Source organism: Acipenser ruthenus, unplaced genomic scaffold, assembly GCF_902713425.1.
Source record: "Acipenser ruthenus unplaced genomic scaffold, fAciRut3.2 maternal haplotype, whole genome shotgun sequence".
Lineage (NCBI taxonomy): Eukaryota > Metazoa > Chordata > Actinopteri > Acipenseriformes > Acipenseridae > Acipenser > Acipenser ruthenus.
The window spans coordinates 144326-216414 of record NW_026708822.1 but is presented as its reverse complement, the minus strand read 5'-3'; positions in this window follow the sequence as shown (position 1 = coordinate 216414).

Here is a 72089-nt window from a genome sequence, read left to right as displayed (position 1 = left end):
TGTGTGGCGTGAGTAAAAAAAAGGTTGAGAACCGCTGGTTTAGGCTGGACTCTGGAAAGACGCTCATCTGAAGTTGCCGCTTGCCGGTCAGGCTGATGAGTGTGAGCCACTGACTGAATGAAAGCCAGGTGCCGCGGCTGAAGGTATTGTCAGCTCGTCAGCAACATAGTTTGAGAGAATAAAGCTACCTACCTACCTACCTATTACGTTAGCGACCCATTGCTAGCTGCTAACCCAACATCCTTGGTGGCTAGCTAGCTTGTTTCACAGCTAAATCATTATGTGTGTGTGTGTGTGTGTGTGTGTGTGTGTGTGTGTGTGTGTGAGAGAGAGAGAGAGAGAGAGAGAGAGAGAGTGTGTGCGTGAGCATGTTTTGATATCGTCATTCAACTAACGTTAGCTAATCACTTCAATTTGGCTTTAGGTGACTAAAGCATAATAGCAACCAAAAAAATAAAGATGGACATAAGGAAGTTTTTTTTACAAAAAGTCAAAGTGTAAGTAGGAAGATGTTATTAAAGTAATAAACACAATTGATAATGATTCTCATAGCAAATGAAAAAATAATTTACTAATGAAGTTAACAGACTTTCTCTCTAAACAGCATGCATCAATTTATCATTTTATCAGGCGAGTGAAGCAGTGCAGCCTGGTAAAAGCAGTACAGAGGCAGGTGGATCAACAGGGTCGCAGGTGGGGTCTGTAATGGCTTAGTGATTATAACAGTGAAAGTGTTAGACTCAGTTTTGAGATATATTATTGTTTGAGGCACATTGTGATATAATAGTAGGCTAATGCTGTATAGTAATACTCAGCAAATAAAGTTGGCATAGCCATATATTTTCTCTCTATATGGCATGCATCAATTTATTATTTTTTCAGGTGAATGAAGCAATGCACCCAGGTACGAGCAGCAGCACAGACACAGGAGTGGCAGGCAGAGCACGTGAGCGTGCATGTGCTCATGCTTGTAGCGCCAGGGGTATTGGTAGCTTACAGTAAGGCTGGGATAGGTTATAATTCAGGTTATTAGTAATTATACAGCAGGGATGTCAAACCAGCTTCCAGGAGGGACACTTTATCATAGTGTTTTAAGTGTATACCAGCCAACTTCATGTCAATCAAACTGTCCTCGATTCATGTCCAGCATTCATTTCAAGCCACCAGAAGTTACCATTTAATAGCTGTCTACTAAAAAATTTCTTCCCGGGAGGGCATGCCCCCGAACCCCACTAGCGACCGTGACTCCGCCCCCCTACAAAATTGTGTCCCCACCAATGTTCAAACCAAACCTACGCCCTTGACCTCCGGAATGAAGCAACCGGAGGTGGATGGAAAGACTCAATATTGCAGCTACCGGGGCATGCAAGACTCCATATCGTAGATACCGGGCATGCAATTATATATATATATATATATATATATATATATATATATATATATATATATATATATATGATGGAGAGGCATATTCCCATTCCCTTAATAGTTAGGATGGTATTTACTCGCGCATACACTCTAAATCTGGGGTTGATACTGTGGAGGAAGCTTTTAAGGTGCTTCGAAGAACCTTTTTACTAGGGTTCCATGAGGAACCTTACAAATAAAGATCTTTTAAGAACCTCAAGGTTCTACTTGGAACCTTTTATGTTTATTTACAAACTTACATGCATAATATTATATATATATATATATATATATATATATATATATATATATATATATATATATATAATATGCGTGTCTGCATAATTTGTCTGGTTAAATAACATGCTAGGAATTACTGGTTTGCAATATCAATAAAAACAAAGAAATACTTTTTATAGAAACCCTTTATTACGGGTAGAGCAATAAAATAAATAAATACAGTATAGGAGTTATACTTTTAATTATAACACATAAATGCATACAAATAAAACAGTCTGTATATGTTTCATTACCCTTAGAATAACAACATATATATATATTAATGTTATTTTTTTTTTTTTTTTTTTTTTGGATGTTTGGAGTTTTACTCGCGCATAGTTTTGTATGTTATTTCCGAATTTCTCCTTAGACATGTCTGAAGGGGACACTGTATTACTTAAAACGTGAATTAACGTATTAAAACGTGTTAACTGTGAGCAGTTACCTTGGGATTACACCCCAGGTTCAGACGCATTGATTGGACTAATGTATCCGCAGGCGACCTAAGACTCACCGTTTCAACGGTGTCAGTAGTGCTCAACAGAAAATAATGCATACAGAAAAATATTGTATACTGGCCATGGGCTTTGGTTTTCCCCAGCGCCGTAACTAAGCATTTAGCTACCGGGGCATGCAAATATATATATATATATATATATATATATATATATATATATATATATATATATATATATATATATATATATATATATATATATATATATAAATTGCATGGACCTCCGGAATGAAGCAACCGGAGGTGGATGGAAAGACTCAATATTGCCTCTACTGGGGCATGCAAGACTCCATATCGTAGATACCGGGCATGCAATTATATATATATATATATATATATATATATATATATATATATATATATATATATATATATATATATATATATATATATATATATATATATATATATATATATATATATATATATATATATATATATATATATTATTGTTTTTTTTTTTCTTTTTTCTTTTTTGGATGTTAGGAGTTAGGACGGTATTTACTCGCGCATAGTTTTGTATGTTATTTCCGAATTTCTCCTTTAACATGTCTGAAGGGGACACTGTATTACTTAAAACGTGAATTAACGTATTAAAACGTGTTAACTGTGAGCAGTTACCTTGGGATTACACACCAGGTTCAGCCGCATTGATTGGACTAATGTATCCGCAGGCGACCTAAGACTCACCGTTTCCACGGTGTCAGTAGTGCTCAACAGAAAATAATGCATACAGAAAAATATTGTATACTGGCCATGGGCTTTGGTTAGCATACAGTGTCCCCTTCAGACACTAAACAGTGGCCTACAGTTTTATGTTTGTCTGAAAAAAACAACTACAATTGGTATTTTTAATAATCATTAACATGTTCATTATTTCAATATACAAACATGCAGTATTTTGCAATTATTTAAATCCAATCTTCTCCACTGCAGTTAAACTATGGTTGTTTTTCCTATGCACTTGACAGTGGTGGTGGGTGTTTTTGCCAAAAACTGCTTTAAGTGTGTGATGCAGTGTTGTAAGATTTATTGACATTATGTTGATAATCAGAACAACAGGGTTCACTAACCTCGACTAGGTCAGGGTTAACACAGTTGAGCTCAGATGAAACAGCCCATTTGCAATGTACAGTACTGGGTGGCTATTGGTCATTCAGCAGTGTGATGCAAATACCTGCAGTTACCACAAAGCGCTGACCTGAGCACACTTGCTCATTTGCTATTCTAGTTTTCTCCCTGGGATGCTCGTACTTAAATATTTAATATAAATGGACTTTAGTTGGTATATAGGGGGCTGGTGTCTATAGAGTTAACACAAACTGTTTTACAATTTCTGAAAATGAAATTAATAAGTTGTGAGCGATGGGGATATAAATAGGCCCAATTAATCCCACACCTGCCGCACACCTTCTGTGAATGATGCAATTGTCAGCAAATGATTTACTGACCATCCCAATATAATTTAGGAGCAAAAGAAACATCTGTAATTGGCGTAATTACAGGGATTAATTATAGCATTGTTTCTTTACCGAATATCTCAATCGTCCTGCCTGGGGACAGACGTGAAGTTATGTATATATACATTTAGTGTGCCCAATTATTTTACCCCCGATTTTCTCCCCAATTTGGAATGTCCAATTATTTTTTCTCCTCATCGCAGCAATTCCTTACACAGCTCAGGAGATCCAAAGGTTCAGTGGGCGTCCTCCGATCCCACAACCAAACTATTATCCTCTTTTACACCCAGGAACTCGAGAGCGGATGTCAGCGAGCTACTGACCTCTGGAGGACAAAGGCCAGCCCTGCAGGTGTCCGCTTTTGAGCTCACAGGGCGCCTGGCCAGCAGGGTTCACTGTAGCGCAATGAGGAGAAACAGTCCCTTTTGTTTTTGCTTCCCTAACCCACGGGAGTGCCAGAGCCAATGTTACGCTCCCTTTGGAATTCACAGCGAAGACCGACAACTTTGCACAGCCAGGACGCGAACCTGTGCTGTATGACCACACAACCACGCCTTTACCAGGTGAGCCACTCGAGGACCCCCTGATAGTGTTTTTGAGGTTAAGATTCATTTAAAAGTTATAACTAGCTCTTTATTTTTTATATATATATATATATATTGCACCAGGATGAGTGAACAAAAGGAAAAGTGAAACGAAGAAACTGTAAAAAGTGACGACTGGACACCAACCACTAAAAGCTGGTAATTTTAAACTTTAAAGAGATAGTTTATACCCTCTAAGCGGGCAATTTCTAATCTCTTTATTCATGCCACTGTCTGGTGCTCCAAGGGAGACTACAGTTGGATTTTTATACCAGCTCTGTTATCCCCAGCTGGGGATGAAATCCATTGCGAAGGGGATGAAGTGGAGGTGGCTGTACACACACACACACAATTTGTTACAAACTGTTTATCCAATTGACAGGAAACTTAGCATCAACATTATAGAGTATACATTAATGATAATATACAAGATTGTGAATGTCACACAGTTTTACATACATCTGGATAATCCCTCATCAGACTGTGATTAAACATTTCATTGCTAATTCTTATTCTATCCTGTACATACTGTTGATATGTCATGTTCATCGTTTAGAGTTTACGTGGCAGGAGATGTATATGTATACATAAGCATAGGCAAATTGTAAGCATGGCAAATTCTTTGTTGAGATTTAGTAATGTCTTTCTCAAAGAGACCCAAGTGTAAATGTTTGTCGTAATCACCATGGATAATAGCATTTACATAATGTCCCGTGACAAGAAATTACATCTAAAATACAAATGTATTTTTTTCAGATTTGTAAAAAAAGACCTGCTTCTCCTGGTGTTGTATCCTTGCTGGACGGAGATGGTGAAGATGCTGGAGGCGGCCAAGCCAGCACAGTATGGGGTAGATTTGACAAGGGACAAGAAAAGGTAATTAGAATTACAACGTGATGTTTAGGAACCCGCATTAGAGAGACAGATAGATTCAAATTATTATTTTTCTCTGTCCCCTTACATTTGTATGCTGTTTGAAATCATATTTTTGTAATAATCTGTTTTCAGGATATGCCATAGACCTAGGTTAGATGAGCCAAAATGTCTTTATATCAGTAGTAACTGTGTATAGCCAGGTATACAATCGGAAACTTAATTCACTTTTGAGTTATTGTCTATGTTTGGTACACAGCTTATCTTCCTGATTTTATTTTTATTTTTTTTAACTTAGGTTCCATTACCAGTGCTGTCCCATAAAAATGAACCATTTTCCTGCCACATTGTTTCACCCTCTGGACATATCAATGATTCAGATCTTTTACACATATCCATCTTATATGGATGTTTTGTGTTTTGTTTATAAAAAATGTGTAAATGTGTAAAGGACTAGGGGTTGTGGTGTTTGTCTGAAGTAAGAGAGTGGTGGTGTAACATCAAATCATTTGCAGCACGAATAAGTCACAGTCACTGGCCATGTCATGCACACTTATTTCTAACTCATTGGTTGATCGAAAATAAGTTTAACATGCAATGGAGTAGTTCATTGGTTTTATACGCTCCCTTTAAAGATGTAATAAACAATCTCATCCAGTGGGATCTCTTTTCAGAGTGTGCAGTAGCAGAAGGGGATTGTGGGAATGTGTGGAGCTAAGGAAGGTAGAAGGAGATGCGCAGTAGAAACCCTGGGATATGTTTACACAATGAACTAATTTGTGAATGAATATCGTTGGTGTTAATTAAAGTTAATAAGACAAAATATTTTAGTGTAAAATTATACTTGATGGTGGGGTACTGCCTTTTTTAATTTTTACAGAGATGTCATTTTTTAAATCTTATTGCTATCTTACCAGAAGGCCACCTCCCCTCCAGACATTCCGATCAGAGAAAAGAGACAATTCGAAGCCAACCCAAAGAGACGTCCAAGACCTTGTCTGGGCTGCCTATCTGTAATATCAGCTAAAAAGGAGGCTCCTGTAACAGTAAGTTATCTTTCCTGTAGCCATTCCCTAGACTGCAGTGTTATGTGGCACTTCATTACCAAATCAATCAGAAAACATGTCACCTTCAGTTAGTCCATTTTTTTAATTTGTTTTTTAAAAATCAATTAAAAGATATTTAAACTTGTCAGTTTTTGTTTACATTGCATTATTTTGGAACTCTTAATACAATTATTGATAATAGAAACAACTTTGCAAATGCCATTACTATTTTTCAGATTCCTAGGATGAAACCGGACAGCGTGTGTTTGTCTTCGCCCTCCAGAGTCAGCCCTGGGGTGGTAGCGGTGAGCTGAGCATAATAAAATAATTGGCCATTCCAAATTGGGGAGAAAATAATAAAAAATAATTGGCAACGACTAAATTTATAAAAAAAAAAAAAAAAGTGAAATGCTTCAGTTTTTACAAGCTTGATTAATATGCCCCTATTTACCAGATAGAGGGGTCTACTATTCAATGGTTCTATAGAATGTTGACACACGCTGATGAAAAAATAGCACCATCTAGATTTCTTCCTTATCAAGCAACTAAATCAGACACCATATATCTTGTGATCGTAGCAGATTTTGCCCATTTTGAGGATAAGTGATACCAAACATTAAACAAACTACATGGGAAGTTTTATTAAAAGGATTCTCACCTTTCCCCAGCATACAGCTGATCCTGTCCTAATGTGAAGGTGGATCCAACAAGTGACGTCGTGATCCTGCCAGTCGAAGTGCAGAAAAATCACAGTCAAATGCATGTTGGCCTGATAACCAAATATTGTTCTTTTTTTTTTTTTTTTTTTAATCCTGCGCTAGTAAATCATGTATCTGTGTCAGGATAGCATATACAGCATGCTCATGCCTAAGTAAACAAACATTTTAAGAACATAAGAAAGTTTACAAACGAGAGGAGGCCATTCGGCCCATCTTGCTCTTTTGGTTGTTAGTAGCTTATTGATCCCAGAATCTCATCAAGCAGCTTCTTGAAGGATCCCAGGGTGTCGGCTTCAACAACATTACTGGGGAGCGGGTTCCAGACCCTCACAATTCTCTGTGTAGAAAAGTGCCTCCTATTTTCTGTTCTGAATGCCCCTTTATCTAATCTCCATTTGTGACTCCTGGTCCTTGTCGAAAAAGTCCCCTGGGTCGACATTGTCAATACCTTTTAGCATTTTGAATGCTTGAATCAGATCACTGCGTAGTCTTCTTTGTTCGAGACTGAATAGATTCAATTCTTTTAGCCTGTCTGCATACAACATGCCTTTTAAACCCAGGATAATTCTGGTTGCTCTTCTTTGCACTCTTTCTTGAGCAGCAATATCCTTTTTGTAACGAGGTGACCAGAACTGAACACAATATTCTAGATGAGGTCTTACTAATGCATTGTAAAGTTTTAACATTACTTCCCTTGATTTAAATTCAACACTTATCACAATATATCCGAGCATCTTGTTGGCCTTTTTTTATAGCTTCCCCACATTGTCTAGATGAAGACATTTTAATAAAGAACAAAAATAAAAAACACTTTGTTCTTGAGTTTATTTTGGTATCTTTTGAAATTGGTATTCTTCTTGTGTGTGTTTGTGTATATGCATGTGTGTGAAGGATGTGGGTTGGTGGGAGGGTGTTCATTTTAATGGATTTATGTCTTTTTAAGACAGAATGCTTTTGACAGCTGTTTTGTTGTGTTCACAAAGCTTTAACACTTGAATAAGTCCTTGAGAATTTCATGCAATCTTTTAAAGGTTTTCTGACCTGTAAATTAGTCCTACAACCACACAATGTCAGTGGAGTACACCTAATATGTGTAATTAACAATAATTAAACATTACCAATTTTGACATGATGAATTAACACACAGAAAGGGCTAATGACTAATCAAGCTTTAAATCCAATTTCTTAAAGGCTTAAAAAAATTAGAGTGGTTATCTTCTTTCTTGGATTTGGGATTTCTATTATAATATTTTTATTTAAGTATTTCTTCAAGATATAGGCAGTGCCATTTACAGTGTGGCCCTGAATCTTGGATTACTAGCCTCCTTGAGGATCTTTAAAATACATATTCCTGCTCGAGCAATATTTTAAAAAAATATATCTCTGGTTGCAATTTGGTTTTTAACATCAGGGAAATGATTCATCTATATGCTAAGGGTTGCAACTTTAAGATCTCTTTTTTCAGTAATTTCAAATGTCTGTCTACTAAAGCCTTTCTATAATGTTCTAAAGATAAATGTCAGATTATGAAAAATATATTGTCGTCACAGTGCATGACTGCAAATGGGTACTGATGTACATTTTGTAATCTGGCACAGTCATGTTTTTTTTCTTTTTCTAAAACCAAAAGCCTTGATTGCCTCAATTTCTATAGCTATAATTACTCATTAGCCAATAGTTAATGTGTTAATAACTTATTTATTCTTTAGATCAGTTTATGGGGAATTTGTATTTGGTCATGTGGACATCTGGAGGTTATAGGACGGACTGACTTATCATTATATATATATATATATATATATATATATATATATATATATATATATATATATATACACACACAGTGACACTCAAAAGTATTCACCCCCCTTGGACTTTTCCACATTTTATTGTGTTACAAATGGAATCAAAATGGATTTAATTAGGAGTTTTTGCTACTGATCAACACAAAAAGTGAAAAGTGATAAATAAAATCTACAAATTGTTCTAAATTAATTACAAATATAAAACTGAAAATAATTGATTGCATAAGTATTCACTCCCTTTGCTATGACACACCTAAATAAGCTCTGGTGCAACCAATTGTCTTTAGAAGTCACATAATTAGTTGAATGGTGTCCACCTGTGTGCAATTAAGGTGTTTCACATGATTTCAGGTTAAATACACCTGTCTTTGGGAGGTCCCACAGTTGGTTAGTACATTTCCTAACAAAAACTACATCATGAAGATGAAGGAACATTCAAAGCAAATCCGGAATAAGGTTCTTCAAAAGCACCAATCGGGTAGGATATAAGAACATTTCCAAGGCATTGAATATCCCCCGGAGCACAGTAAAGTCCATTATTAAGAAATGGAGAGAATATGGCACAACTGTGAATCTGTCTAGAAAAGGCTGTCCTCAAAAACTGAGTATCCGGGCGAGAAGGGCACTAGCCAGGGAGGCCACCAAGAGGCCTATGGCAACTCTAAAGGAGTTACAGTCTTCCACGGCTGAGCTGGGAGACACTGTGCATACGGCAACAATAGCCCGGGTGCTTTACAAAACTGGCCTTTATGGGAGAGTGGCAAAAAGAAAGCCATTGTTGAAAAAAACTTGCATCAAATCTCGGCTAGAGTTTGCCAGAAGGCATGTGGGAGACTCTGAGACCAAGTGGAAGAAGATTTTATGGTGTGATGAGACCAAAATAGAGCTTTTTGGCCACAACGCTAAGCGCTATGTTTGGCGCAAGCCTAACACCGCACATCATCCTGAGAACACCATCCCTACCGTGAAGCATGGTGGTGGCAGCATCATGCTATGGGGATGCTTCTCTGCGTCAGGGCCTGGAAAGCTCGTGAAGATGCAAAAATTGCAGTGTCCAGATGTGCAAAGCTGGTAGAGACTTATACAAATAGACTCGTGGCTGTAATTGCTGCCAAAGGTGCCTCTACCAAATATTGACTCAAGGGGGTGAATACTTATGCAATCAATTATTTTCTGTTTTGTATTTGTAATTAATTTAGAACAATTTGTAGATTTTATTTTTCACTTTGACATTATGGACTTTTTTGTGTTGTTCAGTGGCAAAAACTCATAATTAAATCCATTATGCAGCTGATGCATAGTTCACTCACCCTAGTCTCTGTAAGTCCAGAAGTTACATAAATATTAAGTATTATTTAATCCATCAATACTTCAACATTCGTAAAAGATCTTCACTCCAAATCTCACTTTATAGGCTTTACAGTACACCAAACTGCTATATCATTCTCTTGCTGTTTTGTGAGGTTTTTGAAATTGAGAGGAGCCCTAAGCTAAACTGCTATATAACATCCTGCAACATGCTTGTGGTTCAGTGTTGAGCTCTGAAGATGAGGTCACTGCTGCTTGTCTGCCTGCTTGTGGTCACACTGACTGTGGCTATTCCTGCCCCTATGTAGAGGGGTCTGAAACAGACAAAACAATGAAGGTTGGTAGAAATAGATAAAATTGTATTCTTAAAACTATGTATTTATTTGCATTACTTATTATTTAAACTGAACAAAATTAACTCTAATGAAACTCGTATTTCTAACTTGAGACATAGTATCCATTGAAAGTTAATTTCTGCAAATATATGGTAGTTCCATTCAAGGTGAAACAACTTCTAACGTAAGAAAGAAAAACATTTTACTCACTTGCAGGCAATATTCCCATATTCTAGATATTTATCTTCTAGGGTAAAACCACAAGAAACTAATCCAGGTAGACCAGAATTTTAACTGAAGTCCTTATCAACCTTGCCTATATGTTGCTGCAGGTCTTCAAAGGATGTTGGGTAATGATTACTGTGAAAAACGTTTTCTCATTTCACAGGAAGAGCAATTCCATTCTACCCAGTGTAGGGACTGTGAGCATGTGTTAATGCCATTCATGCAATCTTATTAGGTGTGGCTGAAACACTGAAATAATAAGGAACTTGCAGCACTCTCCTCTCCCAGATCACCAAAGATGTTTTACTTTCTTTTTTTGTGTGTGTGCTGAAAGTCAATTTCAATTTCTTATGTATATTATACTGTATCTGGATAATCATTTAAACAAATCTTGTTATATCATGATATTTTAATATATTTTATATAAATGTTGTATTAGGCTGTGTGGTCCAGTGGTTAAAGAACAGGGCTTGTAACCAGGTTCCCGGTTCAAATCCCACCTCAGCCACTGACTCATTGTGTGATCCTGAGCAAGTCACTTAACCTCCTTGTGCTCTGTCTTTTGGGTGAGACGTAATTGTAAGTGACTCTGCAGCTGATGCATAGTTCACACACCCTAGTCTCTGTAAGTCGCCTTGGATAAAGGCGTCTGCTAAAATAAACAAATAATAATACTATTCTTTTCTTACCCAAGTGTGAACTATTTAAATAATATCCCTGATACCGATATAGTAAATGGAAGTGCACAACAAGTAAGGTTTATGAAATGATGTGGTTAGCCACACCCACTTTAAATTATTTGGTTAACCCCGCCCATTGGCGACTCATGGCTTGAAAAACTGGTGGGGCACAGCACCCCCATCACCACCGCCCCCCCCCCCCCCCCCCCCCCGAAACAAAAAATGCTCAAACCCGATGCCCGAATTTAACCATTTTTATGTAAACATTAAGCTAGCTTTCTAAGATTACCAGATATTTCATCACAAACAGTTCTACGCCAGATTGTCACAATCAAGAGAGCTGCAAACAACACTTTACAGGCAAGAGTCTCTTATCGACAGACATCTACACCTGCACTAACCTGAGCGTTTGAAATGGAAGGATCGTCACACTCTTGTGCTGTTCGTAACATTCTGAACTACAGAAGAGTCAGGTTCGGTTTCTGTTGATGTCTCTGGCGTTGGAGGTTTAGCTTTTTTGTTGTAGAAAAACTCCAAACGTAGCTGTATTTTTGCCATTTTAACAGGGCTCAAATTCACTCCGTTTTAGCACATATTTTCGCTGACTGAAAAAGTGAAAGTCTCACACGAGAACAAATATAACGGTGAAGGGTCTTAGACACTCTTTGTTATGTTATTATGTTTTGAAAGTTTGAAATAAACTGCGCATTTTTAAATAATAAACCCTGGCAACAGTGGCGTAGCCAGGATTTTTTTTCGGGAGAGGGTGGCAATGGTAACTTTTTTAAGGTGAATAGTCACAGTGGTGAAATTGGCAACCTGATTTCTTATTAGTGCATTGACGTTTTATTTTCGAAAAATAAAGAACTTTTTTTTTTTTTAACAGAAGATCCAATAACCAAATACACTGTTGTGCAAAATAGTTAAAAAGAGAGATTCAGTTCAGAACACTTCCGTTTAAAAACTAAAAAGGAAATACGAAGCAAAGGACTTGAACTTTTAACATGCGCATCAGATTTCAATTTCACATTATGATAATAAGTAACTATATATAATTTCATTCGTACTTATGGTTGTTCATTTCACATTTGGTGTTCAAAGCAAAGCAAACCATTTTATTTAATTTCACAAATCCTGACTAATGTAATTACTCTTTGACTGACGCAGGACTGCCGATGGTACCTAATCTTCTGGAGGTTCGGGGGAGGAGGGACTTGTGTACACAGTTGCATTAACTACATTGTATAACTACAGCGCCTTTAAACACAAAAACATGTACAAACAGCTGATCCAACAAAAAACTTGGTTGATTGACAGCAAATCCAACCACTCATTTTTTTTTGGTATCACACTGCACTGACATTCGCTGACGGACACGTTGTAGCCTAAACAAATAATCAGAATGGAAACAAGTAGGTAATCGAACTCAGGAATTGAAACAGTTTTGCCGGTTTTCGCTCAGCAGCGTCCAGAACTGTTTTCATTCTGATTTATTTCTTTAGTTATTCAATTAATAACAGGTTGTACATTTACCACCACTCCATCTCCAAGACCTGGATGGACTTGGTTACCGTCCCTTGATGAAGCTGGCTGCACAATCCGTGAAAAATAATAATCTTATTAGTAGGCTGGCTGCTGGAGAGGTCAGCTGGCAATAAGATATGTCATGAGGCGAGTGCATTCTATGTAAATACATAGGCTACTCATTACATAGTAGATGTCCTCTACCACATCTATGTGTGTAGTAGCTAGGCTACATAGCATATACAGTAATGATAGCATATATGTTTCATGCATCTGTGTTTGGGGTTGAGCAAGTACAGCTTGCTTATGTATTCTCATTGGTTGATAGCAACGCGGTAAATAAAAAGTTCTTTCCGTGAGCGAAAAGAAAAATCAGCGCCGCCCATGCCACGTCCGCCCCGCTATAATGGGAAGCGAAAAATATAACAACGGACGGTGTCAGTAGTGCTCAACAGAAAAGAATGCATACAGAAAAATATTGTATACTGGCCATAGGCTTTGGTTTTGCCCAGCGCCGTAACTAAGCATTTAGCTACCGGGGCATATATATATATCCCGGGCATGCAAGACTCCATATCGTAGCTACCGGGGCATGCAATTATATATATATATATATATATATATATATATATATATATATATTATTACTATTATTATTATTTATTTCTTAGCAGACGCCCTTATCCAGGGCGACTTACAATTGTTACAAGATATCACAGTATTTTTACTACAATTACCCATTTATACAGTTGGGTTTTTACTGGAGCAATCTAGGTAATGTACCTTGCTCAATTGTACAGCAGCAGTGTCCTACACCAGTGATTGAACCCATGACCCTCCGGTCAAGAGTCCAGAGCTCTAACCACTACTCCACTACTTGTTTTTTTTTTTTTTTTTGGATGTTAGGAGTTAGGATGGTATTTACTCGGGCATGCAGGTTCAGACGCATTGATTGGACTAATGTATCCACAGGCGACCTAAGACTCACCCTTTCAACGGTGTCAGTAGTGCTCAACAGAAAAGAATGCATACAGAAAAATTTTGTATACTGGCCATGGGCTTTGGTTTTGCCCAGCGCCGTAACTAAGCATTTAGATGCCGGGGCATGCATATATATTATTATTATTATTATTATTATTTATTTCTTAGCAGACGCCCTTATCCAGGGCGACTTACAATCGTAAGCAAAAACATTTCAAGCGTTACAATACAAGTAATACAATAAGATATATATCATTGCATGCACCTCCGGTTGAAGCAACCTGAGGTGGATGGTAAGACTCCATTTCGTAGCTACCGGGGCATGCAAGACTCCATATCGCAATTATATATATATATATATATATATATATATATATATATATATATATATATATATATATATTGTAGCGAGCACAGGGATTAACGGAGACACGCACACAATAGCTCTTTTAGGTAATGCAGTTTATTAAGCAGCTAACAGCAAGTCAGCGCCCTCTATGAACACACACACACAGCCCTTCCCCACACCAGAGCACTACTCTGCCTCTCAGGGTGACATTCACATATATATCAAACAACACCGGAAGGGTAATAACAATTACAGGGAAATGCATAGAACAGTACGCAAACTTTTACAGTAACAACAAATAAACACAACAACAATAATTCAGTTTCTCCCCTACCATAGTTCGTACTCCCAGCATCCACGGCTGCACATTAACCAAATGTAGGGGACTGGCTCCGGGCACAGCGCCCTATTCGACGACAGGTGGCAACGGCGAGTCAGTCCAGCCGTGCCCGTTACACAGCCCCCATCTTAGGGCCGAACGTCTCGCTGGCCCAACACTTAATGTCTCACAAAGTCAGAGAGTCCCGGGGGTGGTCGACGGATACGCTGGCCGCGCTGGAGCACAGGTGCAGCGGGCTGGGAGTCAGCTGGAGCCGGAATGCTCCTACCTGGGCCACCAGCTGGTGAACTATTTGGTGGTTGCAAGGGGGAAGCGCTTTCCCTGTCCTGGGAGCTGGCCTCCGGGCTGGCTGCAGGGACAACCGAGTTTGTTCCGGGGCGGTAGGGGGCCAAGCGGTCTTGGTGGAGCACAACTGCCCGGCTACGGGTCCGCAGCCGCACTCGAGAAGTCACCTCGGAGAGCCTCTCCAGAACAACACAGGGGCCCTCCCAGTTACTGGCCAGCTTGGGGCAGAGTCTCTTTCTTCGCCGAGGGCAGTGAGTATCGTATGCCCGTTTCTGGCGCTGGCCAGCTGAGGTGAGGTGCTTCCGAGCGTAAACATGGGCAGTGTCCAATCGGTCCTGTAGCTGCTGGAGGTATTCCGGGCCGGTAGGTTCCGGAGTGTGGAGCTGAGGTGGCCGGCCAAACACAAGGTCCACTGGGGTGCGGAGCTCTCTCCCAAACATAAGAGCCGCTGGCGTGCACCCTGTAGATTCATGCACTGCAGTCCGGTAGGCCATTAGGACCAAGGGCAAGCATTGATCCCAGTCACGCTGGTGCTGGGAGGTCCACATGGTCAGCTGGGTGGCAAGGGTGCGGTTAAACCGCTCCACCAATCCATCGCTCTGTGGGTGTAGTGGGGTCGTCCTGGTTTTCTTAATACCCAGCCGCCTGCACACCTCACCAAACACCTGCGCTTCAAAGTTACGCCCCTGGTCACTGTGTAGCTCCTCGGGAACCCCAAACCGGCAGAACATGCCTTCCAGCAGTGCCTCAGCGCAGGTAGTCGCGCTCTGATCGGGGACTGCGTACGCCTCGGGCCATTTAGTAAAGTAATCCATGGCCACCAGGACGTACCGGTTGCCTCCCTCCGTCCGTGGAAACGGCCCTAAGATGTCCACACCGACGCGCTCTAATGGTGCCCCCACCTGGTATTTTGTCTTATTAACTTTAATTAACACCAACGATATTCATCCACAAATTAGTTCATTGTGTAAACATATCCCAGGGTTTCTACTGCGCATCTCCTTCTACCTTCCTTAGCTCCACACATTCCCACAATCCCCTTCTGCTACTGCACACTCTGAAAAGAGATCCCACTGGATGAGATTGTTTATTACATCTTTAAAGGGAGCGTATAAAACCAATGAACTACTCCATTGCATGTTAAACTTATTTTCGATCAACCAATGAGTTAGAAATAAGTGTGCATGACATGGCCAGTGACTGTGACTTATTCGTGCTGCAAATGATTTGATGTTACACCACCACTCTCTTACTTCAGACAAACACCACAACCCCTAGTCCTTTACACATTTACACATTTTTTATAAACAAAACACAAAACATCCATATAAGATGGATATGTGTAAAAGATCTGAATCATTGATATGTCCAGAGGGTGAAACAATGTGGCAGGAAAATGGTTCATTTTTATGGGACAGCACTGGTAATGGAACCTAAGTTAAAAAAAATAAAAATAAAATCAGGAAGATAAGCTGTGTACCAAACATAGACAATAACTCAAAAGTGAATTAAGTTTCCGATTGTATACCTGGCTATACACAGTTACTACTGATATAAAGACATTTTGGCTCATCTAACCTAGGTCTATGGCATATCCTGAACACAGATTATTACAAAAATATGATTTCAAACAGCATACAAATGTAAGGGGACAGAGAAAAATAATAATTTGAATCTATCTGTCTCTCTAATGCAGGTTCCTAAACATCACGTTGTAATTCTAATTACCTTTTCTTGTCCCTTGTCAAATCTACCCCATACTGTGCTGGCTTGGCCGCCTCCAGCATCTTCACCATCTCCGTCCAGCAAGGATACAACACCAGGAGAAGCAGGTCTTTTTTTACAAATCTGAAAAAAATACATTTGTATTTTAGATGTAATTTCTTGTCACGGGACATTATGTAAATGCTATTATCCATGGTGCTTACGACAAACATTTACACTTGGGTCTCTTTGAGAAAGACATTACTAAATCTCAATAAAGAATTTGCCATGCTTACAATTTGCCTATGCTTATGTATACATATACATCTCCTGCCACGTAAACTCTAAACGATGAACATGACATATCAACAGTATGTACAGGATAGAATAAGAATTAGCAATGAAATGTTTAATCACAGTCTGATGAGGGATTATCCAGATGTATGTAAAACTGTGTGACATTCACAATCTTGTATATTATCATTAATGTATACTCTATAATGTTGATGCTAAGTTTCCTGTCAATTGGATAAACAGTTTGTAACAAATTGTGTGTGTGTGTGTACAGCCACCTCCACTTCATCCCCTTCGCAATGGATTTCATCCCCAGCTGGGGATAACAGAGCTGGTATAAAAATCCAACTGTAGTCTCCCTTGGAGCACCAGACAGTGGCATGAATAAAGAGATTAGAAATTGCCCGCTTAGAGGGTATAAACTATCTCTTTAAAGTTTAAAATTACCAGCTTTTAGTGGTTGGTGTCCAGTCGTCATTTTTTACAGTTTCTTCGTTTCACTTTTCCTTTTGTTCAGTCATCCTGGTGCAATATATATATATATATATATATATATATATATATATATATATATATATATATATATATATATATATATATATATATATATATATATATATATATATTGCACCAGGATGACTGAACAAAAGGAAAAGTGAAACGAAGAAACTGCTAAAGAGCTAGTTATAACTTTTAAATGAATCTTAACCTCAAAAACACTATCAGGGGGTCCTCGAGTGGCTCACCTGGTAAAAGCGTGGTTGTGTGGTCATACAGCACAGGTTCACGTCCTGGCTGTGCAAAGTTGTCGGTCTTCGCTGTGAATTCCAAAGGGAGCGTAACATTGGCTCTGGCACTCCCGTGGGTTATGGAAGCAAAAACAAAAGGGACTGTTTCTCCTCATTGCGCTACAGTGAACCCTGCTGGCCAGGCGCCCTGTGAGCTCAAAAGCGGACACCTGCAGGGCTGGCCTTTGTCCTCCAGAGGTCAGTAGCTCGCTGACATCCGCTCTCGAGTTCCTGGGTGTAAAAGAGGATAATAGTTTGGTTGTGGGATCGGAGGACGCCCACTGAACCTTTGGATCTCCTGAGCTGTGTAAGGAATTGCTGCGATGAGGAGAAAAAATAATTGGACATTCCAAACTGGGGAGAAAATCGGGGGTAAAATAATTGGGCACACTAAATGTATATATACATAACTTCACGTCTGTCCCCAGGCAGGACGATTGAGATATTCGGTAAAGAAACAATGCTATAATTAATCCCTGTAATTACGCCAATTACAGATGTTTCTTTTGCTCCTAAATTATATTGGGATGGTCAGTAAATCATTTGCTGACAATTGCATCATTCACAGAAGGTGTGCGGCAGGTGTGGGATTAATTGGGCCTATTTATATCCCCATCGCTCACAACTTCTTAATTTCATTTTCAGAAATTGTTAAACAGTTTGTGTTAACTCTATAGACACCAGCCCCCTATATACCAACTAAAGTCCATTTATATTAAATATTTAAGTACGAGCATCCCAGGGAGAAAACTAGAATAGCAAATGAGCAAGTGTGCTCAGGTCAGCGCTTTGTGGTAACTGCAGGTATTTGCATCACACTGCTGAATGACCAATAGCCACCCAGTACTGTACATTGCAAATGGGCTGTTTCATCTGAGCTCAACTGTGTTAACCCTGACCTAGTCGAGGTTAGTGAACCCTGTTGTTCTGATTATCAACATAATGTCAATAAATCTTACAACACTGCATCACACACTTAAAGCAGTTTTTGGCAAAAACACCCACCACCACTGTCAAGTGCATAGGAAAAACAACCATAGTTTAACTGCAGTGGAGAAGATTGGATTTAAATAATTGCAAAATACTGCATGTTTGTATATTGAAATAATGAACATGTTAATGATTATTAAAAATACCAATTGTAGTTGTTTTCAGACAAACATAAAAATGTAGGCCACTGTTTAGTGTCTGAAGGGGACACTGTATGCTAACCAAAGCCCATGGCAAGTATACAATATTTTTCTGTATGCATTATTTTCTGTTGAGCACTACTGACACCGTTGAAACGGTGAGTCTTAGGTCGCCTGCGGATACATTAGTCCAATCAATGCGGCTGAACCTGGTGTGTAATCCCAAGGTAACTGCTCACAGTTAACACGTTTTAATACGTTAATTCACGTTTTAAGTAATACAGTGTCCCCTTCAGACATGTTTAAGGAGAAATTCGGAAATAACATACAAAACTATGCGCGAGTAAATACCATCCTAACTCCTAACATCCAAAAAAAAAAAATAAAAAATAAAAAAAATAACAATAATATATATATATATATATATATATATATATATATATATATATATATATATATATATATATATATATATATATATATATATATATATATATATATATATATAATTGCATGCCCGGTATCTACGATATGGAGTCTTGCATGCCCCAGTAGCTGCAATATTGAGTCTTTCCATCCACCTCCGGTTGCTTCATTCCGGAGGTCCATGCAATTTATAAATATATATATATATATATATATATATATATATATATATATATATATATATATATATATATATATATATATTTGCATGCCCCGGTAGCTAAATGCTTAGTTACGGCGCTGGGGAAAACCAAAGCCCATGGCCAGTATACAATATTTTTCTGTATGCATTATTTTCTGTTGAGCACTACTGACACCATTGAAACGGTGAGTCTTAGGTCGCCTGCGGATACATTAGTCCATTCAATGCGTCTGAACCTGGTGTGTAGTCCCAAGGTAACTGCTCACAGTTAACACGTTTTAATACGTTAATTCACGTTTTAAGTAATACAGTGTCCCCTTCAGACATGTCTAAGGAGAAATTCGGAAATAACATACAAAACTATGCGCGAGTAAAACTCCAAACATCCAAAAAAAAAAATAAAAAAAAATAACATTAATATATATATGTTGTTATTCTAAGGGTAATGAAACATATACAGACTGTTTTATTTGTATGCATTTATGTGTTATAATTAAAAGTATAACTCCTATACTGTATTTATTTATTTTATTGCTCTACCCGTAATAAAGGGTTTCTATAAAAAGTATTTCTTTGTTTTTATTGATATTGCAAACCAGTAATTCCTAGCATGTTATTTAACCAGACAAATTATGCAGACACGCATATTATATATATATATATATATATATATATATATATATAAATATATATATATATATATATATATATATATATATATATATATATATATATATATATATATATATAATATTATGCATGTAAGTTTGTAAATAAACATAAAAGGTTCCAAGTAGAACCTTGAGGTTCTGAAAAGATCCTTATTTGTAAGGTTCCTCATGGAACCCTAGTAAAAAGGTTCTTCGAAGCACCTTAAAAGCTTCCTCCACAGTATCAACCCCAGATTTAGAGTGTATGCGCGAGTAAATACCATCCTAACTATTAAGGGAATGGGAATATGCCTCTCCATCATATATATATATATATATATATATATATATATATATATATATATATATATATATATATATATATAATTGCATGCCCGGTATCTACGATATGGAGTCTTGCATGCCCCGGTAGCTGCAATATTGAGTCTTTCCATCCACCTCCGGTTGCTTCATTCCGGAGGTCAAGGGCGTAGGTTTGGTTTGAACATTGGTGGGGACACAATTTTGTAGGGGGGCGGAGTCACGGTCGCTAGTGGGGTTCGGGGGCATGCCCTCCCGGGAAGAAATTTTTTAGTAGACAGCTATTAAATGGTAACTTCTGGTGGCTTGAAATGAATGCTGGACATGAATCGAGGACAGTTTGATTGACATGAAGTTGGCTGGTATACACTTAAAACACTATGATAAAGTGTCCCTCCTGGAAGCTGGTTTGACATCCCTGCTGTAGAATTACTAATAACCTGAATTATAACCTATCCCAGCCTTACTGTAAGCTACCAATACCCCTGGCGCTACAAGCATGAGCACATGCACGCTCACGTGCTCTGCCTGCCACTCCTGTGTCTGTGCTGCTGCTCGTACCTGGGTGCATTGCTTCATTCACCTGATAAAATAATAAATTGATGCATGCCATATAGAGAGAAAATATATGGCTATGCTAACTTTATTTGCTGAGTATTACTATACAGCATTAGCCTACTATTATATCACAATGTGCCTCAAACAATAATATATCTCAAAACTGAGTCTAACACTTTCACTGTTATAATCACTAAGCCATTACAGACCCCACCTGCGACCCTGTTGCTCCACCTGCCTCTGTACTGCTTTTACCAGGCTGCACTGCTTCACTCGCCTGATAAAATGATAAATTGATGCATGCTGTTTAGAGAGAAAGTATGACTCTGTTAACTTCATTAGTAAATTATTTTTTCATTTGCTATGAGAATCATTATCAATTGTGTTTATTACTTTAATAACATCTTCCTACTTACACTTTGACTTTTTGTAAAAAAAACTTCCTTATGTCCATCTTTATTTTTTTGGTTGCTATTATGCTTTAGTCACCTAAAGCCAAATTGAAGTGATTAGCTAACGTTAGTTGAATGACGATATCAAAACATGGTCACGCACACTCTCTCTCTCTCTCTCTCTCTCTCACACACACACACACACACACACACACACACACACACACATAATGATTTAGCTGTGAAACAAGCTAGCTAGCCACCAAGGACGTTGGGTTAGCAGCTAGCAATGGGTCGCTAACGTAATAGGTAGGTAGGTAGGTAGCTTTATTCTCTCAAACTATGTTGCTGACGAGCTGACAATACCTTCAGCCGCGGCACCTGGCTTTCATTCAGTCAGTGGCTCACACTCATATCAGCCTGACCGGCAAGCGGCAACTTCAGATGAGCGTCTTTCCAGAGTCCAGCCTAAACCAGCGGTTCTCAACCTTTTTTACTCACGCCACACTGAAATTTATTTGTATATCTGTCGTTGTCCCCCCCCACCCCCCATTAATTTGACTTTTTATATATTTTTTATTACTGCCTATATAATATAGTGCATTTATTTAGCCGCCTGGATAGTCACACTGTCCATTCAATCAAATACATATGTTCGTGTTCGCTTTTTACACACACGATACAAAAATATCAAGCAAGGAGTAAGTTAGTTACAAAGGGAGGAAGGAGGATTGAAATAATATGACAACGCATTAACCAACAAACACAAACATCGAATTAAACTGATTATATTTATTCTTATTTTTTAAAATAAATGTGAAAATTGTGGCACAATGTACACCGTTTAAGAATGACTAGAATTTTTTTTTATTATTTTAAACCCGGAGATTTACCTTTCACTCCCGAGTCCTTGTGCACTTTCGCACTTCAATGAAAACAACACACTCTGCTGGTCCCTGACGTCAGCCACGCACTGAGTCCGTGTTACAGTGATGCAGTATGGAAGGGCCAAAGTCAATCAAATTAGCGTTTTTTTTTTGTTTTGTTTTTTTTGGAGGAGGGAGGACTAACGAGGGGGAGGGGCGGGGGGCTTGAGAGAGTTAACCCTTTGTGGAGCAGATAAAATGACTTGACAAAAGACGTTTAAGATTTATCAAAATTATTGGTAGGGACAATTCAACGGTCCCTTGACATTGGTAGGGACATGTCCCTACCATCCCTAGCTAAATCTACGCCGGTGCCGGAGGTCCATTATTATTATTATTATTTATTTCTTAGCAGACGCCCTTATCCAGGGCGACTTACAATCGTAAGCAAAAACATTTCAAGCGTTATAATACAAGTAATACAATAAGAGCAAGCAATACAATAACTTTTGTTCAAGTAAAGTACAAGTTTGACAAACCACAATTCAATAATACAGCAGGTAATAGTGATAGTTACATCAGGATGTGAGTAAATACAAAGTACTACAGGTTAAAAACTTGGCAGATTACAGTATTCTGAAGTACAGGATTAAATGCAGTAAAATAGGGGCTGATAAGAGCAAAATAAAGCACATTTACATGAAGGGTGATAGTGTCCCAGGATACAAACAGAGGAGTTCTACAGGTGCTCTTTGAAGAGGTGAGTCTTAAAGAGGCGCCGGAATGTGGTCAGGGACTGGGCAGTCCTGACATCTGTAGGAAGGTCATTCCAACACTGCGGAGCAAGGGTGGAGAAGGAGCGGGCTTTGGAGGCAGGGGAGCGTAGCGGTGGTAGAGCTAGTCTTCTAGTGCAGGCGGAGCGGAGAGGTCAAGTGGGGGTGTAGGGAGAGATGAGGGTCTGGAGGTAGCTGGGTGCAGACTGGTCAAGGCATCTGTCCATGCAATTTATTTATAGGACAGTCTTAGGTCGCCTGCGGATACATTAGTCCAATCAATGCGTCTGAACCTGGTGTGTAATCCCAAGGTAACTGCTCACAGTTAACACGTTTTAATAGACAGATTTATATATATATATATATATATATATATATATATATATATATATATATATATATATATATATATATATATATGTATTTGCATGCCCCGGTAGCTAAATGCTTAGTTACGGCGCTGGGCAAAACCAAAGCCCATGGCCAGTATACAATATTTTTCTGTATGCATTATTTTCTGTTGAGCACTACTGACACCGTTGAAACGGTGAGTCTCAGGTCGCCTGCAGATACATTAGTCCAATCAATGCGTCTGAACCTGGTGTGTAATCCCAAAGTAACTGCTCACAGTTAACACGTTTTAATACGTTAATTCACGTTTTAAGTAATACAGTGTCCCCTTCAGACATGTTAAAGGAGAGATTCGGAAATAACATTCAAACCTATGCGCGAGTAAATACCATCCTAACTCCTAACATCCAAAAAAAAAAGAAAAAAGAAAAAAAATAACAATAATTAATATATATATATATATATATATATATATATATATATATATATATATATATATATATATATATATATATATATATATTTGCATGTCCCGGTAGCTAAAAGCTTAGTTACGGCTCTGGGCAAAACCAACGCCCTTGGCCAGTATACTACTATGCATTCGTATCTAGGTGTATATGGTAGCTAGCGTTGTGTTGGAGCAGCAGGACAAGCTCGCCATCCCGCCCGCTGCTTTCCTGCTCACCAAAACACAACGCACCCAGGGGAGAGATACCATGGTAAATAGGTAACCTATTTACCATGGTAGTAGGTAACCTATTTACCATGGTATCCCTCCCCTGCGGCGGCTGCTCTTGATCTCGGCTGCTCTTGATCTCCGTGAACGCACCCGCTGTCACATTGAAGCGCTTGAAAACACTGCACAACATTCCATAATAACACTTGCAATGCATTATGACTTCAAAGGTATGACTTTAAGTCTATGACATTATTATTTATTGATTTTATTTTGTTTTATTTCTTTGATCACCAACTGCCACGACAACACACTCGTTTTTTTTTTTTTTTATGCAGTACTCCTGACGAACTTCACCCATTGACCGCATCGTACCGGCTCTTAAGGTAGCTTGTGTTGGGGCAGCAGGACAAGCTCGCCATCCCGCCCGCTGCTTTCCTGCTCACCAAAACACAACGTACCCAGGGGAGAGATACCATGGTAAATAGGTAACCTATTTACCATGGTATCCCTCCCCTGCGGCGGCTGCTCTTGATCTCCGGCTGCTCTTGATCTCCGTGAACGAACCCGCTGTCACATTGAAGTGCTTGAAAACACAGCACAACATTCCCTAATAACACTTGCAATGCATTATGACTTCAAAGGTATGACTTTAAGTCTATGACATTATTATTTATTGATTTTATTTTGTTTTATTTCTTTGATCACCAACTGCCACCACAACACACTCGTTTTTTTTTTATGCAGTACTCCTGACGAACTTCACCCACTGACCGCATCGTACCGGCTCTTAAGGTAGCTTGTGTTGGAGCAGCAGGACAAGATCGCCATCCCGCCCGCTGCTTTCCTGCTCACCAAAACACAACGCACCCAGGGGAGAGATACCATGGTAAATAGGTAACCTATTTACCATGGTATCCCTCCCCTGCGGCGGCTGCTCTTCATCTCCGGCTGCTCTTGATCTCCGTGAACGCACCCGCTGTCACATTGAAGCGCTTGAAAACACAGCACAACATTCCCTAATAACACTTGCAATGCATTATGACTTCAAAGGTATGACTTTAAGTCTATGACATTATTATTTATTGATTTTATTTTGTTTTATTTCTTTGATCACCAACTGCCACGACAACACACTCGTTTTTTTTTTTATGCAGTACTCCTGACGAACTTCACCCATTGACCGCATCGTACCGGCTCTTAAGGTAGCTTGTGTTGGAGCAGCAGGACAAGCTCGCCATCCCGCCCGCTGCTTTCCTGCTCACCAAAACACAACGCACCCAGGGGAGAGATACCATGGTAAATAGGTAACCTATTTACCATGGTATCCCTCCCCTGCGGCGGCTGCTCTTCATCTCCGGCTGCTCTTGATCTCCGTGAACGCACCCGCTGTCACATTGAAGCGCTTGAAAACACAGCATAACATTCCCTAAAAACACTTGCAATGCATTATGACTTCAAAGGTATGACTTTAAGTCTATGACATTATTATTTATTGATTTTATTTTGTTTTATTTCTTTGATCACCAACTGCCACGACAACACACTCGTTTTTTTTTTTATGCAGTACTCCTGACGAACTTCACCCATTGACCGCATCCTACCGGCTCTTAAGGTAGCTTGTGTTGGAGCAGCAGGACAAGCTCGCCATCCCGCCCGCTGCTTTCCTGCTCACCAAAACACAACGCACCCAGGGGAGAGATACCATGGTAAATAGGTAACCTATTTACCATGGTATCCCTCCCCTGCGGCGGCTGCTCTTGATCTCCGGCTGCTCTTGATCTCCGTGAACGCACCCGCTGTCACATTGAAGCGCTTGAAAACACAGCACAACATTCCCTAATAACACTTGCAATGCATTATGACTTCAAAGGTATGACTTTAAGTCTATGACATTATTATTTATTGATTTTATTTTGTTTTATTTCTTTGATCACCAACTGCCACGACAACACACTCGTTTTTTTTTTTTTATGCAGTACTCCTGACGAACTTCACCCATTGCCCGCATCGTACCGGCTCTTAAGGTAGCTTGTGTTGGAGCAGCAGGACAAGCTCGCCATCCCGCCCGCTGCTTTCCTGCTCACCAAAACACAACGCACCCAGGGGAGAGATACCATGGTAAATAGGTAACCTGTTTACCATGGTATCCCTCCCCTGCGGCGGCTGCTCTTGATCTCCGTGAACGCACCCGCTGTCACATTGAAGCGCTTGAAAACACAGCACAACATTCCCTAATAACACTTGCAATGCATTATGACTTCAAAGGTATGACTTTAAGTCTGTGACATTATTATTTATTGATTTTATTTTGTTTTATTTCTTTGATCACCAACTGCCACGACAACACACTCGTTTTTTTTTTTTTTATGCAGTACTCCTGACGAACTTCACCCATTGACCGCATCGTACCGGCTCTTAAGGTAGCTTGTGTTGGAGCAGCAGGACAAGCTCGCCATCCCGCCCGCTGCTTTCCTGCTCACCAAAACACAACGCACCCAGGGGAGAGATACCATGGTAAATAGGTAACCTATTTACCATGGTATCCCTCCCCTGCGGCGGCTGCTCTTCATCTCCGGCTGCTCTTGATCTCCGTGAACGCACCCGCTGTCACATTGAAGCGCTTGAAAACACAGCACAACATTCCCTAATAACACTTGCAATGCATTATGACTTCAAAGGTATGACTTTAAGTCTATGACATTATTATTTATTGATTTTATTTTGTTTTATTTCTTTGCTCACAAACTGCCACGACAACACACTCGTTTTTTTTTTTTTATGCAGTACTCCTGACGAACTTCACCCATTGACCGCATCGTACCGGCTCTTAAGGTAGCTTGTGTTGGAGCAGCAGGACAAGCTCGCCATCCCGCCCGCTGCTTTCCTGCTCACCAAAACACAACGCACCCAGGGGAGAGATACCATGGTAAATAGGTAACCTATTTACCATGGTATCCCTCCCCTGCGGCGGCTGCTCTTCATCTCCGGCTGCTCTTGATCTCCGTGAACGCACCCGCTGTCACATTGAAGCGCTTGAAAACACAGCATAACATTCCCTAAAAACACTTGCAATGCATTATGACTTCAAAGGTATGACTTTAAGTCTATGACATTATTATTTATTGATTTTATTTTGTTTTATTTCTTTGATCACCAACTGCCACGACAACACACTCGTTTTTTTTTTTATGCAGTACTCCTGACGAACTTCACCCATTGACCGCATCCTACCGGCTCTTAAGGTAGCTTGTGTTGGAGCAGCAGGACAAGCTCGCCATCCCGCCCGCTGCTTTCCTGCTCACCAAAACACAACGCACCCAGGGGAGAGATACCATGGTAAATAGGTAACCTATTTACCATGGTATCCCTCCCCTGCGGCGGCTGCTCTTCATCTCCGGCTGCTCTTGATCTCCGTGAACGCACCCGCTGTCACATTGAAGCGCTTGAAAACACAGCATAACATTCCCTAAAAACACTTGCAATGCATTATGACTTCAAAGGTATGACTTTAAGTCTATGACATTATTATTTATTGATTTTATTTTGTTTTATTTCTTTGATCACCAACTGCCACGACAACACACTCGTTTTTTTTTTTATGCAGTACTCCTGACGAACTTCACCCATTGACCGCATCCTACCGGCTCTTAAGGTAGCTTGTGTTGGAGCAGCAGGACAAGCTCGCCATCCCGCCCGCTGCTTTCCTGCTCACCAAAACACAACGCACCCAGGGGAGAGATACCATGGTAAATAGGTAACCTATTTACCATGGTATCCCTCCCCTGCGGCGGCTGCTCTTGATCTCCGGCTGCTCTTGATCTCCGTGAACGCACCCGCTGTCACATTGAAGCGCTTGAAAACACAGCACAACATTCCCTAATAACACTTGCAATGCATTATGACTTCAAAGGTATGACTTTAAGTCTATGACATTATTATTTATTGATTTTATTTTGTTTTATTTCTTTGATCACCAACTGCCACGACAACACACTCGTTTTTTTTTTTTATGCAGTACTCCTGACGAACTTCACCCATTGCCCGCATCGTACCGGCTCTTAAGGTAGCTTGTGTTGGAGCAGCAGGACAAGCTCGCCATCCCGCCCGCTGCTTTCCTGCTCACCAAAACACAACGCACCCAGGGGAGAGATACCATGGTAAATAGGTAACCTGTTTACCATGGTATCCCTCCCCTGCGGCGGCTGCTCTTGATCTCCGTGAACGCACCCGCTGTCACATTGAAGCGCTTGAAAACACAGCACAACATTCCCTAATAACACTTGCAATGCATTATGACTTCAAAGGTATGACTTTAAGTCTGTGACATTATTATTTATTGATTTTATTTTGTTTTATTTCTTTGATCACCAACTGCCACGACAACACACTCGTTTTTTTTTTTTTTATGCAGTACTCCTGACGAACTTCACCCATTGACCGCATCGTACCGGCTCTTAAGGTAGCTTGTGTTGGAGCAGCAGGACAAGCTCGCCATCCCGCCCGCTGCTTTCCTGCTCACCAAAACACAACGCACCCAGGGGAGAGATACCATGGTAAATAGGTAACCTATTTACCATGGTATCCCTCCCCTGCGGCGGCTGCTCTTGATCTCGGCTGCTCTTGATCTCCGTGAACGCACCCGCTGTCACATTGAAGCGCTTGAAAACACAGCACAACATTCCCTAATAACACTTGCAATGCATTATGACTTCAAAGGTATGACTTTAAGTCTATGACATTATTATTTATTGATTTTATTTTGTTTTATTTCTTTGATCACCAACTGCCACCACAACACACTCGTTTTTTTTTTTATGCAGTACTCCTGACGAACTTCACCCATTGACCGCATCGTACCGGCTCTTAAGGTAGCTTGTGTTGGAGCAGCAGGACAAGCTCGCCATCCCGCCCGCTGCTTTCCTGCTCACCAAAACACAACGCACCCAGGGGAGAGATACCATGGTAAATAGGTAACCTATTTACCATGGTATCCCTCCCCTGCGGCGGCTGCTCTTCATCTCCGGCTGCTCTTGATCTCCGTGAACGCACCCGCTGTCACATTGAAGCGCTTGAAAACACAGCACAACATTCCCTAATAACACTTGCAATGCATTATGACTTCAAAGGTATGACTTTAAGTCTATGACATTATTATTTATTGATTTTATATTGTTTTATTTCTTTGATCACCAACTGCCACGACAACACACTCGTTTTTTTTTTTTTTATGCAGTACTCCTGACGAACTTCACCCATTGACCGCATCGTACCGGCTCTTAAGGTAGCTTGTGTTGGAGCAGCAGGACAAGCTCGCCATCCCGCCCGCTGCTTTCCTGCTCACCAAAACACAACGCACCCAGGGGAGAGATACCATGGTAAATAGGTAACCTATTTACCATGGTATCCCTCCCCTGCGGCGGCTGCTCTTGATCTCCGGCTGCTCTTGATCTCCGTGAACGCACCCGCTGTCACATTGAAGCGCTTGAAAACACAGCACAACATTCCCTAATAACACTTTCAATGCATTATGACTTCAAAGGTATAACTTTAAGTCTATGACATTATTATTTATTGATTGTATTTTGTTTTATTTCTTTGATCACCAACTGCCACGACAACACACTCGTTTTTTTATGCAGTACACTCTTAGAAAAAAGGGTACAATATAGAAGCCTAAAAGGTTCTATCTGCTGGTATAGATTTGGAACCATTTTTAAGTGCTATATGGAACCTTTTAAAATGGTTCTTTGGAAGAACCCTGCATTAGAGGTTTAATAAAGAACCACCATGGTTCTTATATTAATGGTATAATACAGAACCATATTGGTTCCTCTGAAGAACCTTCTATTGAGGTTTAATATAGAACCATAAGAGTTACACTATTGAACCTTACAATTAACATTCTATGGAGGGTTGTTTGGTTCATCTGAGAAAAAACAAATGTATACCGTTAAGAGCTCTTCACATCCTTTAGAATCCCCCAACCTCAGAAGTGTAAGTGCTTTGATAAATCACTCAATTCAGGATGCCAACAATTTATTTATTAAACATTTATATAACAATTTATTGTTTTTACAGGTTAAACCATTAGAGTAGTTTCAGGTTTAGTTATATACAGTTTTACACCGTTTTATTCAACCTGTGTGTTTTTAATAATTAAACCATATTATTTACACAGTGAAAAAAAGGGTCTCGCAGCAAACTGGAAAATAAATCTATGCATCCCACAGATTTTCCTGAAACTTACACAAAATACATTTTCAAGAACATGTAATAGACCTTGAAAAAGCTGAGATAAAATGTATATTGAAACTGATGAACGTGGGTTTCTTTTTTCTTATTCATTTTTTGGTGGCACAAATTAGAAGAGCTACAGTACAGTATTTAGATCAGAGCTTATTATGAGTTTATGATATCTATAAATTAAGACTGAATGTTTATTCGTTTTTTGAGATCAAAACTTCTATTAAAAACAATTTACATTTGTTATAAACAATTAATTTTCTAATCAGCCATTTACATTTAAAATAAATACTTTTTTTATATGTACAATTACATTTTTATATCAAATATTCTGTTTTTGTAATCAAATTAAATAGTTGACACAATAAATTCATTTAATTTCAGATTAAATGTTAAAATGGCATTCCATCAGATCAATATAATTATTCCCCAAGTAAAAGTGCAGTTATTTGACTGTACATCTTTAACACTGGCAAAGGTACTTTGTCAGAGATACTCAGCTTCATGAAGTACCTTTCCATGAAAGTCAGACAATTTTTTAGAGCTTTAGGATACTCAATGCCCAAGGAAAAATAAAGAGAAAAAATACATTCAACAGCAAGGGTGATATCCATTCCTGGATAATCACTGAGTATCTCAATTCCATCAACACAAACAGAGATGTCATCTGCTGCCAATGGGCTTGTTGTTCCCTTGAAAACGATAGTTGGCGTAGGTGATGGTGGTACCTGTATAGATTTTAAAATAATAATTAATAACTTTATTCAACAATAAATTATGTGAAATTGTACTTCAGCAGCATCTCACCATACCTACAAGCAGTGGCGGCTCGTGTGGTGGGGCTGCGGCTACTTTAAAGGGATTTCGTAATATTCCTCCCTTTAAAAACATTTTAACTGTCGGATCTCACTTAAAACAGCGAGGAACGTCTTAAACTCCTGTTAATTGCCTACAAGTCTCCCTCATAATTCATTAAGTACACATTTATGGCAAGCCAAATTAAGAGATACCTTTAAATATTTAACAGATATCTTTAAATATTTCAAAATATCCTTAAATCAGTTGAATATATCTTAAAATATTTTGAAATAATTAGAGATATCTTAACATATTTTAAGATATCTCAAAATGGTTTACAGATATCAGGAATTAATTTGGAGATATCTCAAACTCATTTTGAGATATCTCTAAATGATAATTTGACTTTGTATTTAACATTGAAAACATCAATTCAGTTAAGCTACATTTAAAAAGTAGAGCTCAATTAACTTACTTGGTCAACAACAAACAGATTTTCCCTCTCTCGAAACAAAGCTGGCAACAGCAACAATGCAGCATTCATTCTCAGTCCTACAAATAGGGTATCAGATCATATACAAAGTACAAAGCAAACGGAAGAATGTTGAGCAACCCTGGTCTGAGAGGTACAGGATCTTTGGCTTTGCATTCCACCAGTGCTCTCAGTTACATTCATGAATTCATTATTTGCTAAACTGCACAGATAAAGAATAGTTTAAATGATTTAAAGGTACCTAAAAAAAACACACACACACGACTGTAGCTCTCCAGGACCAGGACTGACCACCACTGATACAAACGTTATTGTGGATTGGAGCAAAAAAATGTTAAGAACAGTATCAACAAAGTTTCTAAAAATCTGTTCATGCAGGTTTTTCGCATTGGTTTTTATGCCCCTGTGAGAGTTAAATACCAGCTATCTTCCCCATGAAATATTATGCTCCAAGTGTATGAAATGAAGTTGCATCATTTTCTGTTTAATAGTTATTTATAGATCATATTCTGAGATAGGTCAAAACAATTTGATGTACAATAAATATTTCTTATACATTACCATTTCCCTGTGTCTTATCTGAAGCATCTTCAATGTAGGACATCACAGTAGTTAGAAGATGCCCACTAGAAAGTCTGAAAATAGCATCTACCATTCTGGATAGGCCACTCATTAGGTTCCGTTCCAAGTTTACTCCAAAACGTAGTTCTACTTCGTGCAACAGCTAAAATACAGATGCTAAAGTTATTATTATATTTATTTATTTATCATATGCCTTTATCCAAGGCGATATACACAGCTGTAAAAAAGAGTTGAATACTTACAAATAATGTAGTAGTTAAAAAAATCAATAAATAAAACAAAATCAAACTAAACTGAATGCGAGCAGAAAGAAGTTGCATGGGAAAAACCAGGAGCAGTGGAGTTTTGTAAAAGCTGGAGCAGGTGGATTGCTGATGCAGAAAGGTCACCTAGGAGGACTAATTAAAGTGATTATACATGCTTATAACTAAAAATATTAATTTCTCATCAATCACCATAGTAGAATAAAAACTAGTACCTACCAGTTTAGGATGCTTTAGGAATGGAAACAGACCAAGGACTTCTTCAGTGGACTTCTTCTCCATCATTCTTTCCCGAGTGTGTACAGTTCTATTCATGCTGTCACATATGGCTTCAATGTTCGGCCTCAATTTCGTTATTTCTTTTCTTATGGAGTCCAAGTGTTTGGCAATACTATGCTCGTCTTCTCCTGGGAACTCCTCACTTTGCATCTGCAATATGTATCATAACGTTAAGTAATTCAATACTTATGATCAGGCATTTACTGCATGTATTCTCTGTGCTTTTCTTTACTCTGGAAAAATGCTAGAGATCAAGTACTCTCCATGAAAGCCAATTAGCTAATAAACTACACAATCGCATGTATGTACATATATAAAGTATGTAATTCTATTTCAATCTATTTCTGTCAATGCAGATCCAAGAGTTAGGCTTACAGATTCTCTTCTCTTTTTCATGAGCGGTTGCTGTTGCTCTGGTGCACGCTTCCTTCCTCGACCCACAGCACCAAACTTTTTTTTCATGTCTTCTACAGTCTCCACTGAAATAAGTGTCTTTCTCTCTTTTTTGAATTTATTTCTCAGTATTTCAAGTAGAGTAGCCTGAAACAATGATAGAAAGTTAAACCTATGTCCATTATCTGGCTATAAAAAATACATATCAACTAGTAAAAATATATTTAACGCTGCATAATTTTGACAAATTAATGTTTATTCGACTATTTCTTTTATGAATATAACTACCAAATGTATACTCACATATCCAGTTTGGCTGTCATCCCTTAGAAATCTGTACTTACAGCACAAAGTACTTAGCACAGTACTGTACATTATGTGGTCTGGATACCTAAATATACAGATTAGAAAATAATATAGGCATATGAATTGTAAGTGAATTGTAAGAAAAATATATATTTGAGAAATAATGTCATGAAATACAGTTGCATTTTACAATTGCTTTAATTTACAAAAAAAACATGCTGAAAAGCATTATCAAAATGAATTTAATAAAACTTTTTCTCTTGAATAAAATATTGCTGTTATGATAGATTTAAAAAAAAAATAGTAATCATTTTAAAAATGAATATGCTATTTTATGTTATGTAATTATTCTAAAATTGGTTGCCTATGTATCTAAAACAAACACCGAAATCTCAGTTCTTACAGCGTATATTTGCTGAGGTCATCAAACAGAGTCTGTATTAGAGCTGCACGAAGGGCAGATTTGTCTTTTGATTTGAAACCAATGTCCTTTCTATCAAGGGCCATCTGTACAACTGGAGGAAATATAGGCAATGTATAACATGCGGTCCAAACATGAACACTTGTTGAGGTTTGTGGCACTTCTCTGCATTCTACTGGTAGCACCTTCTCTGAAACAATATGCTCATTTGCTTTTGTTCTATGAAAATACAAAAAACAACAAAAAAAACAATATTTCATAATTTTAATCACCTGAAAATATCTAAAGACTTGATATTTAAACAGAGCCTTATAATATAACAGCCATATTAATTTTCTACACAGAAGTTTAAAACCATACATTCCCAGTCCTCATTTTCAGGAATTAAACTAGTGAAAATACCTCTCTCTCTCTCTCTCTCTCTCTCTCTCTCTCTCTCTCTCTCTCTCTCTCTCTCTCTCTCTCTCTCTCTCTCTCTCTCTCTCTCTCTCTCTCTCTGTGTGTTTCCATAAAGAAATGTACTCCCATAATATACATCTTTCTTACAATACAACATTACAATACAAAAAGCGTACTGGTAGTAGTAATTTATACTTTTCAAAGTGATTCCTGTATAGTATGTGGTATTTAAATGTAAATACTAAAACACAACAATAGACTAACATAATGTATAATATATTTGTCATTACATACCTTTTAAGGTTCTCGAGAGCCTTTAAAAATTTGACTTGGTCCTTCATAGTTCGGAAGATCTTTCCAATCATATGTTCTGTCAGACCTAAAAGAGTCTCACCATCTATTTCTTCACCTAATGAACAAAAAAACATAAAATTAATCAGAAAAATAAGCACCAATGTTAACCTGCCATTGTAATTAATATCACAGTTTTAAATGCAAGCAGTACCTTATACACAGTATGATGAGGTGCAATATATAAACATCCATCACTGTCTTCATAAGCATCTAGTGCATGGTAGTCAACTTCATTGCCAGGTGTTAATGTACACCACTCATGCAAAGCCTCTATTTTGAAGGCATGAAGGTGAGAATTAAATTCCAGAGCAAAATACAGTTTCCCACACAAAATCCATGTACACCTAAACTGAATGATATGCAAGATTTTGAAAAAAATGGGTAAATCCTCATGGACTACATCGACAATGAAGTAATCCTTGACTTCGTATTTCACGTGATCCACAGTTAGTTTCTTTACTTTCAGTATGGTTTCATCAGCTTCAAGTTCACTGGCTTGAATATTGCATTTTTCAAGAATAATGTCTTTCAAAGATGTAGATGATAGCTGAACAACACAAGACCCTTCTTGCTCATATGACTGATGCAAAGCATCTGCACAACAAAAATCCCAACACTGTCTTTGTTGATGTCTTTTTGCTAAAGTAAAGCAGATGTTCCGGAAGTTCCACACATTTCTTGCAAGCCGCTTAAAGTACTGGTGCTTTCCTTCAAAACGTAAGCACCAAAGTGATCAAAGTGGTCCAAATTCAGCTAGCAATCTGGGGTAGTGTACCAAGTAATGCAATTTTGGTATAAAATTACCAGGATACAGTCTATTAAATTCGCTGAGAAATTCTCCAATTAAAATCTGCAAATGTGAAAGTGACGACTTTTTCACAACAGGAGACATTACAAAGTCTACTATTTCACGCACCGGCGTAGATTTAGCTAGGGACGGTAGGGACATGTCCCTACCAATGTCAAGGGACCGTTGAATTGTCCCTACCAATAATTTTGATAAATCTTAAACGTCTTTTGTCAAGTCATTTTATCTGCTCCACAAAGGGTTAACTCTCTCAAGCCCCCCGCCCCTCCCCCTCGTTAGTCCTCCCTCCTCCAAAAAAAACAAAACAAAAAAAAACGCTAATTTGATTGGCTTTGGCCCTTCCATACTGCATCACTGTAACATGGACTCAGTGCGTGGCTGACGTCAGGGACCAGCAGAGTGTGTTGTTTTCATTGAAGTGCGAAAGTGCACAAGGACTCGGGAGTGAAAGGTAAATCTCCGGGTTTAAAATAAAAAAAAAAATTCTAGTCATTCTTAAACGGTGTACATTGTGCCATAATTTTCACATTTATTTTAAAAAATAAGAATAAATATAATCAGTTTAATTCGATGTTTGTGTTTGTTGGTTAATGCGTTGTCATATTATTTCAATCCTCCTTCCTCCCTTTGTAACTAACTTACTCCTTGCTTGATATTTTTGTATCGTGTGTGTAAAAGGCGAACACGAACATATGTATTTGATTGAATGGACAGTGTGACTATCCAGGCGGCTAAATAAATGCACTATATTATATAGGCAGTAATAAAAAATATATAAAAAGTCAAATTAATGGTGGGGGGGGGGGACGGGGGACAACGACAGATATACAAATAAATTTCAGTGTGGCGTGAGTAAAAAAAAGGTTGAGAACCGCTGGTTTAGGCTGGACTCTGGAAAGACGCTCATCTGAAGTTGCCGCTTGCCGGTCAGGCTGATGAGTGTGAGCCACTGACTGAATGAAAGCCAGGTGCCGCGGCTGAAGGTATTGTCAGCTCGTCAGCAACATAGTTTGAGAGAATAAAGCTACCTACCTACCTACCTATTACGTTAGCGACCCATTGCTAGCTGCTAACCCAACGTCCTTGGTGGCTAGCTAGCTTGTTTCACAGCTAAATCATTATGTGTGTGTGTGTGTGTGTGTGTGTGTGTGTGTGTGTGTGTGAGAGAGAGAGAGAGAGAGAGAGAGAGAGAGAGAGAGAGAGAGAGAGAGAGAGAGAGAGAGAGAGAGAGAGAGAGAGAGAGAGGAGAGAGAGAGAGAGAGAGAGAGAGAGAGAGAGAGGAGAGAGAGAGAGAGAGAGAGAGAGAGAGTGAGAGTGTGCGTGAGCATGTTTTGATATCGTCATTCAACTAACGTTAGCTAATCACTTCAATTTGGCTTTAGGTGACTAAAGCATAATAGCAACCAAAAAAATAAAGATGGACATAAGGAAGTTTTTTTTACAAAAAGTCAAAGTGTAAGTAGGAAGATGTTATTAAAGTAATAAACACAATTGATAATGATTCTCATAGCAAATGAAAAAATAATTTACTAATGAAGTTAACAGAGTCATACTTTCTCTCTAAACAGCATGCATCAATTTATCATTTTATCAGGCGAGTGAAGCAGTGCAGCCTGGTAAAAGCAGTACAGAGGCAGGTGGAGCAACAGGGTCGCAGGTGGGGTCTGTAATGGCTTAGTGATTATAACAGTGAAAGTGTTAGACTCAGTTTTGAGATATATTATTGTTTGAGGCACATTGTGATATAATAGTAGGCTAATGCTGTATAGTAATACTCAGCAAATAAAGTTGGCATAGCCATATATTTTCTCTCTATATGGCATGCATCAATTTATTATTTTTTCAGGTGAATGAAGCAATGCACCCAGGTACGAGCAGCAGCACAGACACAGGAGTGGCAGGCAGAGCACGTGAGCGTGCATGTGCTCATGCTTGTAGCGCCAGGGGTATTGGTAGCTTACAGTAAGGCTGGGATAGGTTATAATTCAGGTTATTAGTAATTCTACAGCAGGGATGTCAAACCAGCTTCCAGGAGGGACACTTTATCATAGTGTTTTAAGTGTATACCAGCCAACTTCATGTCAATCAAACTGTCCTCGATTCATGTCCAGCATTCATTTCAAGCCACCAGAAGTTACCATTTAATAGCTGTCTACTAAAAAATTTCTTCCCGGGAGGGCATGCCCCCGAACACCACTAGCGACCGTGACTCCGCCCCCCTACAAAATTGTGTCCCCACCAATGTTCAAACCAAACCTACGCCCTTGACCTCCGGAATGAAGCAACCGGAGGTGGATGGAAAGACTCAATATTGCAGCTACCGGGGCATGCAAGACTCCATATCGTAGATACCGGGCATGCAATTATATATATATATATATATATATATATATATATATATATATATATATATATATATATATATATATATATATATATATATGATGGAGAGGCATATTCCCATTCCCTTAATAGTTAGGATGGTATTTACTCGCGCATACACTCTAAATCTGGGGTTGATACTGTGGAGGAAGCTTTTAAGGTGCTTCGAAGAACCTTTTTACTAGGGTTCCATGAGGAACCTTACAAATAAAGATCTTTTAAGAACCTCAAGGTTCTACTTGGAACCTTTTATGTTTATTTACAAACTTACATGCATAATATTTTATATATATATATATATATATATATATATATATATATATATATATATATATATATATATAATATGCGTGTCTGCATAATTTGTCTGGTTAAATAACATGCTAGGAATTACTGGTTTGCAATATCAATAAAAACAAAGAAATACTTTTTATAGAAACCCTTTATTACGGGTAGAGCAATAAAATAAATAAATACAGTATAGGAGTTATACTTTTAATTATAACACATAAATGCATACAAATAAAACAGTCTGTATATGTTTCATTACCCTTAGAATAACAACATATATATATTAATGTTATTTTTTTTTTATTTTTTTTTTTGAATGTTTGGAGTTTTACTCGCGCATAGTTTTGTATGTTATTTCCGAATTTCTCCTTAGACATGTCTGAAGGGGACACTGTATTACTTAAAACGTGAATTAACGTATTAAAACGTGTTAACTGTGAGCAGTTATCTTGGGATTACACACCAGGTTCAGACGCATTGAATGGACTAATGTATCCGCAGGCGACCTAAGACTCACCGTTTCAACGGTGTCAGTAGTGCTCAACAGAAAAGAATGCATACAGAAAAATATTGTATACTGGCCATGGGCTTTGGTTTTCCCCAGCGCCGTAACTAAGCATTTAGCTACCGGGGCATGCAAATATATAGTATATTCCCAGTCTTCAGGGAACCAGGGAGAGAGGCAGATAGATAAGTTCCTGCTTTTTGTAATTGTAACTACTACATTTGGTGACATTGTAAGGTGGTGTTTGAATTGGCTGAGTTTGTGTGTGATTAGTACCAGGTGAGTGGCTAAATTGATTAGCAGTTGATTTTGCTATTTGATTGGTTTCCACACAGTTTAGTTGGTTCTTTTGCCAAGCAGGGGTAACAACATTTATTCAAGCAGCTTATTTTAGCGCCAGCACGAAGCGCCAGCCAACAGAAGAGCCTCAACAAAAGAGCCGGGAGTCTAGCTGTGGGAGTCCAGCGAGGGGAGGCCTGCGCTGAGACGCTGTTCGACTAGATCCGAACCTACCAGCGCTCTGGAAGAAGCCATCTACTAGTCAGGTCTGTATCCTCCACCCCACTGCTCCTACTGTGCCTTTTGTCTTGCTTGTCCTGCTATGACTGTCTCTCACATCCCTGTTCTGTCCTCCCGTCCTCGTCCTCTGCCCTCCCTCCGCTACTGCTCCTCCAACCCCTCTAACCTCATTTCTCTGCCTCTCCCCCCCTCCCGCACACTCTCTGGTGCACTCTGGAACTGTCACTCTTCTGCTAACAAAGCTGATTTCATCTCTGCCTTTGCCTCCCACCTCTCGCTCGATTTCCTTGCTCTCACTGAAACCTGGCTGTCCCCTGATAACACTGTTACTCCTGCTGCCCTGTCCTCTCTCTACGTCCTGTCCCATACCCCGCGTCTCACCGGACGGGGAGGTGGGACGGGTCTTCTCCTCTCTCCCTCCTTACTCTTTTCTGTCCCCTCTGATCTCACCTCCCTCTCTGTCACTACCTTTGAATTTCATGCAGTCCAACTAACCTCTCCCTGTCAACTCCTGCTCATTGTTTTGTACCGCCCCCCTGGGCCTCTCACTCACTTTCTGGATGAACTCGACTATCTACTCTCCTCCCTCCCCTCTCTGTCTACCCTGACTGTCCTGTTGGGTGACTTCAACATCCATCTCTCCAACCCCAGCCACTCTGCTGGATTCCTCCCTCTCCTTCACTCCTTCGACTTCTGTCTCTCTCCATCCCCTCCTACCCACAAAGCTGGCCGTCAACTGGACCTCACCTTCTCCAGGGCCTGCTGCCCCTCCAACCTCTCTGTCACCCCCCTGGACCTCTCTGATCACTATTTCATCTCTTTTTCTCTGTCTCTCCCCCCTCTCCCTGCTCCTCCTACCCCCACTGTCACCTCTCGCCGTAACCTCCGCTCTCTCTCCCCCTCTGTCCTTGCCTCCACTGCTCTCTCTCACCTCCCTCCTATCGACTCCTTTTCACAACTCTCCGTAGACTCTGCTACCTCCACCCTCTTCTCCTCACTCACCTCCTCCCTCGACTCCCTCTGTCCCCTCACCTCCCGACCCGCTCGCCCCTCCCCTCCCCATCCCTGGCTCTCCTCTGTGCTCCGCTCGGCAAGAATCACACTGCGATCTGCTGAAAAGAAATGGAAGAGAACCAAACTCCCTGCTGCCCTAGACCTTTACCGCACTCTTCTCTCCTCCTTCTCCTCTACTCTCTCCTCTGCTAAATGTGCTTATTTCCAATCTGTAATCCAAGCCTCCACTAACAACCCACGTAAACTATTCTCTACCTTCTCCTCCCTCCTAAACCCTCCCCCCCCTCCTCCTCCCTCCTCTATCTCCCCTGACGACTTTGCCTCCTTCTTCTCTTCTAAAATCTCAGATATCCGCAAACTCTTTAACACCTCTCCCTCCCCCGCACCCCCTCCTGCTCCAACCCCTACACCCACTACATCCCCTACTAACTCGCCCTCCCTCTCCACCTTCTTGCCCCTCTCAGACTCTGACCTCTCCTCCCTGCTCCAGGATCACAAACCCACCACGTGTGCCTTGGACCCCCTCCCCACTCACCTCTTTCAAGCTGCTGCTCCTGCTCTACTCCCCTTCATCTCCTCCCTCCTCAACACCTCTCTACTTTCTGGCATCTTCCCCTCTGCCTTCAAAAAAGCCTCTATCACTCCCCTCCTCAAAAAACCTACCCTCGACCCCACCTCCCTCCAGAGCTACCGTCCTGTCTCCCTCCTACCCTTCCTCTCCAAAACCCTCGAGCGGACTGTACACCGCCAGCTCTCTGCTTTCCTGTCCAACCACTCTCTGCTTGACCCTCTCCAATCTGGCTTCCGCTCTGCTCACTCCACTGAAACCGCCCTTCTCTCTGTCACCAACTCACTTAAGTGTGCCCGAGCTGCCTCTCTCTCCTCTGTCCTAATTCTCCTCGACCTCTCTGCTGCCTTTGACACTGTTGATCACTCTATTCTACTATCATCTCTTGCTGACCTGGGGATCTCTGGCACTGCTCTGGCCTGGTTCTCCTCCTACCTCTCCAACCGCACTTACCAGGTAACCTGGCGTGGAGCAACCTCCACACCTCACCCTCTCTTGACTGGAGTCCCCCAAGGGTCAGTCTTGGGTCCTCTCCTGTTCTCTCTCTACACCCGCTCCCTGGGCCCCCTCATCGCATCCTATGGTTTCTCATACCATTTCTATGCTGATGATGCTCAGATTTTCCTCTCCTTCCCCACCTCTGACTCCACCATCTCCTCCCGTATCTCTACCTGTCTGTCTGCTATTTCCTCCTGGATGCACTCGCATCACCTCAAACTCAACCTCTCTAAATCTGACCTCCTTTTCTTTCCCTCCTCCTCCCCCTCCTCTGATCTCTCTATCTCTGTTCCTCTGGAATCTACCACACTCTCTCCCTCTTCCTCAGCTAAAAACCTTGGAGTCACCCTGGACCCCTGCCTCTCTTATTCCCAGCACATCTCCACTCTGGCACGCACTTGCAGATTCTTCCTGAGCAACATCCGAAGAATCCGACCCTTCCTCACCAACTATGCTACCCAGCTCCTGGTCCAGGCCCTGGTACTCTCCCGCCTAGACTACTGCAACTCCCTCCTGGCTGGCCTCCCTGCGTCCGCCACCCGTCCGCTCCAGCTCATCCAGAACTCTGCTGCTCGCCTGGTGTTCTCTCTACCTCGCTTCGCCCACGCTACTCCACTACTCCGCTCGCTCCACTGGCTCCCGATCACCGCTCGCATCCAGTTCAAGACTCTTGTACTAGCCTACAGATGCCTTGATCAGACTGCACCCAGCTACCTCCAGACCCTCATCTCTCCCTACACCCCCACTCGACCTCTCCGCTCCGCATGCACTAGAAGACTGGCTCTACCTCCGCTACGCTCCCCTGCCTCCCGAGCCCGCTCCTTCTCCACCCTTGCTCCGCAGTGGTGGAACGACCTTCCTACAGATGTCAGGACTGCCCAGTCCCTGACCACATTCCGGCGCCTCCTTAAGACTCACCTCTTCAAACAGCACCTGTAGAACTCCTCTGTTGTATCCTGGGACACTATCACCCTTCATTTAAATATGCTTTATTTTGCTCTTATCTGCCCCCTATTTTACTGCATTTAATCCTGTACCTCAGAATATTGTAATCTCCCAAGTGTTTAATCTGTAGTATTTTGTACTTAATCATATCCTGATGTAACTATCACTACTTAATCATATCCTGATGTAACTTTCACTATTATCTGCTGTATTATTGAATTGTGGTTTGTCACACTTGAGAATTATTGTATTTCTTGTTCTTATTGTATGACTTATATTGTAACACTTGAATGTATTTGTATTTGCTTGCGATTGTAAGTCGCCCTGGATAAGGGCGTCTGCTAAGAAATAAATAATAATAATAATAATAATAATATATATATATATATATATATATTTATAAATTGCATGGACCTCCGGAATGAAGCAACCGGAGGTGGATGGAAAGACTCAATATTGCCTCTACTGGGGCATGCAAGACTCCATATCGTAGATACCGGGCATGCAATTATATATATATATATATTATTGTTTTTTTTTTCTTTTTTTTTTTTTTTTGGATGTTAGGAGTTAGGATGGTATTTACTCGCGCATAGTTTTGTATGTTATTTCCGAATTTCTCCTTTAACATGTCTGAAGGGGACACTGTATTACTTAAAACGTGAATTAACGTATTAAAACGTGTTAACTGTGAGCAGTTACCTTGGGATTACACACCAGGTTCAGACGCATTGAATGGACTAATGTATCCGCAGGCGACCTAAGACTCACCGTTTCAACGGTGTCAGTAGTGCTCAACAGAAAATAATGCATACAGAAAAATATTGTATACTGGCCATGGGCTTTGGTTAGCATACAGTGTCCCCTTCAGACACTAAACAGTGGCCTACAGTTTTATGTTTGTCTGAAAAAAACAACTACAATTGGTATTTTTAATAATCATTAACATGTTCATTATTTCAATATACAAACATGCAGTATTTTGCAATTATTTAAATCCAATCTTCTCCACTGCAGTTAAACTATGGTTGTTTTTCCTATGCACTTGACAGTGGTGGTGGGTGTTTTTGCCAAAAACTGCTTTAAGTGTGTGATGCAGTGTTGTAAGATTTATTGACATTATGTTGATAATCAGAACAACAGGGTTCACTAACCTCGACTAGGTCAGGGTTAACACAGTTGAGCTCAGATGAAACAGCCCATTTGCAATGTACAGTACTGGGTGGCTATTGGTCATTCAGCAGTGTGATGCAAATACCTGCAGTTACCACAAAGCGCTGACCTGAGCACACTTGCTCATTTGCTATTCTAGTTTTCTCCCTGGGATGCTCGTACTTAAATATTTAATATAAATGGACTTTAGTTGGTATATAGGGGGCTGGTGTCTATAGAGTTAACACAAACTGTTTTACAATTTCTGAAAATGAAATTAAGAAGTTGTGAGCGATGGGGATATAAATAGGCCCAATTAATCCCACACCTGCCGCACACCTTCTGTGAATGATGCAATTGTCAGCAAATGATTTACTGACCATCCCAATATAATTTAGGAGCAAAAGAAACATCTGTAATTGGCGTAATTACAGGGATTAATTATAGCATTGTTTCTTTACCGAATATCTCAATCGTCCTGCCTGGGGACAGACGTGAAGTTATGTATATATACATTTAGTGTGCCCAATTATTTTACCCCCGATTTTCTCCCCAATTTGGAATGTCCAATTATTTTTTCTCCTCATCGCAGCAATTCCTTACACAGCTCAGGAGATCCAAAGGTTCAGTGGGCGTCCTCCGATCCCACAACCAAACTATTATCCTCTTTTACACCCAGGAACTCGAGAGCGGATGTCAGCGAGCTACTGACCTCTGGAGGACAAAGGCCAGCCCTGCAGGTGTCCGCTTTTGAGCTCACAGGGCGCCTGGCCAGCAGGGTTCACTGTAGCGCAATGAGGAGAAACAGTCCCTTTTGTTTTTGCTTCCCTAACCCACGGGAGTGCCAGAGCCAATGTTACGCTCCCTTTGGAATTCACAGCGAAGACCGACAACTTTGCACAGCCAGGACGCGAACCTGTGCTGTATGACCACACAACCACGCTTTTACCAGGTGAGCCACTCGAGGACCCCCTGATAGTGTTTTTGAGGTTAAGATTCATTTAAAAGTTATAACTAGCTCTTTATTTTATATATATATATATATATATATATTGCACCAGGATGAGTGAACAAAAGGAAAAGTGAAACGAAGAAACTGTAAAAAGTGACGACTGGACACCAACCACTAAAAGCTGGTAATTTTAAACTTTAAAGAGATAGTTTATACCCTCTAAGCGGGCAATTTCTAATCTCTTTATTCATGCCACTGTCTGGTGCTCCAAGGGAGACTACAGTTGGATTTTTATACCAGCTCTGTTATCCCCAGCTGGGGATGAAATCCATTGCGAAGGGGATGAAGTGGAGGTGGCTGTACACACACACACACAATTTGTTACAAACTGTTTATCCAATTGACAGGAAACTTAGCATCAACATTATAGAGTATACATTAATGATAATATACAAGATTGTGAATGTCACACAGTTTTACATACATCTGGATAATCCCTCATCAGACTGTGATTAAACATTTCATTGCTAATTCTTATTCTATCCTGTACATACTGTTGATATGTCATGTTCATCGTTTAGAGTTTACGTGGCAGGAGATGTATATGTATACATAAGCATAGGCAAATTGTAAGCATGGCAAATTCTTTGTTGAGATTTAGTAATGTCTTTCTCAAAGAGACCCAAGTGTAAATGTTTGTCGTAAGCACCATGGATAATAGCATTTACATAATGTCCCGTGACAAGAAATTACATCTAAAATACAAATGTATTTTTTTCAGATTTGTAAAAAAAGACCTGCTTCTCCTGGTGTTGTATCCTTGCTGGACGGAGATGGTGAAGATGCTGGAGGCGGCCAAGCCAGCACAGTATGGGGTAGATTTGACAAGGGACAAGAAAAGGTAATTAGAATTACAACGTGATGTTTAGGAACCCGCATTAGAGAGACAGATAGATTCAAATTATTATTTTTCTCTGTCCCCTTACATTTGTATGCTGTTTGAAATCATATTTTTGTAATAATCTGTTTTCAGGATATGCCATAGACCTAGGTTAGATGAGCCAAAATGTCTTTATATCAGTAGTAACTGTGTATAGCCAGGTATACAATCGGAAACTTAATTCACTTTTGAGTTATTGTCTATGTTTGGTACACAGCTTATCTTCCTGATTTTATTTTTATTTTTTTTAACTTAGGTTCCATTACCAGTGCTGTCCCATAAAAATGAACCATTTTCCTGCCACATTGTTTCACCCTCTGGACATATCAATGATTCAGATCTTTTACACATATCCATCTTATATGGATGTTTTGTGTTTTGTTTATAAAAAATGTGTAAATGTGTAAAGGACTAGGGGTTGTGGTGTTTGTCTGAAGTAAGAGAGTGGTGGTGTAACATCAAATCATTTGCAGCACGAATAAGTCACAGTCACTGGCCATGTCATGCACACTTATTTCTAACTCATTGGTTGATCGAAAATAAGTTTAACATGCAATGGAGTAGTTCATTGGTTTTATACGCTCCCTTTAAAGATGTAATAAACAATCTCATCCAGTGGGATCTCTTTTCAGAGTGTGCAGTAGCAGAAGGGGATTGTGGGAATGTGTGGAGCTAAGGAAGGTAGAAGGAGATGCGCAGTAGAAACCCTGGGATATGTTTACACAATGAACTAATTTGTGAATGAATATCGTTGGTGTTAATTAAAGTTAATAAGACAAAATATTTTAGTGTAAAATTATACTTGATGGTGGGGTACTGCCTTTTTTAATTTTTACAGAGATGTCATTTTTTAAATCTTATTGCTATCTTACCAGAAGGCCACCTCCCCTCCAGACATTCCGATCAGAGAAAAGAGACAATTCGAAGCCAACCCAAAGAGACGTCCAAGACCTTGTCTGGGCTGCCTATCTGTAATATCAGCTAAAAAGGAGGCTCCTGTAACAGTAAGTTATCTTTCCTGTAGCCATTCCCTAGACTGCAGTGTTATGTGGCACTTCATTACCAAATCAATCAGAAAACATGTCACCTTCAGTTAGTCCATTTTTTTAATTTGTTTTTTAAAAATCAATTAAAAGATATTTAAACTTGTCAGTTTTTGTTTACATTGCATTATTTTGGAACTCTTAATACAATTATTGATAATAGAAACAACTTTGCAAATGCCATTACTATTTTTCAGATTCCTAGGATGAAACCGGACAGCGTGTGTTTGTCTTCGCCCTCCAGAGTCAGCCCTGGGGTGGTAGCGGTGAGCTGAGCATAATAAAATAATTGGCCATTCCAAATTGGGGAGAAAATAATAAAAAATAATTGGCAACGACTAAATTTATAAAAAAAAAAAAAAAAGTGAAATGCTTCAGTTTTTACAAGCTTGATTAATATGCCCCTATTTACCAGATAGAGGGGTCTACTATTCAATGGTTCTATAGAATGTTGACACACGCTGATGAAAAAATAGCACCATCTAGATTTCTTCCTTATCAAGCAACTAAATCAGACACCATATATCTTGTGATCGTAGCAGATTTTGCCCATTTTGAGGATAAGTGATACCAAACATTAAACAAACTACATGGGAAGTTTTATTAAAAGGATTCTCACCTTTCCCCAGCATACAGCTGATCCTGTCCTAATGTGAAGGTGGATCCAACAAGTGACGTCGTGATCCTGCCAGTCGAAGTGCAGAAAAATCACAGTCAAATGCATGTTGGCCTGATAACCAAATATTGTTCTTTTTTTTTTTTTTTATTTTAATCCTGCGCTAGTAAATCATGTATCTGTGTCAGGATAGCATATACAGCATGCTCATGCCTAAGTAAACAAACATTTTAAGAACATAAGAAAGTTTACAAACGAGAGGAGGCCATTCGGCCCATCTTGCTCTTTTGGTTGTTAGTAGCTTATTGATCCCAGAATCTCATCAAGCAGCTTCTTGAAGGATCCCAGGGTGTCGGCTTCAACAACATTACTGGGGAGCGGGTTCCAGACCCTCACAATTCTCTGTGTAGAAAAGTGCCTCCTATTTTCTGTTCTGAATGCCCCTTTATCTAATCTCCATTTGTGACTCCTGGTCCTTGTCGAAAAAGTCCCCTGGGTCGACATTGTCAATACCTTTTAGCATTTTGAATGCTTGAATCAGATCACCGCGTAGTCTTCTTTGTTCGAGACTGAATAGATTCAATTCTTTTAGCCTGTCTGCATACGACATGCCTTTTAAACCCAGGATAATTCTGGTTGCTCTTCTTTGCACTCTTTCTTGAGCAGCAATATCCTTTTTGTAACGAGGTGACCAGAACTGAACACAATATTCTAGATGAGGTCTTACTAATGCATTGTAAAGTTTTAACATTACTTCCCTTGATTTAAATTCAACACTTATCACAATATATCCGAGCATCTTGTTGGCCTTTTTTTATAGCTTCCCCACATTGTCTAGATGAAGACATTTTAATAAAGAACAAAAATAAAAAACACTTTGTTCTTGAGTTTATTTTGGTATCTTTTGAAATTGGTATTCTTCTTGTGTGTGTTTGTGTATATGCATGTGTGTGAAGGATGTGGGTTGGTGGGAGGGTGTTCATTTTAATGGATTTATGTCTTTTTAAGACAGAATGCTTTTGACAGCTGTTTTGTTGTGTTCACAAAGCTTTAACACTTGAATAAGTCCTTGAGAATTTCATGCAATCTTTTAAAGGTTTTCTGACCTGTAAATTAGTCCTACAACCACACAATGTCAGTGGAGTACACCTAATATGTGTAATTAACAATAATTAAACATTACCAATTTTGACATGATGAATTAACACACAGAAAGGGCTAATGACTAATCAAGCTTTAAATCCAATTTCTTAAAGGCTTAAAAAAATTAGAGTGGTTATCTTCTTTCTTGGATTTGGGATTTCTATTATAATATTTTTATTTAAGTATTTCTTCAAGATATAGGCAGTGCCATTTACAGTGTGGCCCTGAATCTTGGATTACTAGCCTCCTTGAGGATCTTTAAAATACATATTCCTGCTCGAGCAATATTTTAAAAAAATATATCTCTGGTTGCAATTTGGTTTTTAACATCAGGGAAATGATTCATCTATATGCTAAGGGTTGCAACTTTAAGATCTCTTTTTTCAGTAATTTCAAATGTCTGTCTACTAAAGCCTTTCTATAATGTTCTAAAGATAAATGTCAGATTATGAAAAATATATTGTCGTCACAGTGCATGACTGCAAATGGGTACTGATGTACATTTTGTAATCTGGCACAGTCATGTTTTTTTTCTTTTTCTAAAACCAAAAGCCTTGATTGCCTCAATTTCTATAGCTATAATTACTCATTAGCCAATAGTTAATGTGTTAATAACTTATTTATTCTTTAGATCAGTTTATGGGGAATTTGTATTTGGTCATGTGGACATCTGGAGGTTATAGGACGGACTGACTTATCATTATATATATATATATATATATATATATATATATATATATATATATATATATATATATATATATATATATATACACACAGTGACACTCAAAAGTATTCACCCCCCTTGGACTTTTCCACATTTTATTGTGTTACAAATGGAATCAAAATGGATTTAATTAGGAGTTTTTGCTACTGATCAACACAAAAAGTGAAAAGTGATAAATAAAATCTACAAATTGTTCTAAATTAATTACAAATATAAAACTGAAAATAATTGATTGCATAAGTATTCACTCCCTTTGCTATGACACACCTAAATAAGCTCTGGTGCAACCAATTGTCTTTAGAAGTCACATAATTAGTTGAATGGTGTCCACCTGTGTGCAATTAAGGTGTTTCACATGATTTCAGGTTAAATACACCTGTCTCTGGGAGGTCCCACAGTTGGTTAGTACATTTCCTAACAAAAACTACATCATGAAGATGAAGGAACATTCAAAGCAAATCCGGAATAAGGTTCTTCAAAAGCACCAATCGGGTAGGATATAAGAACATTTCCAAGGCATTGAATATCCCCCGGAGCACAGTAAAGTCCATTATTAAGAAATGGAGAGAATATGGCACAACTGTGAATCTGTCTAGAAAAGGCTGTCCTCAAAAACTGAGTATCCGGGCGAGAAGGGCACTAGCCAGGGAGGCCACCAAGAGGCCTATGGCAACTCTAAAGGAGTTACAGTCTTCCACGGCTGAGCTGGGAGACACTGTGCATACGGCAACAATAGCCCGGGTGCTTTACAAAACTGGCCTTTATGGGAGAGTGGCAAAAAGAAAGCCATTGTTGAAAAAAACTTGCATCAAATCTCGGCTAGAGTTTGCCAGAAGGCATGTGGGAGACTCTGAGACCAAGTGGAAGAAGATTTTATGGTGTGATGAGACCAAAATAGAGCTTTTTGGCCACAACGCTAAGCGCTATGTTAGGCGCAAGCCTAACACCGCACATCATCCTGAGAACACCATCCCTACCGTGAAGCATGGTGGTGGCAGCATCATGCTATGGGGATGCTTCTCTGCGTCAGGGCCTGGAAAGCTCGTGAAGATGCAAAAATTGCAGTGTCCAGATGTGCAAAGCTGGTAGAGACTTATACAAATAGACTCGTGGCTGTAATTGCTGCCAAAGGTGCCTCTACCAAATATTGACTCAAGGGGGTGAATACTTATGCAATCAATTATTTTCTGTTTTGTATTTGTAATTAATTTAGAACAATTTGTAGATTTTATTTTTCACTTTGACATTATGGACTTTTTTGTGTTGTTCAGTGGCAAAAACTCATAATTAAATCCATTATGCAGCTGATGCATAGTTCACTCACCCTAGTCTCTGTAAGTCCAGAAGTTACATAAATATTAAGTATTATTTAATCCATCAATACTTCAACATTCGTAAAAGATCTTCACTCCAAATCTCACTTTATAGGCTTTACAGTACACCAAACTGCTATATCATTCTCTTGCTGTTTTGTGAGGTTTTTGAAATTGAGAGGAGCCCTAAGCTAAACTGCTATATAACATCCTGCAACATGCTTGTGGTTCAGTGTTGAGCTCTGAAGATGAGGTCACTGCTGCTTGTCTGCCTGCTTGTGGTCACACTGACTGTGGCTATTCCTGCCCCTATGTAGAGGGGTCTGAAACAGACAAAACAATGAAGGTTGGTAGAAATAGATAAAATTGTATTCTTAAAACTATGTATTTATTTGCATTACTTATTATTTAAACTGAACAAAATTAACTCTAATGAAACTCGTATTTCTAACTTGAGACATAGTATCCATTGAAAGTTAATTTCTGCAAATATATGGTAGTTCCATTCAAGGTGAAACAACTTCTAACGTAAGAAAGAAAAACATTTTACTCACTTGCAGGCAATATTCCCATATTCTAGATATTTATCTTCTAGGGTAAAACCACAAGAAACTAATCCAGGTAGACCAGAATTTTAACTGAAGTCCTTATCAACCTTGCCTATATGTTGCTGCAGGTCTTCAAAGGATGTTGGGTAATGATTACTGTGAAAAACGTTTTCTCATTTCACAGGAAGAGCAATTCCATTCTACCCAGTGTAGGGACTGTGAGCATGTGTTAATGCCATTCATGCAATCTTATTAGGTGTGGCTGAAACACTGAAATAATAAGGAACTTGCAGCACTCTCCTCTCCCAGATCACCAAAGATGTTTTACTTTCTTTTTTTGTGTGTGTGCTGAAAGTCAATTTCAATTTCTTATGTATATTATACTGTATCTGGATAATCATTTAAACAAATCTTGTTATATCATGATATTTTAATATATTTTATATAAATGTTGTATTAGGCTGTGTGGTCCAGTGGTTAAAGAACAGGGCTTGTAACCAGGTTCCCGGTTCAAATCCCACCTCAGCCACTGACTCATTGTGTGATCCTGAGCAAGTCACTTAACCTCCTTGTGCTCTGTCTTTTGGGTGAGACGTAATTGTAAGTGACTCTGCAGCTGATGCATAGTTCACACACCCTAGTCTCTGTAAGTCGCCTTGGATAAAGGCGTCTGCTAAAATAAACAAATAATAATACTATTCTTTTCTTACCCAAGTGTGAACTATTTAAATAATATCCCTGATACCGATATAGTAAATGGAAGTGCACAACAAGTAAGGTTTATGAAATGATGTGGTTAGCCCCACCCACTTTAAATTATTTGGTTAACCCCGCCCATTGGCGACTCATGGCTTGAAAAACTGGTGGGGCACAGCACCCCCATCACCACCGCCCCCCCCCCCCCACCCCCCCCCCCCCCGAAACAAAAAAATGCTCAAACCCGATGCCCGAATTTAACCATTTTTATGTAAACATTAAGCTAGCTTTCTAAGATTACCAGATATTTCATCACAAACAGTTCTACGCCAGATTGTCACAATCAAGAGAGCTGCAAACAACACTTTACAGGCAAGAGTCTCTTATCGACAGACATCTACACCTGCACTAACCTGAGCGTTTGAAATGGAAGGATCGTCACACTCTTGTGCTGTTCGTAACATTCTGAACTACAGAAGAGTCAGGTTCGGTTTCTGTTGATGTCTCTGGCGTTGGAGGTTTAGCTTTTTTGTTGTAGAAAAACTCCAAACGTAGCTGTATTTTTGCCATTTTAACAGGGCTCAAATTCACTCCGTTTTAGCACATATTTTCGCTGACTGAAAAAGTGAAAGTCTCACACGAGAACAAATATAACGGTGAAGGGTCTTAGACACTCTTTGTTATGTTATTATGTTTTGAAAGTTTGAAATAAACTGCGCATTTTTAAATAATAAACCCTGGCAACAGTGGCGTAGCCAGGATGTTTTTTCGGGAGAGGGTGGCAATGGTAACTTTTTTAAGGTGAATAGTCACAGTGGTGAAATTGGCAACCTGATTTCTTATTAGTGCATTGACGTTTTATTTTCGAAAAATAAAGAACTTTTTTTTTTTTTAACAGAAGATCCAATAACCAAATACACTGTTGTGCAAAATAGTTAAAAAGAGAGATTCAGTTCAGAACACTTCCGTTTAAAAACTAAAAAGGAAATACGAAGCAAAGGACTTGAACTTTTAACATGCGCATCAGATTTCAATTTCACATTATGATAATAAGTAACTATATATAATTTCATTCGTACTTATGGTTGTTCATTTCACATTTGGTGTTCAAAGCAAAGCAAACCATTTTATTTAATTTCACAAATCCTGACTAATGTAATTACTCTTTGACTGACGCAGGACTGCCGATGGTACCTAATCTTCTGGAGGTTCGGGGGAGGAGGGACTTGTGTACACAGTTGCATTAACTACATTGTATAACTACAGCGCCTTTAAACACAAAAACATGTACAAACAGCTGATCCAACAAAAAACTTGGTTGATTGACAGCAAATCCAACCACTCATTTTTTTTTGGTATCACACTGCACTGACATTCGCTGACGGACACGTTGTAGCCTAAACAAATAATCAGAATGGAAACAAGTAGGTAATCGAACTCAGGAATTGAAACAGTTTTGCCGGTTTTCTCTCAGCAGCGTCCAGAACTGTTTTCATTCTGATTTATTTCTTTAGTTATTCAATTAATAACAGGTTGTACATTTACCACCACTCCATCTCCAAGACCTGGATGGACTTGGTTACCGTCCCTTGATGAAGCTGGCTGCACAATCCGTGAAAAATAATAATCTTATTAGTAGGCTGGCTGCTGGAGAGGTCAGCTGGCAATAAGATATGTCATGAGGCGAGTGCATTCTATGTAAATACATAGGCTACTCATTACATAGTAGATGTCCTCTACCACATCTATGTGTGTAGTAGCTAGGCTACATAGCATATACAGTAATGATAGCATATATGTTTCATGCATCTGTGTTTGGGGTTGAGCAAGTACAGCTTGCTTATGTATTCTCATTGGTTGATAGCAACGCGGTAAATAAAAAGTTCTTTCCGTGAGCGAAAAGAAAAATCAGCGCCGCCCATGCCACGTCCGCCCCGCTATAATGGGAAGCGAAAAATATAACAACTGACGGTGTCAGTAGTGCTCAACAGAAAAGAATGCATACAGAAAAATGTTGTATACTGGCCATGGGCTTTGGTTTTGCCCGGCGCCGTAACTAAGCATTTAGCTGCCGGGGCATGCATATATATTATTATTATTATTATTATTATTTATTTCTTAGCAGACGCCCTTATCCAGGGCGACTTACAATCGTAAGCAAAAACATTTCAAGCGTTACAATACAAGTAATACAATAAGATATATATCATTGCATGCACCTCCGGTTGAAGCAACCTGAGGTGGATGGTAAGACTCCATTTCGTAGCTACCGGGGCATGCAAGACTCCATATCGTAATTATATATATATATATATATATATATATATATATATATATATATATATATATATATTGTAGCGAGCACAGGGATTAACGGAGACACGCACACAATAGCTCTTTTAGGTAATGCAGTTTATTAAGCAGCTAACAGCAAGTCAGCGCCCTCTATGAACACACACACACAGCCCTTCCCCACACCAGAGCACTACTCTGCCTCTCAGGGTGACATTCACATATATATCAAACAACACCGGAAGGGTAATAACAATTACAGGGAAATGCATAGAACAGTACGCAAACTTTTACAGTAACAACAAATAAACACAACAACAATAATTCAGTTTCTCCCCTACCATAGTTCGTACTCCCAGCATCCACGGCTGCACATTAACCAAATGTAGGGGACTGGCTCCGGGCACAGCGCCCTATTCGACGACAGGTGGCAACGGCGAGTCAGTCCAGCCGTGCCCGTTACACAGCCCCCATCTTAGGGCCGAACGTCCCGCTGGCCCAACACTTAATGTCTCACAAAGTCAGAGAGTCCCGGGGGTGGTCGACGGATACGCTGGCCGCGCTGGAGCACAGGTGCAGCGGGCTGGGAGTCAGCTGGAGCCGGAATGCTCCTACCTGGGCCACCAGCTGGTGAACTATTCGGTGGTTGCAAGGGGGAAGCGCTTTCCCTGTCCTGGGAGCTGGCCTCCGGGCTGGCTGCAGGGACAACCGAGTTTGTTCCAGGGCGGTAGGGGGCCAAGCGGTCTTGGTGGAGCACAACTGCCCGGCTACGGGTCCGCAGCCGCACTCGAGAAGTCACCTCGGAGAGCCTCTCCAGAACAACACAGGGGCCCTCCCAGTTACTGGCCAGCTTGGGGCAGAGTCCCTTTCTTCGCCGAGGGCAGTGAGTATCGTATGCCCGTTTCTGGCGCTGGCCAGCTGAGGTGAGGTGCTTCCGAGCGTAAACATGGGCAGTGTCCAATCGGTCCTGTAGCTGCTGGAGGTATTCCGGGCCGGTAGGTTCCGGAGTGTGGAGCTGAGGTGGCCGGCCAAACACAAGGTCCACTGGGGTGCGGAGCTCTCTCCCAAACATAAGAGCCGCTGGTGTGCACCCTGTAGATTCATGCACTGCAGTCCGGTAGGCCATTAGGACCAAGGGCAAGCATTGATCCCAGTCACGCTGGTGCTGGGAGGTCCACATGGTCAGCTGGGTGGCAAGGGTGCGGTTAAACCGCTCCACCAATCCATCGCTCTGTGGGTGTAGTGGGGTCGTCCTGGTTTTCTTAATACCCAGCCGCCTGCACACCTCACCAAACACCTGCGCTTCAAAGTTACGCCCCTGGTCACTGTGTAGCTCCTCGGGAACCCCAAACCGGCAGAACATGCCTTCCAGCAGTGCCTCAGCGCAGGTAGTCGCGCTCTGATCGGGGACTGCGTACGCCTCGGGCCATTTAGTAAAGTAATCCATGGCCACCAGGACGTACCGGTTGCCCCCCTCCGTCCGTGGAAACGGCCCTAAGATGTCCACACCGACGCGCTCTAATGGTGCCCCCACCTGGTATTTTGTCTTATTAACTTTAATTAACACCAACGATATTCATCCACAAATTAGTTCATTGTGTAAACATATCCCAGGGTTTCTACTGCGCATCTCCTTCTACCTTCCTTAGCTCCACACATTCCCACAATCCCCTTCTGCTACTGCACACTCTGAAAAGAGATCCCACTGGATGAGATTGTTTATTACATCTTTAAAGGGAGCGTATAAAACCAATGAACTACTCCATTGCATGTTAAACTTATTTTCGATCAACCAATGAGTTAGAAATAAGTGTGCATGACATGGCCAGTGACTGTGACTTATTCGTGCTGCAAATGATTTGATGTTACACCACCACTCTCTTACTTCAGACAAACACCACAACCCCTAGTCCTTTACACATTTACACATTTTTTATAAACAAAACACAAAACATCCATATAAGATGGATATGTGTAAAAGATCTGAATCATTGATATGTCCAGAGGGTGAAACAATGTGGCAAGAAAATGGTTCATTTTTATGGGACAGCACTGGTAATGGAACCTAAGTTAAAAAAAATAAAAATAAAATCAGGAAGATAAGCTGTGTACCAAACATAGACAATAACTCAAAAGTGAATTAAGTTTCCGATTGTATACCTGGCTATACACAGTTACTACTGATATAAAGACATTTTGGCTCATCTAACCTAGGTCTATGGCATATCCTGAACACAGATTATTACAAAAATATGATTTCAAACAGCATACAAATGTAAGGGGACAGAGAAAAATAATAATTTGAATCTATCTGTCTCTCTAATGCGGGTTCCTAAACATCACGTTGTAATTCTAATTACCTTTTCTTGTCCCTTGTCAAATCTACCCCATACTGTGCTGGCTTGGCCGCCTCCAGCATCTTCACCATCTCCGTCCAGCAAGGATACAACACCAGGAGAAGCAGGTCTTTTTTTACAAATCTGAAAAAAATACATTTGTATTTTAGATGTAATTTCTTGTCACGGGACATTATGTAAATGCTATTATCCATGGTGCTTACGACAAACATTTACACTTGGGTCTCTTTGAGAAAGACATTACTAAATCTCAACAAAGAATTTGCCATGCTTACAATTTGCCTATGCTTATGTATACATATACATCTCCTGCCACGTAAACTCTAAACGATGAACATGACATATCAACAGTATGTACAGGATAGAATAAGAATTAGCAATGAAATGTTTAATCACAGTCTGATGAGGGATTATCCAGATGTATGTAAAACTGTGTGACATTCACAATCTTGTATATTATCATTAATGTATACTCTATAATGTTGATGCTAAGTTTCCTGTCAATTGGATAAACAGTTTGTAACAAATTGTGTGTGTGTGTGTACAGCCACCTCCACTTCATCCCCTTCGCAATGGATTTCATCCCCAGCTGGGGATAACAGAGCTGGTATAAAAATCCAACTGTAGTCTCCCTTGGAGCACCAGACAGTGGCATGAATAAAGAGATTAGAAATTGCCCGCTTAGAGGGTATAAACTATCTCTTTAAAGTTTAAAATTACCAGCTTTTAGTGGTTGGTGTCCAGTCGTCACTTTTTACAGTTTCTTCGTTTCACTTTTCCTTTTGTTCACTCATCCTGGTGCAATATATATATATATATATATATATATATATATATATATATATATAAAAAATAAAGAGCTAGTTATAACTTTTAAATGAATCTTAACCTCAAAAACACTATCAGGGGGTCCTCGAGTGGCTCACCTGGTAAAAGCGTGGTTGTGTGGTCATACAGCACAGGTTCACGTCCTGGCTGTGCAAAGTTGTCGGTCTTCGCTGTGAATTCCAAAGGGAGCGTAACATTGGCTCTGGCACTCCCGTGGGTTATGGAAGCAAAAACAAAAGGGACTGTTTCTCCTCATTGCGCTACAGTGAACCCTGCTGGCCAGGCGCCCTGTGAGCTCAAAAGCGGACACCTGCAGGGCTGGCCTTTGTCCTCCAGAGGTCAGTAGCTCGCTGACATCCGCTCTCGAGTTCCTGGGTGTAAAAGAGGATAATAGTTTGGTTGTGGGATCGGAGGACGCCCACTGAACCTTTGGATCTCCTGAGCTGTGTAAGGAATTGCTGCGATGAGGAGAAAAAATAATTGGACATTCCAAATTGGGGAGAAAATCGGGGGTAAAATAATTGGGCACACTAAATGTATATATACATAACTTCACGTCTGTCCCCAGGCAGGACGATTGAGATATTCGGTAAAGAAACAATGCTATAATTAATCCCTGTAATTACGCCAATTACAGATGTTTCTTTTGCTCCTAAATTATATTGGGATGGTCAGTAAATCATTTGCTGACAATTGCATCATTCACAGAAGGTGTGCGGCAGGTGTGGGATTAATTGGGCCTATTTATATCCCCATCGCTCACAACTTCTTAATTTCATTTTCAGAAATTGTTAAACAGTTTGTGTTAACTCTATAGACACCAGCCCCCTATATACCAACTAAAGTCCATTTATATTAAATATTTAAGTACGAGCATCCCAGGGAGAAAACTAGAATAGCAAATGAGCAAGTGTGCTCAGGTCAGCGCTTTGTGGTAACTGCAGGTATTTGCATCACACTGCTGAATGACCAATAGCCACCCAGTACTGTACATTGCAAATGGGCTGTTTCATCTGAGCTCAACTGTGTTAACCCTGACCTAGTCGAGGTTAGTGAACCCTGTTGTTCTGATTATCAACATAATGTCAATAAATCTTACAACACTGCATCACACACTTAAAGCAGTTTTTGGCAAAAACACCCACCACCACTGTCAAGTGCATAGGAAAAACAACCATAGTTTAACTGCAGTGGAGAAGATTGGATTTAAATAATTGCAAAATACTGCATGTTTGTATATTGAAATAATGAACATGTTAATGATTATTAAAAATACCAATTGTAGTTGTTTTCAGACAAACATAAAAATGTAGGCCACTGTTTAGTGTCTGAAGGGGACACTGTATGCTAACCAAAGCCCATGGCAAGTATACAATATTTTTCTGTATGCATTATTTTCTGTTGAGCACTACTGACACCGTTGAAACGGTGAGTCTTAGGTCGCCTGCGGATACATTAGTCCAATCAATGCGGCTGAACCTGGTGTGTAATCCCAAGGTAACTGCTCACAGTTAACACGTTTTAATACGTTAATTCACGTTTTAAGTAATACAGTGTCCCCTTCAGACATGTTTAAGGAGAAATTCGGAAATAACATACAAAACTATGCGCGAGTAAATACCATCCTAACTCCTAACATCCAAAAAAAAAAAAAAAAAAAGAAAAAAAAATAACAATAATATATATATATATATATATATATATATATATATATATATATATATATATATATATATATATATAATTGCATGCCCGGTATCTACGATATGGAGTCTTGCATGCCCCAGTAGCTGCAATATTGAGTCTTTCCATCCACCTCCGGTTGCTTCATTCCGGAGGTCCATGCAATTTATAAATATATATATATATATATATATATATATATATATATATATATATATATATATATATATATATTTGCATGCCCCGGTAGCTAAATGCTTAGTTACGGCGCTGGGGAAAACCAAAGCCCATGGCCAGTATACAATATTTTTCTGTATGCATTATTTTCTGTTGAGCACTACTGACACCATTGAAACGGTGAGTCTTAGGTCGCCTGCGGATACATTAGTCCATTCAATGCGTCTGAACCTGGTGTGTAATCCCAAGGTAACTGCTCACAGTTAACACGTTTTAATACGTTAATTCACGTTTTAAGTAATACAGTGTCCCCTTCAGACATGTCTAAGGAGAAATTCGGAAATAACATACAAAACTATGCGCGAGTAAAACTCCAAACATCCAAAAAAAAAAATAAAAAAAAATAACATTAATATATATATGTTGTTATTCTAAGGGTAATGAAACATATACAGACTGTTTTATTTGTATGCATTTATGTGTTATAATTAAAAGTATAACTCCTATACTGTATTTATTTATTTTATTGCTCTACCCGTAATAAAGGGTTTCTATAAAAAGTATTTCTTTGTTTTTATTGATATTGCAAACCAGTAATTCCTAGCATGTTATTTAACCAGACAAATTATGCAGACACGCATATTATATATATATATATATATATATATATATATATATATATATATATATATATATATATAATATATATATATATTTTTATATATTTATATATAAATATATATATATATTTTTATATTATATATATATATATATATATATATATATATATATATATATATATATATATATATATATGTAATATTATGCATGTAAGTTTGTAAATAAACATAAAACGTTCCAAGTAGAACCTTGAGGTTCTGAAAAGATCCTTATTTGTAAGGTTCCTCATGGAACCCTAGTAAAAAGGTTCTTTGAAGCACCTTAAAAGCTTCCTCCACAGTATCAACCCCAGATTTAGAGTGTATGCGCGAGTAAATACCATCCTAACTATTAAGGGAATGGGAATATGCCTCTCCATCATATATATATATATATATATATATATATATATATATATATATATATATATATATATATATATATATATATATATATATATATATATATATAATTGCATGCCCGGTATCTACGATATGGAGTCTTGCATGCCCCGGTAGCTGCAATATTGAGTCTTTCCATCCACCTCCGGTTGCTTCATTCCGGAGGTCAAGGGCGTAGGTTTGGTTTGAACATTGGTGGGGACACAATTTTGTAGGGGGGCGGAGTCACGGTCGCTAGTGGGGTTCGGGGGCATGCCCTCCCGGGAAGAAATTTTTTAGTAGACAGCTATTAAATGGTAACTTCTGGTGGCTTGAAATGAATGCTGGACATGAATCGAGGACAGTTTGATTGACATGAAGTTGGCTGGTATACACTTAAAACACTATGATAAAGTGTCCCTCCTGGAAGCTGGTTTGACATCCCTGCTGTAGAATTACTAATAACCTGAATTATAACCTATCCCAGCCTTACTGTAAGCTACCAATACCCCTGGCGCTACAAGCATGAGCACATGCACGCTCACGTGCTCTGCCTGCCACTCCTGTGTCTGTGCTGCTGCTCGTACCTGGGTGCATTGCTTCATTCACCTGATAAAATAATAAATTGATGCATGCCATATAGAGAGAAAATATATGGCTATGCTAACTTTATTTGCTGAGTATTACTATACAGCATTAGCCTACTATTATATCACAATGTGCCTCAAACAATAATATATCTCAAAACTGAGTCTAACACTTTCACTGTTATAATCACTAAGCCATTACAGACCCCACCTGCGACCCTGTTGCTCCACCTGCCTCTGTACTGCTTTTACCAGGCTGCACTGCTTCACTCGCCTGATAAAATGATAAATTGATGCATGCTGTTTAGAGAGAAAGTATGACTCTGTTAACTTCATTAGTAAATTATTTTTTCATTTGCTATGAGAATCATTATCAATTGTGTTTATTACTTTAATAACATCTTCCTACTTACACTTTGACTTTTTGTAAAAAAAACTTCCTTATGTCCATCTTTATTTTTTTGGTTGCTATTATGCTTTAGTCACCTAAAGCCAAATTGAAGTGATTAGCTAACGTTAGTTGAATGACGATATCAAAACATGGTCACGCACACTCTCTCTCTCTCTCTCTCTCTCTCTCTCTCTCTCTCTCTCACACACACACACACACACACACACACACACACATAATGATTTAGCTGTGAAACAAGCTAGCTAGCCACCAAGGACGTTGGGTTAGCAGCTAGCAATGGGTCGCTAACGTAATAGGTAGGTAGGTAGGTAGCTTTATTCTCTCAAACTATGTTGCTGACGAGCTGACAATACCTTCAGCCGCGGCACCTGGCTTTCATTCAGTCAGTGGCTCACACTCATATCAGCCTGACCGGCAAGCGGCAACTTCAGATGAGCGTCTTTCCAGAGTCCAGCCTAAACCAGCGGTTCTCAACCTTTTTTACTCACGCCACACTGAAATTTATTTGTATATCTGTCGTTGTCCCCCCCCACCCCCCATTAATTTGACTTTTTATATATTTTTTATTACTGCCTATATAATATAGTGCATTTATTTAGCCGCCTGGATAGTCACACTGTCCATTCAATCAAATACATATGTTCGTGTTCGCTTTTTACACACACGATACAAAAATATCAAGCAAGGAGTAAGTTAGTTACAAAGGGAGGAAGGAGGATTGAAATAATATGACAACGCATTAACCAACAAACACAAACATCGAATTAAACTGATTATATTTATTCTTATTTTTTAAAATAAATGTGAAAATTGTGGCACAATGTACACCGTTTAAGAATGACTAGAATTTTTTTTTATTATTTTAAACCCGGAGATTTACCTTTCACTCCCGAGTCCTTGTGCACTTTCGCACTTCAATGAAAACAACACACTCTGCTGGTCCCTGACGTCAGCCACGCACTGAGTCCGTGTTTCAGTGATGCAGTATGGAAGGGCCAAAGTCAATCAAATTAGCGTTTTTTTTTTGTTTTGTTTTTTTTGGAGGAGGGAGGACTAACGAGCGGGAGGGGCGGGGGGCTTGAGAGAGTTAACCCTTTGTGGAGCAGATAAAATGACTTGACAAAAGACGTTTAAGATTTATCAAAATTATTGGTAGGGACAATTCAACGGTCCCTTGACATTGGTAGGGACATGTCCCTACCATCCCTAGCTAAATCTACGCCGGTGCCGGAGGTCCATTATTATTATTATTATTTATTTCTTAGCAGACGCCCTTATCCAGGGCGACTTACAATCGTAAGCAAAAACATTTCAAGCGTTACAATACAAGTAATACAATAAGAGCAAGCAATACAATAACTTTTGTTCAAGTAAAGTACAAGTTTGACAAACCACAATTCAATAATACAGCAGGTAATAGTGATAGTTACATCAGGATGTGAGTAAATACAAAGTACTACAGGTTAAAAACTTGGCAGATTACAGTATTCTGAAGTACAGGATTAAATGCAGTAAAATAGGGGCTGATAAGAGCAAAATAAAGCACATTTACATGAAGGGTGATAGTGTCCCAGGATACAAACAGAGGAGTTCTACAGGTGCTCTTTGAAGAGGTGAGTCTTAAGGAGGCGCCGGAATGTGGTCAGGGACTGGGCAGTCCTGACATCTGTAGGAAGGTCATTCCAACACTGCGGAGCAAGGGTGGAGAAGGAGCGGGCTTTGGAGGCAGGGGAGCGTAGCGGTGGTAGAGCTAGTCTTCTAGTGCAGGCGGAGCGGAGAGGTCAAGTGGGGGTGTAGGGAGAGATGAGGGTCTGGAGGTAGCTGGGTGCAGACTGGTCAAGGCATCTGTCCATGCAATTTATATATAGGACAGTCTTAGGTCGCCTGCGGATACATTAGTCCAATCAATGCGTCTGAACCTGGTGTGTAATCCCAAGGTAACTGCTCACAGTTAACACGTTTTAATAGACAGATTTATATATATATATATATATATATATATATATATATATATATATATATATATATATATATATATATATATATATATATGTATTTGCATGCCCCGGTAGCTAAATGCTTAGTTACGGCGCTGGGCAAAACCAAAGCCCATGGCCAGTATACAATATTTTTCTGTATGCATTATTTTCTGTTGAGCACTACTGACACCGTTGAAACGGTGAGTCTCAGGTCGCCTGCAGATACATTAGTCCAATCAATGCGTCTGAACCTGGTGTGTAATCCCAAAGTAACTGCTCACAGTTAACACGTTTTAATACGTTAATTCACGTTTTAAGTAATACAGTGTCCCCTTCAGACATGTTAAAGGAGAGATTCGGAAATAACATTCAAACCTATGCGCGAGTAAATACCATCCTAACTCCTAACATCCAAAAAAAAAAAAAAAAAGAAAAAAAATAACAATAATTAATATATATATATATATATATATATATATATATATATATATATATATATATATATATATATATATATATATATATATATTGCATGTCCCGGTAGCTAAAAGCTTAGTTACGGCTCTGGGCAAAACCAACGCCCTTGGCCAGTATACTACTATGCATTCGTATCTAGGTGTATATGGTAGCTAGCGTTGTGTTGGAGCAGCAGGACAAGCTCGCCATCCCGCCCGCTGCTTTCCTGCTCACCAAAACACAACGCACCCAGGGGAGAGATACCATGGTAAATAGGTAACCTATTTACCATGGTAGTAGGTAACCTATTTACCATGGTATCCCTCCCCTGCGGCGGCTGCTCTTGATCTCCGGCTGCTCTTGATCTCCGTGAACGAACCCGCTGTCACATTGAAGTGCTTGAAAACACAGCACAACATTCCCTAATAACACTTGCAATGCATTATGACTTCAAAGGTATGACTTTAAGTCTATGACATTATTATTTATTGATTTTATTGTGTTTTATTTCTTTGATCACCAACTGCCACCACAACACACTCGTTTTTTTTTTATGCAGTACTCCTGACGAACTTCACCCATTGACCGCATCGTACCGGCTCTTAAGGTAGCTTGTGTTGGAGCAGCAGGACAAGATCGCCATCCCGCCCGCTGCTTTCCTGCTCACCAAAACACAACGCACCCAGGGGAGAGATACCATGGTAAATAGGTAACCTATTTACCATGGTATCCCTCCCCTGCGGCGGCTGCTCTTCATCTCCGGCTGCTCTTGATCTCCGTGAACGCACCCGCTGTCACATTGAAGCGCTTGAAAACACAGCACAACATTCCCTAATAACACTTGCAATGCATTATGACTTCAAAGGTATGACTTTAAGTCTATGACATTATTATTTATTGATTTTATTTTGTTTTATTTCTTTGATCACCAACTGCCACGACAACACACTCGTTTTTTTTTTTTATGCAGTACTCCTGACGAACTTCACCCATTGACCGCATCGTACCGGCTCTTAAGGTAGCTTGTGTTGGAGCAGCAGGACAAGCTCGCCATCCCGCCCGCTGCTTTCCTGCTCACCAAAACACAACGCACCCAGGGGAGAGATACCATGGTAAATAGGTAACCTATTTACCATGGTATCCCTCCCCTGCGGCGGCTGCTCTTCGTCTCCGGCTGCTCTTGATCTCCGTGAACGCACCCGCTGTCACATTGAAGCGCTTGAAAACACAGCACAACATTCCCTAAAAACACTTGCAATGCATTATGACTTCAAAGGTATGACTTTAAGTCTATGACATTATTATTTATTGATTTTATTTTGTTTTATTTCTTTGATCACCAACTGCCACGACAACACACTCGTTTTTTTTTTTTATGCAGTACTCCTGACGAACTTCACCCATTGACCGCATCCTACCGGCTCTTAAGGTAGCTTGTGTTGGAGCAGCAGGACAAGCTCGCCATCCCGCCCGCTGCTTTCCTGCTCACCAAAACACAACGCACCCAGGGGAGAGATACCATGGTAAATAGGTAACCTATTTACCATGGTATCCCTCCCCTGCGGCGGCTGCTCTTGATCTCCGGCTGCTCTTGATCTCCGTGAACGCACCCGCTGTCACATTGAAGCGCTTGAAAACACAGCACAACATTCCCTAATAACACTTGCAATGCATTATGACTTCAAAGGTATGACTTTAAGTCTATGACATTATTATTTATTGATTTTATTTTGTTTTATTTCTTTGATCACCAACTGCCACGACAACACACTCGTTTTTTTTTTTATGCAGTACTCCTGACGAACTTCACCCATTGCCCGCATCGTACCGGCTCTTAAGGTAGCTTGTGTTGGAGCAGCAGGACAAGCTCGCCATCCCGCCCGCTGCTTTCCTGCTCACCAAAACACAACGCACCCAGGGGAGAGATACCATGGTAAATAGGTAACCTGTTTACCATGGTATCCCTCCCCTGCGGCGGCTGCTCTTGATCTCCGTGAACGCACCCGCTGTCACATTGAAGCGCTTGAAAACACAGCACAACATTCCCTAATAACACTTGCAATGCATTATGACTTCAAAGGTATGACTTTAAGTCTATGACATTATTATTTATTGATTTTATTTTGTTTTATTTCTTTGATCACCAACTGCCACGACAACACACTCGTTTTTTTTTTTATGCAGTACTCCTGACGAACTTCACCCATTGCCCGCATCGTACCGGCTCTTAAGGTAGCTTGTGTTGGAGCAGCAGGACAAGCTCGCCATCCCGCCCGCTGCTTTCCTGCTCACCAAAACACAACGCACCCAGGGGAGAGATACCATGGTAAATAGGTAACCTGTTTACCATGGTATCCCTCCCCTGCGGCGGCTGCTCTTGATCTCCGTGAACGCACCCGCTGTCACATTGAAGCGCTTGAAAACACAGCACAACATTCCCTAATAACACTTGCAATGCATTATGACTTCAAAGGTATGACTTTAAGTCTGTGACATTATTATTTATTGATTTTATTTTGTTTTATTTCTTTGATCACCAACTGCCACGACAACACACTCGTTTTTTTTTTTTTATGCAGTACTCCTGACGAACTTCACCCATTGACCGCATCGTACCGGCTCTTAAGGTAGCTTGTGTTGGAGCAGCAGGACAAGCTCGCCATCCCGCCCGCTGCTTTCCTGCTCACCAAAACACAACGCACCCAGGGGAGAGATACCATGGTAAATAGGTAACCTATTTACCATGGTATCCCTCCCCTGCGGCGGCTGCTCTTGATCTCGGCTGCTCTTGATCTCCGTGAACGCACCCGCTGTCACATTGAAGCGCTTGAAAACACAGCACAACATTCCCTAATAACACTTGCAATGCATTATGACTTCAAAGGTATGACTTTAAGTCTATGACATTATTATTTATTGATTTTATTTTGTTTTATTTCTTTGATCACCAACTGCCACCACAACTCACTCGTTTTTTTTTTTATGCAGTACTCCTGACGAACATCACCCATTGACCGCATCGTACCGGCTCTTAAGGTAGCTTGTGTTGGAGCAGCAGGACAAGCTCGCCATCCCGCCCGCTGCTTTCCTGCTCACCAAAACACAACGCACCCAGGGGAGAGATACCATGGTAAATAGGTAACCTATTTACCATGGTATCCCTCCCCTGCGGCGGCTGCTCTTCATCTCCGGCTGCTCTTGATCTCCGTGAACGCACCCGCTGTCACATTGAAGCGCTTGAAAACACAGCACAACATTCCCTAATAACACTTGCAATGCATTATGACTTCAAAGGTATGACTTTAAGTCTATGACATTATTATTTATTGATTTTATATTGTTTTATTTCTTTGATCACCAACTGCCACGACAACACACTCGTTTTTTTTTTTTTTATGCAGTACTCCTGACGAACTTCACCCATTGACCGCATCGTACCGGCTCTTAAGGTAGCTTGTGTTGGAGCAGCAGGACAAGCTCGCCATCCCGCCCGCTGCTTTCCTGCTCACCAAAACACAACGCACCCAGGGGAGAGATACCATGGTAAATAGGTAACCTATTTACCATGGTATCCCTCCCCTGCGGCGGCTGCTCTTCATCTCCGGCTGCTCTTGATCTCCGTGAACGCACCCGCTGTCACATTGAAGCGCTTGAAAACACAGCACAACATTCCCTAATAACACTTGCAATGCATTATGACTTCAAAGGTATGACTTTAAGTCTATGACATTATTATTTATTGATTTTATTTTGTTTTATTTCTTTGATCACCAACTGCCACGACAACACACTCGTTTTTTTTTTTATGCAGTACTCCTGACGAACTTCACCCATTGCCCGCATCGTACCGGCTCTTAAGGTAGCTTGTGTTGGAGCAGCAGGACAAGCTCGCCATCCCGCCCGCTGCTTTCCTGCTCACCAAAACACAACGCACCCAGGGGAGAGATACCATGGTAAATAGGTAACCTGTTTACCATGGTATCCCTCCCCTGCGGCGGCTGCTCTTGATCTCCGTGAACGCACCCGCTGTCACATTGAAGCGCTTGAAAACACAGCACAACATTCCCTAATAACACTTGCAATGCATTATGACTTCAAAGGTATGACTTTAAGTCTGTGACATTATTATTTATTGATTTTATTTTGTTTTATTTCTTTGATCACCAACTGCCACGACAACACACTCGTTTTTTTTTTTTTATGCAGTACTCCTGACGAACTTCACCCATTGACCGCATCGTACCGGCTCTTAAGGTAGCTTGTGTTGGAGCAGCAGGACAAGCTCGCCATCCCGCCCGCTGCTTTCCTGCTCACCAAAACACAACGCACCCAGGGGAGAGATACCATGGTAAATAGGTAACCTATTTACCATGGTATCCCTCCCCTGCGGCGGCTGCTCTTGATCTCGGCTGCTCTTGATCTCCGTGAACGCACCCGCTGTCACATTGAAGCGCTTGAAAACACAGCACAACATTCCCTAATAACACTTGCAATGCATTATGACTTCAAAGGTATGACTTTAAGTCTATGACATTATTATTTATTGATTTTATTTTGTTTTATTTCTTTGATCACCAACTGCCACCACAACACACTCGTTTTTTTTTTTTATGCAGTACTCCTGACGAACTTCACCCATTGACCGCATCGTACCGGCTCTTAAGGTAGCTTGTGTTGGAGCAGCAGGACAAGCTCGCCATCCCGCCCGCTGCTTTCCTGCTCACCAAAACACAACGCACCCAGGGGAGAGATACCATGGTAAATAGGTAACCTATTTACCATGGTATCCCTCCCCTGCGGCGGCTGCTCTTCATCTCCGGCTGCTCTTGATCTCCGTGAACGCACCCGCTGTCACATTGAAGCGCTTGAAAACACAGCACAACATTCCCTAAAAACACTTGCAATGCATTATGACTTCAAAGGTATGACTTTAAGTCTATGACATTATTATTTATTGATTTTATTTTGTTTTATTTCTTTGATCACCAACTGCCACGACAACACACTCGTTTTTTTTTTTTATGCAGTACTCCTGACGAACTTCACCCATTGACCGCATCCTACCGGCTCTTAAGGTAGCTTGTGTTGGAGAAGCAGGACAAGCTCGCCATCCCGCCCGCTGCTTTCCTGCTCACCAAAACACAACGCACCCAGGGGAGAGATACCATGGTAAATAGGTAACCTATTTACCATGGTATCCCTCCCCTGCGGCGGCTGCTCTTCATCTCCGGCTGCTCTTGATCTCCGTGAACGCACCCGCTGTCACATTGAAGCGCTTGAAAACACAGCACAACATTCCCTAATAACACTTGCAATGCATTATGACTTCAAAGGTATGACTTTAAGTCTATGACATTATTATTTATTGATTTTATTTTGTTTTATTTCTTTGATCACCAACTGCCACGACAACACACTCGTTTTTTTTTTTATGCAGTACTCCTGACGAACTTCACCCATTGCCCGCATCGTACCGGCTCTTAAGGTAGCTTGTGTTGGAGCAGCAGGACAAGCTCGCCATCCCGCCCGCTGCTTTCCTGCTCACCAAAACACAACGCACCCAGGGGAGAGATACCATGGTAAATAGGTAACCTGTTTACCATGGTATCCCTCCCCTGCGGCGGCTGCTCTTGATCTCCGTGAACGCACCCGCTGTCACATTGAAGCGCTTGAAAACACAGCACAACATTCCCTAATAACACTTGCAATGCATTATGACTTCAAAGGTATGACTTTAAGTCTGTGACATTATTATTTATTGATTTTATTTTGTTTTATTTCTTTGATCACCAACTGCCACGACAACACACTCGTTTTTTTTTTTTTATGCAGTACTCCTGACGAACTTCACCCATTGACCGCATCGTACCGGCTCTTAAGGTAGCTTGTGTTGGAGCAGCAGGACAAGCTCGCCATCCCGCCCGCTGCTTTCCTGCTCACCAAAACACAACGCACCCAGGGGAGAGATACCATGGTAAATAGGTAACCTATTTACCATGGTATCCCTCCCCTGCGGCGGCTGCTCTTGATCTCGGCTGCTCTTGATCTCCGTGAACGCACCCGCTGTCACATTGAAGCGCTTGAAAACACAGCACAACATTCCCTAATAACACTTGCAATGCATTATGACTTCAAAGGTATGACTTTAAGTCTATGACATTATTATTTATTGATTTTATTTTGTTTTATTTCTTTGATCACCAACTGCCACCACAACACACTCGTTTTTTTTTTTTATGCAGTACTCCTGACGAACTTCACCCATTGACCGCATCGTACCGGCTCTTAAGGTAGCTTGTGTTGGAGCAGCAGGACAAGCTCGCCATCCCGCCCGCTGCTTTCCTGCTCACCAAAACACAACGCACCCAGGGGAGAGATACCATGGTAAATAGGTAACCTATTTACCATGGTATCCCTCCCCTGCGGCGGCTGCTCTTCATCTCCGGCTGCTCTTGATCTCCGTGAACGCACCCGCTGTCACATTGAAGCGCTTGAAAACACAGCACAACATTCCCTAAAAACACTTGCAATGCATTATGACTTCAAAGGTATGACTTTAAGTCTATGACATTATTATTTATTGATTTTATTTTGTTTTATTTCTTTGATCACCAACTGCCACGACAACACACTCGTTTTTTTTTTTATGCAGTACTCCTGACGAACTTCACCCATTGACCGCATCCTACCGGCTCTTAAGGTAGCTTGTGTTGGAGAAGCAGGACAAGCTCGCCATCCCGCCCGCTGCTTTCCTGCTCACCAAAACACAACGCACCCAGGGGAGAGATACCATGGTAAATAGGTAACCTATTTACCATGGTATCCCTCCCCTGCGGCGGCTGCTCTTCATCTCCGGCTGCTCTTGATCTCCGTGAACGCACCCGCTGTCACATTGAAGCGCTTGAAAACACAGCACAACATTCCCTAATAACACTTGCAATGCATTATGACTTCAAAGGTATGACTTTAAGTCTATGACATTATTATTTATTGATTTTATTTTGTTTTATTTCTTTGATCACCAACTGCCACGACAACACACTCGTTTTTTTTTTTATGCAGTACTCCTGACGAACTTCACCCATTGCCCGCATCGTACCGGCTCTTAAGGTAGCTTGTGTTGGAGCAGCAGGACAAGCTCGCCATCCCGCCCGCTGCTTTCCTGCTCACCAAAACACAACGCACCCAGGGGAGAGATACCATGGTAAATAGGTAACCTGTTTACCATGGTATCCCTCCCCTGCGGCGGCTGCTCTTGATCTCCGTGAACGCACCCGCTGTCACATTGAAGCGCTTGAAAACACAGCACAACATTCCCTAATAACACTTGCAATGCATTATGACTTCAAAGGTATGACTTTAAGTCTGTGACATTATTATTTATTGATTTTATTTTGTTTTATTTCTTTGATCACCAACTGCCACGACAACACACTCGTTTTTTTTTTTTTTTATGCAGTACTCCTGACGAACTTCACCCATTGACCGCATCGTACCGGCTCTTAAGGTAGCTTGTGTTGGAGCAGCAGGACAAGCTCGCCATCCCGCCCGCTGCTTTCCTGCTCACCAAAACACAACGCACCCAGGGGAGAGATACCATGGTAAATAGGTAACCTATTTACCATGGTATCCCTCCCCTGCGGCGGCTGCTCTTGATCTCGGCTGCTCTTGATCTCCGTGAACGCACCCGCTGTCACATTGAAGCGCTTGAAAACACAGCACAACATTCCCTAATAACACTTGCAATGCATTATGACTTCAAAGGTATGACTTTAAGTCTATGACATTATTATTTATTGATTTTATTTTGTTTTATTTCTTTGATCACCAACTGCCACGACAACACACTCGTTTTTTTTTTTATGCAGTACTCCTGACGAACTTCACCCATTGCCCGCATCGTACCGGCTCTTAAGGTAGCTTGTGTTGGAGCAGCAGGACAAGCTCGCCATCCCGCCCGCTGCTTTCCTGCTCACCAAAACACAACGCACCCAGGGGAGAGATACCATGGTAAATAGGTAACCTGTTTACCATGGTATCCCTCCCCTGCGGCGGCTGCTCTTGATCTCCGTGAACGCACCCGCTGTCACATTGAAGCGCTTGAAAACACAGCACAACATTCCCTAATAACACTTGCAATGCATTATGACTTCAAAGGTATGACTTTAAGTCTGTGACATTATTATTTATTGATTTTATTTTGTTTTATTTCTTTGATCACCAACTGCCACGACAACACACTCGTTTTTTTTTTTTTATGCAGTACTCCTGACGAACTTCACCCATTGACCGCATCGTACCGGCTCTTAAGGTAGCTTGTGTTGGAGCAGCAGGACAAGCTCGCCATCCCGCCCGCTGCTTTCCTGCTCACCAAAACACAACGCACCCAGGGGAGAGATACCATGGTAAATAGGTAACCTATTTACCATGGTATCCCTCCCCTGCGGCGGCTGCTCTTGATCTCGGCTGCTCTTGATCTCCGTGAACGCACCCGCTGTCACATTGAAGCGCTTGAAAACACAGCACAACATTCCCTAATAACACTTGCAATGCATTATGACTTCAAAGGTATGACTTTAAGTCTATGACATTATTATTTATTGATTTTATTTTGTTTTATTTCTTTGATCACCAACTGCCACCACAACACACTCGTTTTTTTTTTTTATGCAGTACTCCTGACGAACTTCACCCATTGACCGCATTGTACCGGCTCTTAAGGTAGCTTGTGTTGGAGCAGCAGGACAAGCTCGCCATCCCGCCCGCTGCTTTCCTGCTCACCAAAACACAACGCACCCAGGGGAGAGATACCATGGTAAATAGGTAACCTATTTACCATGGTATCCCTCCCCTGCGGCGGCTGCTCTTCATCTCCGGCTGCTCTTGATCTCCGTGAACGCACCCGCTGTCACATTGAAGCGCTTGAAAACACAGCACAACATTCCCTAATAACACTTGCAATGCATTATGACTTCAAAGGTATGACTTTAAGTCTATGACATTATTATTTATTGATTTTATATTGTTTTATTTCTTTGATCACCAACTGCCACGACAACACACTCGTTTTTTTTTTTTTTATGCAGTACTCCTGACGAACTTCACCCATTGACCGCATCGTACCGGCTCTTAAGGTAGCTTGTGTTGGAGCAGCAGGACAAGCTCGCCATCCCGCCCGCTGCTTTCCTGCTCACCAAAACACAACGCACCCAGGGGAGAGATACCATGGTAAATAG